Source organism: Pholis gunnellus (assembly GCF_910591455.1).
Source record: "Pholis gunnellus genome assembly, chromosome: 22".
Taxonomy (NCBI): Eukaryota; Metazoa; Chordata; class Actinopteri; order Perciformes; family Pholidae; genus Pholis; species Pholis gunnellus.
This window is the reverse complement of record NC_136549.1, coordinates 4202284-4273031: the sequence shown is the minus strand read 5'-3', so window position 1 is coordinate 4273031 and position 70748 is coordinate 4202284. Positions and strand designations below refer to the sequence as shown.

Below are 70748 nucleotides of genomic sequence, written 5' to 3'. Positions count from 1 at the left end.
TTCTCTGCATAACAGCAAGTTCAGCTATTTTAATGTTGTCTAGTTTCAAGCATGCATCTCAGTAAGCAGCATCAAATTGAACAGTTAAATTGAAATGTGGTTTTAGAAACAGAAAATATATACAAAGGCACAACTCTTGTTATTTGCAAAACACATATCAGCAACACTAACTGTTAACTATTACTCACAGCCGCATCACTCACTGAGAACAATATGCGAAGATGCGTTCAAGCGCGCCTTTCGGCAATCACAATCACTTCCCCAGTGAATCAGTTGGCCGCCTTGCTGATGTCGACAGCACCTCGCAGAAGTGGTTTGTATATTTACACCCAACAACCGGCCGCACTCATTAAGAGCAGGTGCGGTCTCCCCGGAACAATCCGCGTTGTGCATATTCTCTTTCGTCCGTCTCCACGAGCCTCTCTGAGCGCTTTATCACACAGCAACGCAACACTGAGTGTCAACATGACACGTTTCTCGTGGCAAATTCATGATACATTCTCTTACCTGGTACCCAACAGCTGAAGAAGGGAGGCTCTCTCTCTCTCTCTCTCCTCACCGCAGGTCTTTTTTCTTCTCCACTCAAGCAGACCCAGGCGGATTTTTAAGGGGAAGCACAGCGTCGGAAAAAGCAGTTTTATTTTTTTTTAGCTTTCCTTATATGTGTTCCTGGAGAGCGGAGGAGAACGGCTATCAACCCGGGTGTCTGCGGGAGGGGGAAAAAAAAAAAAAGCTCTGTTCAGGCGTGAGGGAAAGCGGTGGCGCCAGCTTGCAGACCTCCGAGCGCCAAGCCCGTCTGAGCGCTCAGCGGGGGGAGTGCAGCTGCTCGTCCGGACACGAGGTGGCAGTGTAGCACACCAAATCTCTCAAAGTGGTTACCTGTGCTGCTCCTGCTCCATGATGGGCTACGGGCTACTGTAGCCTCTGGGGCATCTCAGCATTTTATCTTTTGCAGTGTTTCCTGGTTTGATTAAATAAACACAGTCAGCTCAATTGTGCTGTATGGATTTAGACTGTGGCTCAGTGGTAGAGCAGGGTCGTCTTTCAATCAGAGGATCGGTGGTCAGATCCCCAGCTCCGCTAGTCCATGTCGATGTGTCCTTGGGCAAGAAACTTCACCCTTTCGTAGTTGTGGGTGTGTGAATGTTGTATGAATGTTAATTAGTCTTGATGGCATTAGTGTATGAATAGATGTGACATTTAGTGTTAAAGTGTTTTGAGTCGGAAGACTATAAAGTACTATACAAGTACAGTCCATTTACCATTTCTTGAGCTTAGCTTTCTGTTGTTCTAACCCACTATGAAAGTACTACCAACAACACTCAACCGAACCCTAGTTAAAGAAATCATGGTAAAGATTTGGCACAGTGCTGGGTCACAACTTTAGACATTTATCTCGCTCTCACAATTGTTTCTTGATTAACTATGTGGAATATTACTACCCGCATGGGCTTTGATTCCAGCGACACACAGTGGAACAAAGAAACAATTCCGTGTTACATTTCACCATCACTGTTTCGCTTACAGTGATGTTGAATAGATGCCTGTAATTAGGTCTGTGGTTAACACAAGCTTAAGAGATTTTAACGTTGTTTTGTTTTCTACGACATAAAATATGTCAAGAAATACCCGTCTTGTGAATTTTGAAGCTTTTAAATGTCTTAAAAAAGGTAGTTGCTAACAAATTGGACTACAAAATGCCATCACGCCAACTAGTTCGCCTTTAAAGCCTCATTGTGTTTACTCACGCTTATGTGAGTAGGGCAGTGATTCTCAACTGGTGGGTCGCGGACCCGTTTTCAGTGGGTCGCGGGCCTTTGCCTGAAAAAATTAATTAAAAAAATCCTGTGCTTTTATTTTGAAGGGGACTTTTTATGCAGCGGAGTGCCGTATATTCACACTCCTTAACATTATTTGGCCTAGTAATGCTAATATCAGCAGAGGATGAACTGAAAACTATACCTCTGTCAAATGACACTATAAATAGACAGATTGAAGACATGTCAGATGACATCAAACAGACCACAGCTCGAATTAAGGCAAGTGGTCATTTTGCATTACAAACAAATCTACAGACATAAACAAAGCAGTTGTACTCATTTACGTGAAACATGTGTGGGACGGGGACTTACAGGAACAATTTCTCTGCACAAGAGAGCGCCCTATACTACGACTCCAGAGGACATTTTCAGCTCAGGTTCAAACTGCACCATCTTTTCATCGTATACATTTGAGAAGTTGAACATTTTCCTCAATTTGGGTCATTCAGGGGTGATGGTGGGTCCCACAGCCAGACCAGTTGAGAACCACTGGACTCGGGTGCTTGTTTGTAGCCTAAACAGTGACTTGCGGTGAGGTTCGTGGCTGGTGAGGCACTGAATCTTTCAGTCAGATTTACAAATTCATGAACCCAATAGAGTAGCTTAAATCACCATTAAATTGGCAGATTGAACATTGACTACTGGTTGTTTTCATATTTTATATCAGCATTCTTTACACACACATAGGTAAGGTACATATTTGAGAAACTTGTGTTTGCAACAGAGCTGATTTTCTGCTATATTTCAAAAACCAATCAATCAAAAAGTTTGCAGTTTACATTAAAGCAGAACAAAACCCGGTTTAATCAGTTCTTCACACAGCACTTTTGGAAAGTCTAAAACATTTAGAAACTATTAATATATAGAGTATCACTCTAACTTGTGCCGCAGCACTTCTACATGTGAAGACATCCAATGCTTAAAAAGCCGACCATGTTAGATATGTTTGCTAAGCTATGATTGGACCGTTGCTGTTTGGGGTTTAGTGACTGGTATATTGATATCCAATGACACATTCAGAAACAACGGTTCAACTATCAAACATAAAAAAAACTCAAACATGCAAGGCTTTCAGCAGTCTAACAGTTCTTTACAGTTGCATGTTTAGGATTACTTTACTTTGTCGTTTGATCACACATTCACACCAGCATCGACTTTTTGTATGCAGAATGAAAAGAGTCAGATGAAATTGCTTCACTTATCATTTATTAAAAAGAAAACAGTAGAAAATATGGCAACTTGCAAGTGGAGGTTATACATGCCTGACATTCTTAAAAGGTGCATTAGGTTACTCTTACACTGTTCGTTTGTTATTCTCATTTGCTATTTATATTTCACATTCCAATAAGTTTGAATCAAAAGAATGAATTTTCCCTAATGTAATTAATGTTATCTTTATTTTTTTCATAAAACACAATTTTACAGTCTGATTAATGAGTTTTGTGCATTAATACTGAATCATGGAAGAAAGGGTCACATTGCTTCTAAGGATCAATTATTTCTTGAAGCCTTAATTTTAACTGTTGCCAAAATAAGTAGTAGCCTAATAACACGGAGATGCCTTGAGAAAAAAATAAAATGCTGCTCATTCATTTGTGTGTACTGTACTGAGTAATCTGAAGAAAGGATAGAACGTTATAGGGATGAAATTCAATTTAAGGAGATTCCTGTCCCTAGATTGGAGATTGGTGCACACGGGGAGTCTGCCTTACACGTAGCACTAGTGTGTGCATTGCATGGCAAAACCAGACTGGCTAACAACCCAAAGTTTGCCGAGGTCGTAGCTCACGTGGCGCATTCGCAGGCACACTGGGATGTTGACCCAGGATCTGCCATATGGGTAACGGCTGGAAATGTGAGATCTGTTGAGAAAAAAAAGAAAAGATTCTTCATTTCGTTTCCATCAGCAGACACGTGACAATTCACTTTTGGCTCAGATTTCGTGTCTATGCTCATAAATAAACACTGACTAAGTGCTGTAATTAGAAGCCATACTTTTACAATCACGCCTTATCAAAATGTCAAGCTTAGATACAGCAATTACACCACAATCATTTTAACATCATGTTAGTGCGCATGCATGCAGATGTAAAGACATTGTTTTGGAGTATCAAAATTAATAATGATAATTATATTTCTTTTAGGTGTACTGCTGTTACTGTTCTTGCTATATATACCATAATGTTGTGTATAGCTTTAGGTTGTAACCCTGCTGTATCTACAAACATAGTCAAAATCATTCTCTCCATTGTTAATGCCAGACTGTGAGTACTTGCTTACCTTTCCACGACCTTGCCTGCTGTGGTCACTCCAAAAACCTTTCCGTCAGTCCCCATTTCAATCATTCGCAGACTGATGCCCGACACATATCTCCAGCCAGAGCTTCTGCAGGTGGTTGGGTTCACTGTTGCGCAGTAGACCCGGTAGGACCTGTCGACTCCCCAGCATCCGTTGTGTGGGCTGCAGCTGATGTACCTCATCGACCTCGACACGGAAGTCCAGCTCAGGGAGCCCGGTCGACTGAAGGCCAAAGCTGACGCACTTCTCAGGCAGTAGGCGTTCAAGCCGGTATTAACTCCCACGACCTGATCATCACCTCCTGCGTCCACCTGCAGCATAGACTGACCTGAAGACGAGTACATTTAGTCAGCAAACAGTTTGATGTGAGTACTGTAAATGTGGAAAATGTCACTTGGGGACCGTTCTACATAGTAGGAGTGCTGTACTGCACTAGCGCTATATTATACAGTAAACTAAACAAAAGCAATGATGATGCCCAGATAAACCCATCCAGCCTGTTGTGTATTGGATGTAATAATAACAATGCTAATAATACTACTACTGATAATACTAGTTACCACGGGAATGTTGAAAGTTGCCAGCTATGTATTTGTAGACCAAGCTATTGGAGGCAACTGCCCAGATTCCTGCAGGTCCCACTGAGACATGCTTGAGTCTGAGTCTGCTCAGTCTGTACCAAGACGATCCAGCCAGGAAATACGCATAATTCTGGTCTCTTGCAACCACTTTCCCATGCCCGGCGTCAATCTGTTGAACATTATTCAGCCGCGGAGCCTCTGTGCAGGTCCAGGCTGTGGAGGCAAAATGATCATTGTAGTGAGTGGAAAATACATATCAGTTAAAATAAAAACAAATCTAATTTCACCTTTAACCGCTTGAAAAATTCATTTTGTTATGAAATGTAATCTGACAGTGACTTACCATCACTGATGGCCAGGTAACACAGCACCAGCAAGAAGGCTACGACACCTTTCATGTTGTCTCAGTGTTTGTGAGTCTCTAGTCAGTGTACCTCGGTGTGGAGCTGCCGTCCTACATCCCATCTGGTTTCTCTGGCTTTTATACTTCTCGATCCTTGGGTCCAAACTAAGTGGCTAATTACAGGAAAATGAAAAGCTGGTTCTGCAAGCTGTTCGGGGAAGCTAGGAGGACATTTTTAATTTCCTTCTATTGTTGTGGCCTTTCATTTCAAATATGCACCAGGTTTGCCAGCCTAGATGGTATAGCCTCCGACGTTACACTGGCCAACATTAAAAAAACAAAAAGAAGGGTGGTGATCTCTGAGATGGAAAGCATAATTAATATGGGAGGATACGTTTGTTTTTTGTGTTGGTTTGAACATTAACTGGTGAGTGTGTTCCAAATCGTACAAAGTGAATAAACAAAATGAACTTAATGTATCAAAAGGTTCTGCAGAACAACGGCCCCTTTGACTGATATATTTGACTCAGATGTAGTCTTTTGAGCAGGAGCTAGTTTAACTACTTGATACAAGGTTAGGTAGTTTAGCATGAAAGTGGTCAAAGCTAATAACTCTATGAATATATTTGCATTTCAAATTTGAGTCTTTTCGGAACTCACCTGTAACTCGCATGGCTTCCATGTAGAGCTTTGACGAGGGACTGATAGCGTTACCTGACTGGTGTGCATGCGTTGGAGGCCAAAGGGATTAGTGTTGGTGCACAAGAAAAAAATAGTTCCTGAATGGAACTTGAGGAAAAGCTGGAATAAGACCTACAGTTAAGGCCCTATACTGGCCGTATACATGATAGCACATTGTGTTTAGAATAATAACACTTTCAAAACACAATTCACGTGTTAACAACACCGTTACAACCTCATATTGTAGTTATATCAACATTGTTTATTCAGTTTCACCTATTGTCAAAGACTTTTTCCATGAAATCACGATTCCCCTAAGAAAATGTTTTCATATTGGTGAAGGGTTCAAATAAAGTCATGATGTGACTCAACGTCTAGTTTGACTATTTAAGAAAATGTTTGGCGGGTTGTTATTGCTTTTCACATTTGAAACAACAACAAAACAACCAAATATGTAGTGACCCATGCTCTCCTGGGTCCTGGGCCCCGATCTTTGCACGAGGATAACAGATTAATCCAGATGAGAACGTCGAGGATTTTGAGTTCATCTGAAACTGTTGTCAAGGAAACAAGTCCTGAAGCTTAAATTTGCGAGATTGCAGCCAGTTACCTGGATCATGACCAAGATGTTATACCCCATTCTAATTCTGCTGTCGTTTTGATCTCAACTACACACCTGTGAAGTTTCGTGCCTGCATGCTGGACAGATGTCAAGCTATCAGGGGGTCAGAATCTGTCAACAGACAGACAGATAGATAAACACATAGATACTTCTCGATCCTTGGGTCCAAACTAAGTGGCTAATTATAGGAAAAGCTGGTTCTGCAAGCTGTTCGGGGAAGCTAGGAGGACATTTTTAATTTCCTTCTATTGTTGTGGCCTTTCATTTCAAATATGCACCAGGTTTGCCAGCCTAGATGGTACAGCCTCCCACGTTGGACTAGCCAACATTAAAAAAAACAAAAAGAAGGGTGGTGATCTCTGAGATGGAAAGCATAATTAATATGGGAGGATACGTTTGTTTTTTGTGCTGGTTAGAACATTAACTGGTGAGTGTGTTCCAAATCGTGCAAAGTGGAAAAACAAAATGTACTTAATGTATCAAAAGGTTCTGCAGAACAACGGCCCCTTTGACTGATATATTTGACTCAGATGTAGTCTTTTGAGCAGGAGCTAGTTTGACTACTTGATACAAGGTTAGGTAGTTTATTATGAAAGTGGTCATAGCTAATAACTCTATGAATATATTTGCATTTCAAATTTGAGAGTCTTTTTGGAACTCACCTGTAACTCGCATGGCTTCCATGTAGAGCTTTGACGAGGGACTGATAGCGTTACCTGACAGGTGTGCATGCGTTGGAGGCCAAAGGGATTAGTGTTGGTGCACAAGAAAAAAATAGTTCCTGAATGGAACTTGAGGAAAAGCTGGAATAAGACCTACAGTTAAGGCCCTATACTGGCCGTATACATGATAGCACATTGTGTTTAGAATAATAACACTTTCAAAACACAATTCACGTTTTAACACCACCGTTACAACCTCATATTGTAGTTATACCAACATTGTTTATTCAGTTTCACCTATTGTCAAAGACTTTTTCCATGAAATCACGATTCCCCTAAGAAAATGTTTTCATATTGGTGAAGGGTTCAAATAAAGTCATGATGTGACTCAACGTCTAGTTTAACTATGTAAGAAAATGTTTGCCGGGTTGTTATTCCTTTTCACATTTGAAACAACAACAAAACAACCAAATATGTAGTGACCCATGCTCTCCTGGGTCCTGGGCCCCGATCTTTGCACGAGGATAACAGATTAATCCAGATGAGAACGTCGAGGATTTTGAGTTCATCTGGAACTGTTGTCAAGGAAACAAGTCCTGAAGCTTAAATTTGCGAGATTGCAGCCAGTTACCTGGATCATGACCAAGATGTTATACCCCATTCTAATTCTGCTGTCATTTTGATCTCAACTACACACCTGTGAAGTTTCGTGCCTGCATGCTGGACAGATGCCAAGCTATCACAGGATCAGAATCTGTCAACAGACAGACAGATAGATAAACACATAGATACTTCTCGATCCTTGGGTCCAAACTATGTGGCTAATTACAGGAAAAGCTGGTTCTGCAAGCTGTTCGGGGAAGCTAGGAGGACATTTCTATTTCCTTCTATTATTGTGGCCTTTCATTTCAAATATGCACCAGGTTTGCCAGCCTAGATGGTACAGCCTCCCACGTTGCACTGGCCAACATTAAAAAAAAAAAAAAGAAGGGTGGTGATCTCTGAGATGGAAAGCATAATTAAGATGGGAGGATACGTTTGTTTTTGTGCTGGTTAGAACATTAACTGGTGAGTGTGTTCCAAATCGTACAAAGTGAATAAACAAAATGTACCCTAGGCCTATTTTTAGCCCTGTGCTCGAAAATGTCCTACCCTTACGCAAAGGGGCTTATCTCGCTAACTACAAGGTCTATTTGAATAATTGAAATGGCAAAATAACACAAATAAATGTGAGCTTTGTTAATATGTGTACATATCATTGTGTTACTGGTAAATACTGAAACGAATGTTACACACAGCTGAAATTGAAAATTTTCAGGTCCTTTTTTTTTTTTGTGCCCAAAAAGCACTTTTATTGATTTTAAATGATGCACAGGCAGGCCTAAACTCTCCCAAATCATATCACAATATGTCAGCAGTCCTTTAAAAAAAAAGAAATTGGCTTTGATAGAGTGAAGTATGCCTGAGAAATCAATGCCGGTGTACAGGTCAGCTTTGGTCAGCCAACGTCAATTCTGATTTTGGAAGGCGCATATATCGCTGTCTTATTGTACTTTTAAATACTATATATCTATATATTTCACTTCTGTTATCACTAATAGTGTTCAATCTATCTAATACAGAAGTTTGGTATCATTTTGAGAGTCTGGGCCATATGAAAACTTGTAAAATATGGCTAATTTTCGTCAGAATTTCAGTTTTACGTGATGTATTTGAACCTAACACAGCTTGTGATTGGCCGATTTGCGCAATTCCTACAGATTTGAACCCGGAAGACTCTGGGCAGTGCAGTCATTCGTTCTTTGAGTTGTTTACAGAATTTTAAGCCAATAAAATAATCGAAAACTGTGATCCGCCCCCATGGGTCAAACCCATTGGCCAAAACTGAAATTATTACTCATTCATCATAGAAGCTCGTCAGGGACTCAGTTTCTTTCACACACGAGCAGAGAGACGGCTTCGAAATGGGGCACGGATACATTTTTAATTTTTTTCGATTTTCATCCAGGAAACATTTAAAAGGTACGGAGCGTTTCAATGTTTATGATGATGGGCTGAGTTGATATCTGTGGCAGATCAATAGTAACTTTACAACGGTTTAAAGTAGAATAATTTGGAGGCGATAGTTCGATGCAGTTTGTTGTGCTCGTGCTCCTGGATATGAAGTGTGTGTGTGAAAGTGCCGTAGATCGCGGCTGGGAACGATAACGGAGAACATTGCTCGGCTTCTCCTGGCGAGAAATAAGTGAAATTGTGGTAGTAATTGTAGTACTTTGAAGTACTTTGTGTATATATATGTTTTTGAGTGATTAAAATAGGTTACATGGTCCATTTGATCAGAATCTCTTCGTCATGTACGTTTTTGAAATGTTTTAAAATATCATTTCATTCGTTCTCAAAAGTGATTTGTACTACATGTGTACACTCTTCACCCCCCCCCCCCCCCCCCCCCCCCCCCAAAAAAAACCCATTCGGGGCACTCTCGGGTTCAAGAGGTTTTAATGTATCAAAAGGTTCTGCAGAACAACGGCCCCTTTGACATATATATTTGACTCAGATTTAGTCTTTTGAGCAGGAGCTAGTTTGACTACTTGATACAAGGTTAGGTAGTCCAGATGTTTCCAACCTAATATAGGAGTATGTTCCACTCCAAAGGGTCAGCATGAAAATATGGGGATTTGTGAGATGATTAATGAGAGACAATTTATTTTCTACTAAAGAAATCTGCATTCACGCATATATTTATCTTTTATTTTTGGCCTATTTGGGCCTCAAACTGATTAAAAACAGTAAAAACACACAAGAAATTAATAAGTCTACAGCCAGCAGCTGGTTAGCTTAGTGTCGTTAACCTGAAGGAGAACTGCGAGGGAAACGACCCTGTGAACTTTTTTACCAAGTGGATCCCAGCCACGCTCGGACAAGAGCATTTCACTGAGCCGCTGATCATAGAGCGAGCACACCAAACTCGTACACACCGTCTACGTGCAGGCCAGAGACCGAAACATGTATTGATACGCCTGCTTAAATACCAAGACCACACACAGAGGTCCAAAGAGAACAACGGCCCCATCATGTATGAAGATAAGCCTATGTTGTTTTTTCCTGACCCGAGCACCAGCTTGATGAAACGCAGAAAGGAGTTTGATCAAGTTAAGAGGGAGCATCGATCCAAGGACATCCCGTTTGCCCTGCTTCATCTTGTAACACTGAGGATCACGCTTCCCAATGGAAGAAGAAAATTCCTCAAAACACCCAAAGAAGCGGCGGCATTCCTGCGCGACTCTCCGGGACAAACTTAACGGACCAGGCGGACGGAACCAACAGGTGGATGACACCCAGACACGCAGCGGCAGCTCTCAGGAGCTGCCTGTCTTTAGCACTGCCGTCACTCTTCTTATGCTATAGATGTTGATATGTAGTTTTATAAACTTTGTTCAGGAACAGGGCCACGCCCAGAACACAGCTCATTTCCTCTGCACAGAGTTTTTAAGCAAAACGAACCTGTTCACTTCCTCTTCGACTCTGTCTTCACATCCCTCCCACCAAACCCCATTTTGTCCTATTTTCTCTGTCTTGCAGGATTACAGGAACAACGGGGGACTCTGCACCACCAGAGCTTCCGAAGAGATAGCCCCCACCCTACAGTCTCCATTCCCCCTGTTCTTGCCAGCCACTGGACACCAACCCCATCGATCGCCTAACCTCCTTTCTACAAACCCTCCTCATTTCTTCTTCCTTACATCCCTTCATTTCTTCATCCCTACCCTACATCCCTCTACCTCGACCACCTACCCTACATCCCTTCATCTCTGCATCCCTACCCTACATCCCTTCATCCCTCTACCTCGACCCCTACCCTACATCCCTCTACATCGACCCCTACCCCACATCCCTTCATCTCTTCATCCCTACCCCACATCATCCCTCTACCTTACTCCCCTTCATCCCTCTACTCTACATCCCTAACCCCTACCCTATATCTATTCATCCCTCGACCCTTTCCGCTTCTTTAATCTAACTATCATTCTATTATGCAATAAACCCCTCGAAACTCGTACTGTTATTGGCGTGGTCCTTGTTAGTGATGAAGTAAGTGATGGCAGCAATTCAAGTTTAAGTTTACTTCTGATAGATTGGATTCATATTAACCCACCCTGCTTGCGTTCTAATTATTTCAGAAAAGGGTGTTTTTAGCATTTGTTATAATTTCTTGTTACACTTAAAATTGGATAATATACATATTGTAAAACTCTTTCTCAGACAGAGCCTTGGGCTGGTTTGTATGTTTCTGAACCAGCCAGACATGTCATACTTGACGAGTACAAAGTGCACAACCCAGTTTGATAGGGAAGATAGTGTCAAATGTTCAGGATTAGGCACTTGGGGGGAAGAAGGGTGGGTGAAGGGGTTTGTTTTCTTCGTTAATGTTGGTGCTTTGGTTTATCTTTTTTTATTTGATCACAGGAGATACACTGGCTCTTGCACAGTGAATTTACAAAGAGGCTATGACACTGATGTCCACACGTAGTATTAATGAGTAGGGTAGTGAAGTTTGTTAGCTTTAATGTGAATGGGCTAAATGGACCTGTTAAAAGGAAGAGAGTTTTGACACACCTTAAAAAACTGCAAACAGATATCGCTTTTTTACAAGAGAGCCATCTTACCACACAGGAGCATAAAAAGCTGAGAAGAGAATGGGTAGTACACGTTTTATCATCATTTAACTCGAAAGCCAGGGGGGGTTGCTATTTTAATAAATAAAAACATTCCACTGACAATTGGAGAAACTATAATTGATCCATCAGGCCGCTATGTCCTAGTTAATTGCCAAATCTACTCTGAACCCTGGACACTTTAAATTTATACGCACCTAACTATGATGATGAATCCTTTATTCAAGATATTCTTATGAAGGTATCAGGGGGACAACAAACATACTTGTAGGAGGCGACTTTAATTTTTGCTTAGATCCTATATTAGATAAGTCAGCCACAACGACATCCAAAACAAAAGCAGCTAAAACTACCTTATCATTTATGAAAGATCTAAACCTGACTGATGTGTGGTGACAGATGCACCCTCAAACTAGAGACTATTCCTTTTACTCCTGCCCAAACAACTCTCACACCAGGATCGACCTATTCTTATTGTCAACACAGCTAATTCATAGAAAGCTAGAATCTGAACATTTATCTAGGATGCTGTCTGATCATTCACCTTTGACCCTATCTATTTTAATACCAGAAAAACCAGCAAACCAATATAGATGGCGTCTGAACCCTACTCTCCTTCATAGACCAGACTTTTGCCAGTTTATTAGGGACCAGATAAAAAAATGTTGTGAGACAAACTGCGCCTCCTCCCCCAATAGTTTCATATTATGGGACACGCTAAAAGCTTCGAGGACAAATAATATCCTATACAAAGGGTATCAAAAAGAAATATATGGCAGAGATAAATGAGCTAGAAGCAGATATTTTGCAATTGGAAAAGGAGTTTCAACAATCTGGGTTTAAAGAACTTTACCAACGGCTGGTTAACAAAAAAACTGAAATACAATACATTACATACCTATAAAGTTGAAAAAACCATTTTACGAACTAAACAAAAATATTATGAATTGGGAGAGAAAGCTCACAAAATTCTGTCCTGGCAATTGAGAACAGAGGAAAGCTCAAGGACAATTAATGCAATTCAAACTGAAACAGGTGCAATCTCACACAACCCAACAGAAATTAACGACGCATTCAAACAGTATTATACAAATCTATATACATCAGAATCACCAGAGGATCTATTTAAGATTGATGAATTTCTGTCCACTATTGAATTGCCGAAAGTCGGCCACGAAGACCAAAAGAATCTTGATTTGCCCTTCACCCAGAAAGAAATTGAAAAGGCCTTATGCCCATTACAAGCCAATAAATCACCAGGAGAGGACGGCTGTAGAAGAATAGCAGCGGCAGAACTATGAAGCCAAATCCAAGCCAATAGTTTTGGGCGCACCACCGGTCCGTGTCGCCCGCACCCTCGGGGAGGTGGGGCGTGAGTTTGTGCGATAGGACCCGAAAGATGGTGAACTATGCCAGGGCAGGGCGAAGCCAGAGGAAACTCTGGTGGAGGCTCATAGCGGTCCTGATGTGCCAATCGGCTGTCCGACCTGTATATAGGGGAACAAGCGAACCAATCAAAATGATATTCAACCACAAAAAAACTTTTCATTCACTTATTTTTATTTTTAATACCTTGCTGTATTTTTTAATGTTCAAGAGCACAACTTGATCATTCAGGTTCACATTTTTTTTTAAATGATCAAAACTATTGGCCTGGATTTGCTTCTATACAGAACAAGCATAAACCCGACCCGTGGGCTCTCTCTTCATTGAGGCAGATGTACTGTTTGTCTCCCCTCTGTGCTTTTTCACTGCGGTTTTATGTCAGATCAGCAAGACTAAATAGATTCTACACATACGTGAAATACATTACCTATTCTATAGAAAGAAAGGACATACAATAAAAGTGTCTACAAATATTACAGTGGTGACAAACAATGAGAAAGCGAAAGGCACGCGCTCAACCCAGTTAGTGAGGGATTGTGCAATCTGAGGTGAGGCACAGCTCGTCACTGCCTCACCTCTCGTGTCTCCTCTCTGTTTGAACGGGACATGCGCAAATTCAACGATTTTGATTATAGAAATCTTGAAATGATTGGAATCATACAGAAATTACATTTATAGCACAGATCAGTAGAGAAATATAAATAATTAATTTTATTATTATTTGTTTTTTACTTTACTGCCTCCCCTGACCGCACATCCCTGAGCCTATAGTTAGCTTTTTACTTTTGACGATTGATTCACGCTTCAAAAAACATAAAAGTGGTGTTCATTTGTGAAGATTATCTTGCTGTACAGTGTGTAAATATCAAAAACTTGTATTTGCAACAGAGCTTATTTTCTGCTATATTTCAAAAAGTTTGCAGTTTACATTAAAGCAGAACAAAACCCGGTTTAATCAGTTCTTCACACAGCACTTTTGGAAAGTCTAAAACATTTAGAAACTATTAATATATAGAGTATCACTCTAACTTGAGCCACAGCACTTCTACATGTGAAGACATCCAATGCTTAAAAGGCCGACCATGTTAGATATGTTTGCTAAGCTATGATTGGACCGTTGCTGTTTGGGGTTTAGTGACTGGTATATTGATATCCAATGACACATTCAGAAACAACGGTTCAACTATCAAACATAAAAAAAACTCAAACATGCAAGGTTTTCAGCAGTCTAACAGTTCTTTACAGTTGCATGTTTAGGATTACTTTACTTTGTCGTTTGATCACACATTCACACCAGCATCAACATTTTGTATGCAGAATGAAAAGAGTCAGATGAAATTGCTTCACTTATCATTTATTAAAAAGAAAACAGTAGAAAATATGGCAACTTGCAAGTGGAGGTTATACATGCCTGACATTCCTAAAAGGTGCATTAGGTTACTCTTACACTGTTTGTTTGTTTGTTATTCTCATTTGCTATTTATATTTCACATTCCAATAAGTTTGAATCAAAAGAATGAATTTTGCCTAATGTAATTAATATTATCTTTATTTTTTTCATAAAACACAATGTTACAGTCTGATTAATGAGTTTTGTGCATTAATACTGAATCATGTGAGAAAGGGTCACATTGCTTCTAAGAATCAATTATTTCTTGAAGCCTTAATTTTAACTGTTGCCAAAATAAGTAGTAGCCTAATAACACGGAGATGCCTTGAGAAAAAAATAAAATGCTGCTCATTCATTTGTGTGTACTGTACTGAGTAATCTGAAGAAAGGATAGAACGTTATAGGGATGAAATTCAATTTAAGGAGATTCCTGTCCCTAGATTGGAGATTGGTGCACACGGGGAGTCTGCCTTACACGTAGCACTAGTGTGTGCATTGCATGGTAAAACCAGACTGGCTAACAACCCAAAGTTTGCCGAGGTCGTAGCTCACGTGGCGCATTCGCAGGGACACTGGGATGTTGACCCAGGATCTGCCATATGGGTAACGGCTGGAAATGTAAGATCTGTTGAGAAAAAAAAAAAAAGATTCTTCATTTCGTTTCCATCAGCAGACACGAGACAATTCACTTTTGGCTCAGATTTCGTGTCTATGCTCATAAATAAACACTGACTAAGTGCTGTAATTAGAAGCCATACTTTTACAATCACGCCTTATCAAAATGTCAAGCTTAGATACAGCAATTACACCACAATCATTTTAACATCATGTTAGTGCGCATGCATGCAGATGTAAAGACATTGTTTTGGAGTATCAAAATTAATAATGATAATTATATTTCTTTTAGGTGTACTGCTGTTGCTGTTCTTGCTATATATACCATAATGTTGTGTATAGCTTTAGGTTGTAGCCCTGCTGTATCTACAAACATAGTCAAAATCATTCTCTCCATTGTTAATGCCAGACTGTGAGTACTTGCTTACCTTTCCACGACCTTGCCTGCTGTGGTCACTCCAAAAACCTTTCCGTCAGTCCCCATTTCAATCATTCGCAGACTGATGCCCGACACATATCTCCAGCCAGAGCTTCTGCAGGTGGTTGGGTTCACTGTTGCGCAGTAGACCCGGTAGGACCTGTCGACTCCCCAGCATCCGTTGTGTGGGCTGCAGCTGATGTACCTCATCGACCTCGACAGGGAAGTCCAGCTCAGGGAGCCCGGTCGACTGAAGGCCAAAGCTGACGCACTTCTCAGGCAGTAGGCGTTCAAGCCGGTATTAACTCCCACGACCTGATCATCACCTCCTGCGTCCACCTGCAGCATAGACTGACCTGAAGACGAGTACATTTAGTCAGCAAACAGTTTGATGTGAGTACTGTAAATGTGGAAAATGTCACTTGGGGACCGTTCTACATAGTAGAAGTGCTGTACTGCACGAGCGCTATATTATACAGTAAACTAAACAAAAGCAATGATGATGCCCAGATAAACCCATCCAGCCTGTTGTGTATTGGATGTAATAATAACAATGCTAATAATACTACTACTAATAGTAGTACTTACCACGGGAATGTTGAAAGATGCCAGCTATGTATTTGTAGACCAAGCTATTGGAGGCAACTGCCCAGATTCCTGCAGGTCCCACTGAGACATGCTTGAGTCTGAGTCTGCTCAGTCTGTACCAAGACGATCCAGCCAGGAAATACGCATAATTCTGGTCTCTTGCAACCACTTTCCCATGCCCGGCGTCAATCTGTTGAACATTATTCAGCCGTGGAGCCTCTGTGCAGGTCCAGGCTGTGGAGGCAAAATGATCATTGTAGTGAGTGGAAAATACATATCAGTTAAAATAAAAACAAATCTAATTTCACCTTTAACCGCTTCAAAGATTCATTTTGTTATGAAATGTAATCTGACATTGACTTACCATCACTGATGGCCAGGTAACACAGCACCAGTAAGAAGGCTACGACACCTTTCATGTTGTCTCAGTGTTTGTGAGTCTCTAGTCAGTGTACCTCGGTGTGGAGCTGCTGTCCTACTTCCCATCTGGTTTCTCTGGCTTTTATACTTCTCGATCCTTGGATCCAAACTAAGTGGCTAATTACAGGAAAAGCTGGTTCTGCAAGCTGTTCGGGGAAGCTAGGAGGAAATTTTTAATTTCCTTCTATTGTTGTGGCCTTTCATTTCAAATATGCACCAGGTTTGCCAGCCTAGGTGGTACAGCTTCCCACGTTGCACTGGCCAACATTAAAAAAAACAAAAAGAAGGGTGGTGATCTCTGAGATGGAAAGCATAGTTAAGATGGGAGGATACGTTTGTTTTTTGTTCTGGTTAGAACATTAACTGGTGAGTGTGTTCCAAATCTGCAGAACGGCCCCTTTGACTGATATATTTGACTCAGATTTAGTCTTTTGAGCAGGAGCTAGTTTGACTACTTGTACAAGGTTAGGTAGTCCAGATGTTCCCAACCTACTATAGGAGTATGTTCCACTCCAAAGGGTCAGCATGAAAATATGGGGGTTTGTGAGATGATTGAGAGACAATTTATTTTCTACTAAAGAAATCTTTATTCACACATATATTTATCTATTTATTTATTTTATTTTTAGCCTATTTGGGCCTCAACCTGATTAAAAACAGTAAAAACACACAAGAAATGAATAAGTCTACAGCCAGCAGCTGGTTAACTTAGTTTAGCATAAAGACTGGAAGCAGCTAGCCTGGCTCTGTCCAAAGGTTATTAAATCCACCCTCCAGTCTTGCTGTTTGCCCTTGTTTCCAGTCTTTGGGCTAAACTGAGCTAACCGTAGCTCTATCTACATACAGGATTTACCCTGCACACTTGTGAGTTGTGTCAGTCTTCTCATCTAATTATCAGCAAGAAACTGAATAAGTGTATTTTACAGAATTTCAAACTGCACTTGTGGGAACATTCTCTTCAGGTACACACGACACAAATTTCCTGCAAAACATCTTATTCCGTTTGTGTGGTGACAAACGCATGCAGACATACACAGAGCTGTAGGAAGAGGAAGTGTCACATTCGTTTGGAACATTGCCCGTCAAGTTCACTTGACATTTGGGTATTGAATACTGCGTTGATGTGGGGCTCCATTTTCCATGCTTGATTGCTAATATCACAAAACTGTGTGATAATGCAATTGTAATGAGGGAATTATGTTGTGTGCTTTCACTTGTCAGCAGAAAGCTATGTGCATCATCACGCACAACGGAAAGGAAACCAGACAAATACAGACGTTTACGTTGAGTAGACGATATTAACAATTGAGTTTCAGATAAGACTTTTCTATCTCCCCTCTTCCCTCTTGTTTCATTGGCTTGTTAAGCTTGGCAGGGATGTGTTGGACTGGGGTTGGCTGTTTAATCATGTGGGCTCCCACTGGCACACAGGAGAGACTAGGCATTCTGAGTTCTTCACCGCCTCCTCCTCCTCCACCCCTTTTGGCCCCTCCACAGCATGGAGCATCAAGATGTAAACACTGACACATGCATCACACCATAGTGTCTTGGGAAAACAAGATGTGGTAGTAGATTCACAGCAGATCCAGATCACTTTTAAAACAGTTTAATGGTGAATTTTGTATGTCTGTGCACGTGCGTGTGCTTCGTCCTCTCATATGGATCAGACTTGCAGTGCAAAAGTTTAGTGGCTCTGCCCTCCCTTGGGAGACTTTTATATTTTATTTTGTTTTTGGGACATCTGTCACGATTAGGCTTTACCTTCTGCCTTCTGTGTGTCTTTGTGTAGCTCCACACCCTCCTCACTCTACCTGTCAGTCACTCCCTCTGCATCAGCCTATCTCCCTTCACCTTCCTCTGATCACCAATCAAGCACTCCGTCCTCATCAGCACAACTCCCCTCACCTGTTCATCCTACTTTATAAACCCCTGTCTCTCAGTCACTCACTGCAGGATCATCTTTCATGCCTACCTGCCTGTTTGGCTCGTTCCTGTTCCCCCCCGGCTGCCTGCCCTGTCTCGTTTGTGCTGGACTTTTCCCCTTGTCCGCGGATTCCCTGTTGTGTCCTATAAGTTTCCTGTTGGGTTTAACTGTTCATTAAAATCCTGGTTCACTCTACTTCTGATCTGAGTTTGAGTCCTCCATCATGCCGCGTGACACATTTAGTGTTAAAGTGCTTTGTGTCGGAAGACTAGAAAGTACTATACAAGTACAGTCCATTAGCCATTTCTTGAGCTTAGCTTTCTGTTGTTCTAACCCACTATGAAAGTACTACCAACAACACTCAACCGAACCCTAGTTAAATAAATCATAGTAAAGATTCGGCACAGTGCTGGGTCACAACTTTAGACAGTGAGCTCATAGTGTGGCCATGCAGTGAAAGACAGGTGAAAACAATGAGACTGGTTGGACAGCACTGGCAAGATGTTTACTAAGTGACTCACGTCACTTGTTTATTTATCTCGCTCTCACAATTGTTTCTTGATCAACCATGAAATATTTCCCGCATGGGCTTTGATTCCAATGATACACAGTGGAACAAAGACAATTCCGTGTTACATTTCACCAGCACTGTCGCATACAATCATGGGATTTGAGCTGAAAAAGAGTAGAACAGGAGTCCCGTTGAAGGGATATTGAATATGTCCTGCATGGCTACGTACACGCTAACATGCTAGAAGACTGAGGCTAAAGCTGCATACCTGGCAAAATGGTCAGTGCTCTTGTGGCGAAGCCTGACCGGAGTGGCTTCTGAAGTGGTAGGAGGCAGACACGAGAGACTTTGTTCCGATAACAAAAGGTGTTTTATTTACAAAAAGTGCCCTGCTACACGTGTAACCAAACATATAGCAAACAAAAGGTTAACTTAGCATAATTGAATAAATTCAACTCATCATAAAGTAACATGCACACAGCTAGACACTGATATTCTCTTCTCCCCCTGTTCAGTCAAAGTCATCTCCTTTTATATAGAGCCTCATATCAGCAGGATCTAATTCCTACCATGAGTGCAGGTGACACCGATTACTGACTCGAATGGTTAACAGACAAAAGCTATACCTTACAGCACCCCTTTAGGTAGCCAACAACTTTATATCGTTTACAATTTGCTATACCCTCACAACAATGTAAAACAGATTACAACTAACCTACACAGCTACCTATACATACTCTACTCCCCCCCCATACTTGGTCTGACCCAATAACTTCACAGAAGACATCATCCAGTGTATAAATAGAGGTAATGGTTGGGTGCCTCCCCCTTTTGCCTCTGGAACACATGGTGAGTATGATAAACAAACAATTGACAAGCATGGTTAGAGTTCTAGATGAATGTAATATGGGGAGAAATGGTGCGTTCTCACCCACTTTGTCACAGCTCTCAACATGTGATGATCCATGTAGAGGACATTTAGTGCTTTACAAACAGCACTGCTCACCCTCGCATCTGGCTTAAAAGTAAAGTATGTTTTTCACTGTTGAATAGATGCCTGTAATTAGGTCTGTGGTTAACACAAGCTTAAGAGATTTTAACGTTGTTTTCTACGACATAAAATATGTCAAGAAATACCCCTCTTGTGAATTTTGAAGCTTTTAAGTGTCTTAAAAAAGGTAGTTGCTAACAAGTGGCTAAATTGGACTACAAAATGCCATCACGCCAACTAGTTTGCCTTTAAAGCCTCATTGTATTTACTGACGTTTTGTGAGTAGGGCAGTGATTCTCAACTGGTGGGTCGTGGACCCGTTTTCAGTGGGTCGCGGGCCTTTGCCTGAAAAAATAAATTCAAAAAATTATTTTTATTTTGAAGGAGACTTTTTATGCAGCGGAGTGCCGTCTATTCACACTCCTTAACAATGTTTGTCGTTAATGCCTTGTAATGCTAATATCAGCAGAGGATAAACTGAAAACTGAAGACATGTGTGTCACATATGACCATGTGATATTTCAGTTTTTCTATTTTAATACATTTGCAAAAATGTCTACATTTCTGTTTTTTTCTGTCAAGATTGGGTGCTGAGTGTACATTAATGAGAAATAAAATGAACTTTTTTGATTTTAGCAAATGGCTGCAATGAAACAAAGCGTGAAAAATGTAAAGGGGTCTGAATACTTTCCGTACCCACTGTATCTCCATTTGACCATCTTGTACTTAAGGTTACAGTTACATTAGCTCTCATCCATTATAAAGCCTTCACTAATAATACAACCAGTAGATCCTCCTCATGTGTTAATGTTGCTGTCACAGAGAAGACAGTTGTGACGTCACCTTTTTCTTTTATTAATTTAAATTGAAATAAGACATCCATGTAAATGATTTCTGTGAATTTGTGTATATTCTGCTGTGTAAATTGTGTTACTGCAAGTTAACAAACACGTTTGCTGACATTTGTTTTGCTGCTGTTAATGTTAACTGTCTTGATTGATTTCCTCTGCCTTAGGATTTATATATATATATATATATATATATATATATATATATATCCTTTCCAGTATATATACTGGAAAGGTTTTAGTTTAATGTATTTATATATATTATAAATATATATATATACACACACAAATGTGTATATATATATATACTACAAATATATATATAATCCTGTTGAAAAAAAGCAGGGATTTTAGGCGAAGGGAGCAGCAAGAGGGGCGGGGGCGGGAACAGCTGTTGATGCAAACAGGAAGTCCTGTGTGGCTTAGGCCGTCTCATTTCGTAGACCGCACGGTCTAGCCTACGCGGTCCTCAAAGGACGCGGCCCACGTAGACCGCGAAGGCTGGGTCCTCCGAAGGATGCAGCCCCTGAATTGAGACACAGCTAATGGTTCAACTATCAAACATAAAAAAAACTCAAACATGCAAGGTTTTCAGCAGTCTAACAGTTCTTTACAGTTGCATGTTTAGGATTACTTTACTTTGTCGTTTGATCACACATTCACACCAGCATCAACATTTTGTATGCAGAATGAAAAGAGTCAGATGAAATTGCTTCACTTATCATTTATTAAAAAGAAAACAGTAGAAAATATGGCAACTTGCAAGTGGAGGTTATACATGCCTGACATTCTTAAAAGGTGCATTAGGTTACTCTTACACTGTTCGTTTGTTATTCTCATTTGCTATTTATATTTCACATTCCAATAAGTTTGAATCAAAAGAATGAATTTTCCCTAATGTAATTGTTATCTTTATTTTTTTCATAAAACACAATGTTACAGTCTGATTAATGAGTTTTGTGCATTAATACTGAATCATGGAAGAAAGGGTCACATTGCTTCTAAGAATCAATTATTTCTTGAAGCCTTAATTTTAACTGTTGCCAAAATAAGTAGTAGCCTAATAACACGGAGATGCCTTGAGAAAAAAATAAAATGCTGCTCATTCATTTGTGTGTACTATACTGAGTAATCTGAAGAAAGGATAGAACGTTATAGGGATGAAATTCAATTTAAGGAGATTCCTGTCCCTAGATTGGAGATTGGTGCACACGGGGAGTCTGCCTTACACGTAGCACTAGTGTGTGCATTGCATGGCAAAACCAGACTGGCTAACAACCCAAAGTTTGCCGAGGTCGTAGCTCAGGTGGCGCATTCGCAGGCACACTGGGATGTTGACCCAGGATCTGCCTTGTGGGTAACGGCTGGAAATGAGAGATCTGTTGAGAAAAAAAAAAAAAGATTCTTCATTTCGTTTCCATCAGCAGACACGAGACAATTCACGTTTGGCTCAGATTTCATGTCTATGCTCATAAATAAACACTGACTAAGTGCTGTAATTAGAAGCCATACTTTTACAATCACGCCTTTTCATAATGTCAAACTTACAGACAGCAATTACACCACAATCATTTTAACATCATGTTAGTGCGCATGCATGTGTAGTGGGGCACGCTCCTCAGAAAGTGGAGGGTTGTGATCGCAGCCCTCAGGATAGGCTCCTCCCCCAATTAGTGCCAGCATTTAAAAGGCACCTGTGGTCCTGGCCTCACTCCCCTTTTGTCCCCTCTTGTTGCTGTGGTTCACCTGCTGCTGTTTTGCTGCGCCTCCATTTTGCTTGTTTTGCTGCCTAAATTTTTTTTTCTTCTGTTTTGCATGTTTTGGCTGTTTTTCCTTTGTTCTGCATGTTTTAATAGTTTTTCATTCATTCCTATAATAAATATGTTCATTTTCTACGATACACGTGTCTGTCCATATATCAGTTATGAATCTGTGTGCCCTTAATACGGTTTTCACCATATATTAGGGTCCTTAAGTTTATATTTCCTGGGGTGTAAGTCCCCAGGTGGCGTTGTTGGTTCTCTTTAATCCCCCCCCCCCCCCCCCCCCCCCCCCAAGGCCTCGTTATACTCTGGCGTTGTCAGCAGGGTTACTGTGAAGGCAGAGACGTGTAGTTATATTTTTCTTTACATATCCCAGGTGGCGTTGTTGGTTCCCCCCCCCAAGGCCTCGCTACATTCGCAAAATGTAAAGACATTTTTTTGGAGTATCAAAATTAATAATGATAATTATATTTTTTAAGTGTACTGCTGTTACTGTTCTTGCTATATATACCATAATGTTGTGTATAGCTTTAGGTTGTAACCCTGCTGTATCTACAAACATAGTCAAAATCATTCTCTCCATTGTTAATGCCAGACTGTGAGTACTTGCTTACCTTTCCACGACTTTGCCTGCTGTGGTCACTCCAAAAACCTTTCCGTCAGTCCCCGCTTCAATCATTAGCAGACTGATGCCCGACACTAATCTCCAGCCAGAGCATCCGCAGGTGGTTGGGGTCACTGCTGCGTAGTAGACCCGGTAGGACCTGTCGACTCCCCAGCATCCGTTGTGTGGGCTGCAGCTGATGTACCTCATCGACCTCGACAGGGAAGTCCAGCTCAGGGAGCTCGCCGGTCGACTGAAGGCCAAAGCTGACGCACTTCTCAGGCAGTAGGCGCTCCAGCCGGTATTAACTCCCACGACCTGATCGTCACCTCCTGCGTCCACCTGCTGCATAGACTGACCTGAAGACGAGTACATTTAGTCAGTTTGATGTGAGTACTGTAAATGTGGAAAGTGTCACTTGGGGACCGTTCTACATAGTAGGAGTGCTGTACTGCACGAGCGCTATATTATACAGTAAACTAAACAAAAGCAATGATGATGCCCAGATAAACCCATCCAGCCTGTTGTGTATTGGATGTAATAATAACAATGCTAATAATACTACTACTAATAATAGTACTTACCACGGGAATATTGAAAGTTGCCAGCTATGTATTTGTAGACCAAGCTATTGGAGGCAACTGCCCAGATTCCTGCAGGTCCCACTGAGACATGCTTGAGTCTGAGTGTGCTCAGTCTGTACCAAGACGATCCAGCCAGGAAATACGCATAATTCTGGTCTCTTGCAACCACTTTCCCATGCCCGGCGTCAATCTGTTGAACATTATACAGCCGCGGAGCCTCTGTGCAGCTCCAGGCTGTGGAGGCAAAATGATCATTGTAGTGAGTGGAAAATACATATCAGTTAAAATAAAAACAAATCTAATTTCACCTTTAACCGCTTCAAAGATTCATTTTGTTATGAAATGTAATCTGGCATTGACTTACCATCACTGATGGCCAGGTAACACAGCACCAGCAAGAAGGCTACGACACCTTTCATGTTGTCTCAGTGTTTGTGAGTCTCTAGTCAGTGTACCTCGGTGTGGAGCTGCCGTCCTACTTCCCATCTGGTTTCTCTGGCTTTTATACGATCCTTGGGTCCAAACTATGTGGCTAATGACAGGCAAAGCTGGTTCTGCAAGCTGTTCGGGGAAGCTAGGAGGACATTTCTATTTCCTTCTATTATTGTCGCCTTTCATTTCAAATATGCACCAGGTTTGCCAGCTAGATGGTACAGCCTCCCACGTTGGACTGGCCAACATTAAAAAAACAAAAGGAAGGGTGGTGATCTCTGAGATGGAAAGCATAATTAATATGGGAGGATACGTTTGTTTTTTGTGTTGGTTAGAACATTAACTGGTGAGTGTGTTCCAAATCGTACAAAGTGAATAAACAAAATGAACTTAATGTATCAAAAGGTTCTGCAGAACAACGGCCCCTTTGACTGATATATTTGACTCAGATGTAGTCTTTTGAGCAGGAGCTAGTTTAACTACTTGATACAAGGTTAGGTAGTTTAGCATGAAAGTGGTCAAAGCTAATAACTCTATGAATATATTTGCATTTCAAATTTGAGTCTTTTCGGAACTCACCTGTAACTCGCATGGCTTCCATGTAGAGCTTTGACGAGGGACTGATAGCGTTACCTGACTGGTGTGCATGCGTTGGAGGCCAAAGGGATTAGTGTTGGTGCACAAGAAAAAAATAGTTCCTGAATGGAACTTGAGGAAAAGCTGGAATAAGACCTACAGTTAAGGCCCTATACTGGCCGTATACATGATAGCACATTGTGTTTAGAATAATAACTTTCAAAACACAATTCACGTGTTAACAACACCGTTACCTCATATTGTAGTTATATCAACATTGTTTATTCAGTTTCACCTATTGTCAAAGACTTTTTCCATGAAATTATGATTCCCCTAAGAAAATGATTTCATATTGGTGAAGGGTTCAAATAAAGTCATGATGTGACTCAACGTCTAGTTTGACTATTTAAGAAAATGTTTGCCGGGTTGTTATTGCTTTTCACATTTGAAACAACAACAAAACAACCAAATATGTAGTGACCCATGCTCTCCTGGGTCCTGGGCCCCGATCTTTGCACGAGGATAACAGATTAATCCAGATGAGAACGTCGAGGATTTTGAGTTCATCTGAAACTGTTGTCAAGGAAACAAGTCCTGAAGCTTAAATTTGCGAGATTGCAGCCAGTTACCTGGATCATGACCAAGATGTTATACCCCATTCTAATTCTGCTGTCGTTTTGATCTCAACTACACACTTGTGAAGTTTCGTGCCTACATGTTGGACAGATGCCAAGCTATCACAGGGTCAGAATCTGTCAACAGACAGACAGATAGATAGATAAACAAATAGATACTTCTCGATCCTTGGGTCCAAACTATGTGGCTAATGACAGGCAAAGCTGGTTCTGCAAGCTGTTCGGGGAAGCTAGGAGGACATTTCTATTTCCTTCTATTATTGTTGCCTTTCATTTCAAATATGCACCAGGTTTGCCAGCTAGGTGGTACAGCCTCCCACGTTGGACTGGCCAACATTAAAAAAACAAAAGGAAGGGTGGTGATCTCTGAGATGGAAAGCATAGTTAAGATGGGAGGATACGTTTGTTTTTTGTGCTGGTTAGAACATTAACTGGTGAGTGTGTTCCAAATCGTACAAAGTGAATAAACAAAATGAACTTAATGTATCAAAAGGTTCTGCAGAACCTTTGACTGATATATTTGCCTCAGATGTAGTCTTTTGAGCAGGAGCTAGTTTGACTACTTGATACAAGGTTAGGTAGTTTAGTCCAGATGTTCCCAACCTACTATAGGAGTATGTTCCACTCCAAAGGGTCAGCATGAAAATATGGGGGTTTGTGAGATGATTGAGAGACAATTTATTTTCTACTAAAGAAATCTGAATTCACGCATATATTTATCTTTGGTCTATTTGGTTCTCAACTTGATTAACAACACAAGAAATGAATAAGTCTACAGCCAGCAGCTGGTTAACTTAGTTTAGCATAAAGACTGGAAGCAGCTAGCCTGGCTCTGTCCAAAGGTTATTAAATCCACTGTCCAGTCTTGCTGTTTGTGTAAGGATTACAGATACTTGAACCCAAAAGCACAACTCGGAGACAAAAAATACAAGTTAGTTTTTTACTTGTGTTCAGGCAGGGTCAAAACCAGGAGGTCAGTCCAACAGGCAAACAAATCCAATAAGGGGCAGGCAAAAATCCAAGGTCGAAAACAGGCAGACAAGGTCGGAACAGGCAGAACAAGAACAATATAAAGATACGCTGGAGAACTTGGCACTAACACACAAGACAATCTGGCAGGGAACAAGTGCAAGTGAGGGGACCTATATAGAGAGGGCTAATGAGGGAATGGGCTGCAGGTGAGATGGGTGTGGAGGACCAGGTGAGGGGAATCAGAGGTGAATGGTAGGATCTGAAATGACAGGAGAGTTAATTAAACAAGCAGACAGGATGAAAACAAACTAATATGAAGGGGAATTCGTGACAGTTTGCCCTTGTTTCCAGTCTTTGGGCTAAACTGAGCTAACCGTAGCTCTATCTACATACAGGATTTACCCTGCACACTTGTGAGTTGTGTCAGTCTTCTCATCTAATAATCAGCAAGAAACTGAATAAGTGTATTTTACAGAATTTCAAACTGCAGCTGTAGGAACATTCTCTTCAGGTACACGCGACACAAATTTCCTGCAAAACATCTTATTCCGTTTGTGTGGTGACAAACGCATGCAGACATACACAGAGCTGTAGGAAGAGGAAGTGTCACATTCGTTTGGAACATTGCCCGTCAAGTTTACTTGACATTTGGGTATTGAATACTGCGTTGATGTGGGGCTCCATTTTGCGCGCATGTTGCTGAGCTTGATTGCTAATATCACTAAACTGTGTGATAATGCAATTTTAATGAGGGAATTATGTTGTGTGCTTTCACTTGTCAGCAGAAAGCTATGTGCATCATAACGCACAACGGAAAGGAAACCAGACAAATACAGACGTTTACGTTGAGTAGACGATATTAACAATTGAGTTTCAGATAAGACTTTTCTATCTCCCCTCTTCCCTCTTGTTTCATTGGCTTGTTAAGCTTGGCAGGGATGTGTTGGACTGGGGTTGGCTGTTTAATCATGTGGGCTCCCACTGGCACACAGGAGAGACTAGGCACATTCTGAGTTCTTCTCTTCCTCCTCCTCCTCCTCCTCCACCACCCCTTTTGGCCCTTCCACAGCATGGAGCATCAAGATGTAAACACTGACACATACATCACACCATAGTGATGGCCTGACTGGACCCTGATAGCAGGCCTAACCTTTATCATTTAATAGTTTCACAACTTGAGTTGTGCTTTGTGGCACCTATGGAATATGGTCACCTGGAAACACAGTGCCAGTGCAAATGGTTTCGTATGAATGCTAAGGTGCTATCTGTAGTTGGGAAATCAGAGAGGGATACAGCAATGGAAGATATACTGTGTGTGTGTGTGTGTGTGTGTGTGTGTGTGTGTTTGTCTGGACAGGGAAAACAAAACAACCTGTTGACGCTACTGTAAAGCTAGTGTACTTGAATGTAATGACTTCATGTGAAGCACACGCAATTATAAAATTAGACATGTAAGGGAAAACATTTTGTTCAGCAAAGATACAGTAAACTCGTTAGCAAAAGAGTTGCAGGTTGTTATTACTTAAACAATGCAGTATCTGAGTCACGAAATAGGCAACCACAGTGGCCTCATTTTGTTGGATCATGAAGTTCCCATATGCCAGACACTGAGCTCTGGTTCAACAAGATATCTGTGAAGGGCGGTGCCCACGAACAATGATACACCCACACTGACATTTACAGACAATAAAGTAATAGTGTTTTAACTGACTCGTTATCTCCGTTTACACTAGCAGCTAAACTCCTTAACTGGCCAGCAAATTCACCAACGTGTAATGCTAATAAGTTCCAACCAGAAAAGTAGCGCTAATAGAGTGCTGCAATGTCTGATTGAACGAATACAACCTACAATTGCACCCCCGTCTAGACCAGTGATTCTCAACTGGTGGACCCATTTTCAGTGGGTCGCGGGCCTTTGCCTGAAAAGAAAATTCACACTCCTTAACAATGTTTGGCGTTAATGCCTTGTAATGCTAATATCAGGAGAGGATAAATTGAAAACTATACCTCTGTCAAATGACACTATAAGTAGACGAATTGAAGACATGTCTGATGATATCAAACAACAGACCACAGCTCGAATTAAGGCAAGTGGTCATTTTCCATTACAAACAAATCTTTTTACTCGTTTACGTAAAACATGTGTGGGACGGGGACTTACAGGAACAATTTCTCTGAAAAAGAGAGCTCCCTATACTACGACTGCAGAGGACATTTTCAGCTCTGGTTCAAACTGCACCGTGTTTTCATTAAATACATTTGAGAAGTTGAACATTTTCCTCAATTTGGGTCATTAAGGGGTGATGGTGGGTCCCACAGCCAGACCAGTTGAGAACCACTGATGTAGAGGACATTTAGTGCTTTACAAACAGCACTGCTCGCCCTCGCATCGGGCTTAAAAGTAAAGTACGTTTTTTACTGTTAGGTCTGTGGTTAAAACAAGCTTAAGAGATTTTAATGTTTTTTTCTACGACAAAATATGTCAAGAAATACCCCTTGAAACTGTCAAAGAGTCATGTGTAATTGAAATGTATTGAGTTTATATGGTACCGCATGTGGTTTCTCAAGGTATCTTAGTGCGTCATGTAATGTCGTAAAGTAACGGGCCACACCCAGAGTTGGCGTGGGACCGTGGCATTGTGGGTCGTTTGCTGGCACAGAAGCAGAGAGGAGTGAACGACCCCAGATTAAATTGATTCTGCACGTGGTCCAGGACGTGCACACGGTAAAGTGTTAATTTGAACATATATTGTGTGTATTGTTGTTGACCTGCCTTTACATTTACATGTGTTGCATTTTTTGAGATTGTAGTTTGTAGTTTATGTCATTATTAATGTGCTAATATGTGCTAGCAACGTGTGCTAGGAAGGAGAGAGAGAGAGAGAGAGAGAGAGAGAGAGAGAGAGAGAGAGAGAGAGAGAGAGAGAGAGAGAGAGAGAGAGAGAGAGAGAACGCGGCAAATAAAGTTCATCAAAGACATCAGTATAAAGCGTCGCCATTTTTGCTGGACCCGTGTAGCTACAGTGAAAACGTACCGTCAACGTGGCCGACGGTTAAGAGTGAGGATCAGCGCGTGTCCAGAGAGGTGGAAGCACGACCACTGGGGCAGCGTGTAACTGACAAGAGTGGAGAGGATGCTTGCCAACTAACGGGAGAAGACGGGAGTGTTGGCTCCTGATATCGGCGGGTTGAGAGTACCGCGACTTCATCAGCAGAGGGCAGCATTCGCCAGCGCAACCTACAGCTCTGCAAATATCCTGTCTACAGGCTTCAGCATGCAGTGGCTGTTTCATCTCATCGCCGTCTTCAGGATTCACTGCATCAGGTTTGACTGTGTTACACCACAACTTTATGGACATTTGTTAAGTTGAAAGAGAGAAGAAATTGTGGTTTAGTTATTGGTCTACTTATGACAGTGAGTTATCTATTATAGCCCAATTGTTGTTCTTGCTTTACTAGTGGCATTGTTATGAATGGTTTAATGTTCTGATCTGAAAGTTCAAATGCGCTTTGTAATGAGTATATTGAGTGGTTAATTGGAGAAAATTACTCAGACTTACAAAACATAAGCACTGAGGTTGCTCAAAATGACATGGCGGTAAAGGTTATGCATGTTAGCAGTTACTTAGTGTTACAGTGTTATATCTGAAATGTACGATGTCCGTGCACAGTGAAGAATCACAGGCTGGTCAACTCACTGAACAAATTGAGTCTTTGCAATTAGAACTGAATAACTTGAACGAACAATTAAAATCACAAACTGATGATGTTGAAAGGGGGAGGTTAGAGTTACTCATAGGTGATATTTATGCAAAAATAGAAATACACCGAGTAGCAATAATAGAGCCTACCTCTACCTCTGAGATTTGAACCCAGGAAATCCTCACGAGAGAGAAAGTTAACCTCCAAAATGTTGGAGCTGAAGCAACTAGAGGCTTCTCACAGAGAGAAATTCTTCAGGCAATACAAAGCTGGAAAGAAAATGTGAGAGCAACACATGCTCAACTTAAGGATGAGTGCTCCGACCAAGACTTGGCGTACATGATGGATGCTGCTGAAGGTCTGGAGACGCAAGTGAAAGACGCATACGAATTTATAAGATCTCAGTCTGTGCCTTCTACAGAAATTAGAAGAAAGATGGATTCTTGCACTGCAGTAACAAGAGATGTAATGGGGCTCATGAATGTACGCATGACCGAAGGGCTAGAGGAGTTTGATGCTAAAGCAGAAAATGCAAGACTTTATGTGCATGGTTCTTGACAATCAATATTGGAACAATAATCTCCAAATCCACTTTTCGTAGTTGCCCCTCCAACTCTTCATCGGAACGGCAAAGCATCACAGCGAAAATAGCAGAATGTGCTGCACAGTTGGCTGCAAAGAAAGCTGAAATACAGATGGAAGAGACAATTGCTACACAAAGGCAAGAACTTAAAAGACTGGAAAATCAGAGAGATCTTGAAGTAATAGCTACTAAGTTTAGGGTATATTAAGAAGCTGACTCGGGTGAAGCCTTGGATGAGAGAAGCGTAGCGTGTAGTGAGCTGGCCAATTGTCCTCCAGTTGCTTTTACAGAGATTAAAGGGGAACAAACATGTAAGAGCAATAACAATGAACATACAAACAGGACTAAAAACTAACTATCATTAGTACAAGCCCTATGTAAATAACCAAATTCATGTGTGGCAAGCAATCTGTTGTTTTTCGTTGCATGTTTTGCCTGTTTTTCTGAGTTTATGTCTTTATTGTTTTTAAAACGAAATGCTTTTATTTTGAAAGCAGCTCTGAGAGTAATAGACGGAAGTGGTTTTGTGTGCGCAAGGAGAGAGAGTAACGGACAGAGAGTAACGGACGGAGAGAAAGACGGTGGGACAGAGAGTAACGGACGGAGAGAAAGACGGTTGGAAATGGATACTAACAGTACGGGATGAGTACCCCCCCGAAGAGGCACAAGCTCTTACGTTGTTTGTTGTTTGTTGTTTGTTGTTTGTTTGATTAATCAATAAATTACACAATCATCAGTTAAGTGTCGAACCATCATTCGGAGGGATACGCTAAAGTAAGAGCTTACCCTTCATCTGCTACACCTCGCTACTTGTGGAAAAGTAAGAGCTTCACCTTCATCTGCTACACCTCGCTACTTGTGGAAAAGTAAGAGCTTCACCTTCATCTGCTACACCTCGCTACTTGTGGAAAAGTAAGAGCTTCAGTAAGAGCTTCACCTTCATCTGCTACACCTCGCTACTTGTGGAACAAAGACGGAACGGCCACAGAGCAGCGAGTTGCAGCACCTAGCTTGATGGTCAACAGTAGCGGTAAAGTAAGAGCTTCACCTTCATCTGCTACGCTAAAGTAAGAGCTTAACCTTCATCTGCTACGCTATAGTAAGAGCTTCACCTTCATCTGCTACACCTCGCTACTTGTGGAAAAAAGACGGAACGGCCACAGAGCAGCGAGTTGCAGTACCTAGCTTGATGGTCAACAGTAGCGGTAAGGAAAAATACATTCAAAATGGATTCCATAAAGGATCAGATATATAAGCTACAAACGGAAATCCAAGAAATTAGAGGCTTACTACATCTGGAGGATTATGAAGTAATTTCGAAGCAGGAATTAAAGGAGGAAATTGAATGTAAGGAAAAACAGCTAGCTGAGCTTCAACTTGAAATGGATGATGCTACATTGCCACGTCGATCAGAACGTCATATTGTACAAACGGAGAAAATGCTTGCCTACCAACAGGATGAACTGAGTAAAAAAGAAAAAAGACTCCTAAACTTGTATGATCAATGGAAAATTAAAATCAGAACATCCAAAGAAAATTTAAAGAAAGACATATCAGACACCGAATTGTCTACAATAGCAGACAACATTGAAGAAGGAATGGATGATGTCATGAGAGCGTACAGTGAAATAAGAGAGCGTGCCACACCATCCACTGACTTGAGACGCAAGATTGATGCATGTGAGGCTGTGACTAAAGACGTCATGAAGATAGTCAATGAACGCTTATCAGCAGTCGATGGCGATTATGATGCAGTATGTGAAAGGCATCGTCTCCGTCAGTTATATGCCCATGACTATGCGTACTCAGTATATGGCACAGCTTCTCAGTCAAGTGGCAGTCACCACTCTGAGTCAATGATCATAACTGCAAAAAGGGCTGAGGCAGCCGCAGAGCTCGCTGCAAAGGAGGCTCAGTATAAAATACTGCAAGAAGAAAGAAAGCAAAAGGAAAAAATAAGGATAATGGAGGAAAACCATAGGAAGGAATTAGAAAAACAGACATCTGAATTAGAGCGTCTACAAGTAGAAAGAGATATGGAAGTTGCTCGTGCTAGACTGGAGATCTACGACAGAGAAATCAGACAAGAAACTGATAGACAGTCCATTCAGCAGAACAACAGACCCCCCATCATTCCTTTCAACCCTGCTATATACCATCAAAATCCTCACGTTGTGACACCAGCGCCCACTAATGACATGTCCTGTCTAGCCCAAGCAATCCAAGACAGCATAGCCATAAACAGACTCCCAGTGCCAACGCCCACAGTGTTTAGTGGAGACCCAATCCAGTACATTGAATGGCGAGCGTCGTTCATGTCACTTGTTGACCGAAAGGGTATTTCTTCAGCTGATAAACTGTATTACCTAAAGAAATACGTCAGTGGCCCTGCTCATAAATGTCTCGAAGGCACATTTTATCGCAATGATGATGAGGCATATAGGGATGCATGGAATAAGCTCAACCATCGCTACGGACAGCCTTTTGTCGTCCAAAGAGCTTTCAGGGACAAGCTATCAAAATGGCCAAAAATTCAGCCCAAGGATGCTGAAGGGTTAAGAACATTCTCGGACTTCCTAAGTGCTTGTCTGCAAGCCATGGCCCACGTGAAGGGTTTAGAAATATTAAGTGACTGCGAAGAAAACGTAAAGCTAATACAAAAGGTTCCTGACTGGTTAGCATCAAGTTGGAATCGTCGGGTTACAATAGCCCTAATGGAAGGAAAAGAGTTTCCCACCTTTGAGGATTTCACTAACTTTGTGTCTTTAGAAGCAGAGATAGCATGCAACCCAGTCACTTCCATATATGCTCTTCACTCAGCCAACTCATCTCATGACAAAGGATACATAAAGGAAACAAAGGGAAACAAACCCAATGTTTTCAGCACTCAAACTGCCATGAACAGTGACAAGTCAACATTAAACAATGTAAAACCAAGGTCCCCCTGTTTGTGGTGCAACGATGACAAGCATCAACTTCCCAAGTGCCCTGACTTCAAAGAAAAGTCCCTTGAGGATCGACGAGCATACGTGAAGGATAACAAGCTGTGTTATGGATGTGTAAAACCAGGTCACGGTGCCAAGGAATGTCGTCACCGCCATTCTTGTGATATATGTAAGGGAAGGCACCCTACTTGTCTCCACGATGAGAACTACAGAAGATGTGATGGTAGAGAAAGGTCTGTACCCCTTGCCAACACAGCTCCAAACACTGTAAACGAAACCATTGCAGCCACAGCACTCAGTGTCACTGGAGGTAGTCAGTCAGGCAGCACTTCCATGATCGTTCCTGTATGGGTGTCCTCTGCTGAAAACCCAGCCAAAGAACAGCTTGTCTACGCATTACTAGACACTCAAAGTGACAGCACCTTCATCAACAAGGAGATAAGCAAGGAACTACAAGCAGACGCATACCCTGTGAAACTGAAACTTACCACTATGCTTGGAGAAAACATGATTGTGAAAAGTGAAAGGGTATCAGGACTACGTGTGAGAGGTTACAATTCAGGTGTTCACATCAACCTTCCTCCTTCTTACACCAAGGACTGCATTCCTGTGAATCGTGATCATATTCCCACTCACGAAACTGCAAAACAATGGCCTCACTTAACAGCGATCGCAGATAAGATGCCACCTCTTCTCAGCTGTGATGTAGGACTCTTGATTGGGTATAACTGTCCCAGAACACTAACACCCAGACAAGTAGTAGCAGGAAAAGACAACGAGCCCTATGCCATCCTTACGGACTTAGGATGGAGCATTGTAGGCTGCTCAACACAGTGCCTCGATGAAACAGAATCAAGGCTGTGTCACAGAGTCACTGTAAAGGAACTCCCAATAGTCACGCCAATGGATGTGATAAGCGCCCTGGAATCAGATTTTAAGGACACCAAAGGAGATGACAAGACTGTCTCACAAGAGGATATCATTTTCCTAAACAAACTCAAAGAAGGCATAAGGAAAAATGATCGGGGACATTACGAGATGCCTCTGCCCTTTAAGCAGCGGCCACACTTACCTGATAACAAAAAACTCGCTGAAATCAGACTTAGTCATTTACGACGGAGGTTCCACAGGGACGAGAAATATAAGAAGGACTACACAGACGGTATCCTCAAGGTGGGAGGAAGACTCCGCCACTCATCACTCGCCGACTCATTCAAGCATCCAATTGTCATCCCCAAGGAGCACCATGTGACAAAGCTGATAATAGCTCACAACCATAAAAGGACAAAGCATCAGGGAAAAGGTTTCACCATTAACGAAATCAGATCCAATGGCTTTTGGATTCCTGGAATGAGCCGAGCAGTTCTGGAGTCGGTGGAAACGTGAATATCTTCACAACATCATCGCAAGGCAGCGCTGGCATACACCGAGGAGAAATCTATGTGTCGGTGATATAGTGATGGACATTGATGAACTGTTGCCCAGAGGTGAATGGAGACTTGCAAGGGTCTTAGAGACTGTTAGTGGTAAGGATGGACTTGTAAGGAGAGTGAAAATCTCAGTGGGAGATAAGAGACTGAACAAGAAGGGTGAGCACCTTAGAAATCTCTCCATAATGGAGCGCTCAGTGCAGAAGTTAGTTCTGATGTTAGAGGCTTCTTAAGCTCAAGACTACAAAGGGACATTGTCGCTCCTAATGTGAAATTATTCATAGTTCATATGATGTAATATGAAACATTCATAATTTGGTGGGAGTGTAAATAACCAAATTCATGTGTGGCAAGCAATCTGTTGTTTTTCGTTGCATGTTTTGCCTGTTTTTCTGAGTTTATGTCTTTATTGTTTTTAAAACGAAATGCTTTTATTTTGAAAGCAGCTCTGAGAGTAATAGACGGAAGTGGTTTTGTGTGCGCAAGGAGAGAGAGTAACGGACAGAGAGTAACGGACGGAGAGAAAGACGGTTGGAGAGAGAGTAACGGACAGAGAGTAACAGACGGAGAGAAAGACGGTTGGAGAGAGAGTAACGGACAGAGAGTAACGGACGGAGAGAAAGACGGTGGGACAGAGAGTAACGGACGGAGAGAAAGACGGTGGGACAGAGAGTAACGGACGGAGAGAAAGACAGTTGGAAATGGATACTAACGGTACGGGATGAGTACCCCCCCGAAGAGGCACAAGCTCTTACGTTGTTTGTTGTTTGTTGTTTGTTTGATTAATCAATAAATTACACAATCATCAGTTAAGTGTCGAACCATCATTCGGAGGGATACGCTACACCCTACATGACACAATGGTTCTTAACAGACTTCCTGCACCTGAGCCTTCAGTCTTTTCAGGGGACCCACTTAAGTTCTTAGAGTGGAGCATGAGTTTTAAGACATTAATAGAACAGCGATGCAAAAATCCAGCAGACAGGTTTTTCTATCTGCAGAAGTACATCAGTGGTAAGGCACGATCTGTATTGGATGGAAGCTGTTATCGAAAGGACGATGAGGCCTACGACCAGGCATGGGATACACTAAATGCCCGTTATGGCTACCCTTTTGTCATCCAGCATGCATTTAGACAGAAACTGAACAACTGGCCAAAGATTGGCTCAAGAGAGTCAGTTAAACTGAGACAATTCAGTGATTTTTTGACAGCCTGCAGCAATGCCATGCCACACATCAAAGGGCTCCAGGTGTTAAATGATTCTGAAATCTGAAAATGCTGCAAAAACTCCCTGACTGGGTGACCTCTCGCTGGAAGTCACGTCACAAAGCAGTTGAAGCAAACAGAGGAATATCCTCATTTCAATGAGTTTGCTAAGTTTGTTGCCAAAGATGCAGAAATTGCATGCAATCCTGTAACTTCCTTTCAAGCCTTGAAGACTACTGAAGAAAAACGCCCAAAGGCTAATGTGTTCATCACAAGTGTAAAAGCACCTGATAAGACTGTGATGAGAACCTACAATGCTGTGGAGAACAGCTCAAATGAGTCAAGCAGATTTAAGAGAGTAAACTCCTCATCTTCAAATCCTGTCACATGCCTGTGCTGTGGAGAGAGCCATTCCATCCACAAAAAAACGACCTCTGCTTTGGCTGTCTTAGGAGATGGCACAATTCAAGAGATTGCAAAAACGAAGCAATTTGTGATACATGTAAGAAGTATCATCCGACACCACTTCATGAGAACGTCCATCTGCGGCTGCAGTCCCATCTCCTTCTCATGCCACGCAAGCAGATGAAAACATGTCTTCTCTGTCTTGCTGTGTAGACAAAGGCGATGGTGGGAGGACATCCATGATACTGCCTGTATGGATTTCTTCAACAACCACACCTGAAACAGAGACCTTAGTGTATGCCTTGCTGGATACACAGAGTAGCAACACCTTTGTAGACCAAGAGATAGGTAGAGGGATGGGGGCAAGTTTAGAGCCAGTCAAGTTAAAGCTCACCACTATGATGGGAAGAGATTCCATTGTACAGAGTGATAGAGTTAGCGGTCTTAGAATTAGGGGGTTTTCCTCACAAAGCTTGATCAACTTACCACCTATCTACACCAGACTTCATTCCACTTGAACGTTCTCACATTCCTACTCCTGAAACTGCAAAAGGGTGGAAACATCTGAACAGATTAGCACAGGAAATACCAGAGCTAATGGGCTGTGAGGTTTGTCTCCTAATCGGCTATGACTGCCCTAGAGCGTTGGTGCCTCAACAAGTCATCACAGGAGGTGATGAAGAGCCATATGCTGTCAGAACTGACCTGGGCTGGAGCATTGTTGGCAGCTCCTCACTGGTGGCAACGTCAACAGAAGTGACAGGTTTGTGTCATCGTGTATCAGTTCAGGAACTTCCACTATTGACACCAGCCAGTGTCATCAGAGCCCTAGAAACAGACTTCGATGAAACTACTCCTGGGGAAGAGAGCATATCACAGGATGATATACAGTTTCTACAACTACTGAATGAACGAACGCATCAGAACACCGATGGACATCTGGAAATGCCACTCCCCTTTAAGACACGCCCACAACTGCCAGAAAATAAGCGACTGGCTCTGGTGCAGTTGAAGCACCTCAAAAGGAAATTTGACAAAAACCCCAAGTTCAAGGGTGACTACGTAAGTTCATGGAGGGCGTCTTCAAGGATGGCGATGCAGAGAGAGCTGAATGCCAACCAAAAGCAGGAAATGTTTGGTACATTCCTCACCAAGGGGTTTATCACCCAAGAAAGCCAGAAGATTAGGGTTGTGTTTGACTGCTCTGCCAAATATGATGGTACATCTCTGAATGATCACTTACTGACTGGACCTGACCTCACAAATGGGCTGACAGGAGTGCTGTGCAGATTTCGCAAACACCCAGTGGTGGGCCGTCAGGGTCTTCAAGGTCTTCTCTGCTGGCCTAAACAGAATCACAAAGGTTTTTTTACAATTTAAGAATTTTACTTATAATTTATAAAAATATTTTTCCCATTATCTTATTTTCTCATTGCACAGCTACTGTCTTCCTCAGTTGCTCTGCTTCCAGTGCAGCTTGTTTTAAGTAGAGCTTTTATCCAATCAGATTTCACCTCTGTGTCTCTATAAGAAGAGAGGCCCGAGGCCTGCAGACTCACAAGTGAATCCCTTTGCAGTTTAAGTAAATGGGGACGATATTGTTGATTGTCATAGTGTTCAACCAATCAGATCTTTAGTTTGACATGTTGGGCGTATTCGTTGACGTGCCAGAGCCTGCTAGCTGGCCTAGCCATACGTGATTGATCAGTGGGCTAGCATGACAAGTTGGGCGGTGACAATCCCAATATCTGGTGCCTCTGTCGAGCGGACATTTTCAGCCCTCAAACGCATTAAAACGTATTCAGGAAATACAACTGGGGAGGCTCGACTGTCTTCACTGGCGTCCATGAATCGAGAAGGACTTCTTACTGGAACTAAAACGCACGGATCTACTGAACAACCGTGAGATTAAACTCTTTGTTAACAAAGAAAGGAGGATGGACTTTGTCTTTAAGTGAACAACAGCTTTGGTAAGTTAACTGCAGTGGCTTTAACTGCCATAAATATTATTTATGTCATTATTTAATATGCTTGTTTATATTATTATTTGTACAACTTGTTTTTATGAATATGGATTTTTGTTTGGTTTTATATGTGATAGGAACTATTGTTACGTCCTATGTTGCGCTGGGGACACATTTAGCCGGTGCACAGCAACAAGAAGACGCGCGAAGCTGCAGCGGTCTATATACTCCGCGCAAAGTGTTAAAGTTAAAGTGTTAAAGTCACGTTTACGTTTTTAAGTGAACTACTTTGAAGATTCATGTGTTTTCAAGTGGACTCATGTTGCCTCTCGGTGTTGACAGACGAATAAATCCGTCAGTAACAAGAACTATGGAGGACTATTTCCTGGAGGGAGTGATAGGAAAGTTACTACTCTGTTAATTTGTCTATTGTGTCGTTTTCATGATATGGGTAATATTGTTCCCTCTGATATGAATAATATTTGAATGGCCCGTGCTCTTGAGTGTGTGGCGGAATGCGTGTTTTAGCTGACTTGATTTTGACTATATGCATTGTTCGTTAATGCCGCCGCATCCCGTCATGCGGGTATTCATGTATCATAGTGTATTTGTAGGTGTTGAGCTTCATTTGTACGAGTGCCCAGGTATAATGCACGGCCCGCCGCTGCAAACACCCAATTGCTGTCATCTGTGACGTTGAGAAAATGTTTCATAGGTTTCATGTGAACCAAGAGGACAGAGATTACTTACGCTTTCTGTGGTGGGAAGATGGTGACTCAAATTTAGAGCCAAAAGAATACCGCATGAAAGTCCATCTCTTTGGAGCAGCATCCTCCCCTGGCTGTGCAAGTTATGGGATGAAGTATCTTGCAAGCAAAAATGAAAAGGAGTGTCCTGCACTCAGCCAACTTCATCAGGAAGAATTTCTTCATTGATGATGGCCTCATCAGCATCCAATCTGTGGACACAGCCATCAATCTAGTCAAAGAAGCACAAAAGGTGTGTGCAAAAGGGAGATTACACCTCCACAAGGTAATCTCGAACAGCAGAGAAGTCTTGGAGTCAATTCCTGACTGCGAGCAAGCTAGCAAAATTCAGGATGTAGATCTCAGTCATGATGAACTCCCAGTTCAGACTGTGTTAGGAGTAAGGTGGCGTGTCAACACTGACACACTCTCCTTTAAAGTTTCCCTGGAGGAGAAACCAGCAACACGGCAGGGACTTCTCTCAACTGTGGCCTATGTGTTTGATCCACTGGGCTTATTGGCTCCCTTCCTCTTACAGGGAAAGAGAGTATTGCAGGAAATGTGCCAAAAGGGGATTGGGTCAGACAAATCACTGCCCAAAGAGCAGAAGCCACAATGGGAGAACTGGCTGAACGATCTAGAGAATCTGCAAAAACTCCAGATTCCAAGGTGCTTTGTTCCTCAAGACTTAGGAGAGGTTCAGAGAATTGAACTGCATCACTTTTCGGACGCAAGTAGCTCTTGGTACGGCCAATGCTCATATATCAGAGTTGTGGGTGAAGACAAAGTGCATTGCACCTTAGTCATGGGTAAAGCTAGGGTTGCACCCACAAAGGTCGTAACCATACCACGACTGGAGTTAACAGCTGCAGTGGTTTCTTCAGCAGTCAGCTGCATGCTAAAGGAGGAGCTGGAGCTCAAAATTGACCAAGAATACTTTCAGACAGATTCCCAGGTAGTCTTAGGCTACATCAACAACGAAGCCCGAAGGTTTCATGTTTTCGTTGCAAACAAAGTTCAAAGAATCAGGGAAATAACTGATCGTGCACAGTGGCACTATATCAACACTGATCAAAATCCAGCAGATCACGCTTCCAGAGGCCTCAAAGTCGAAGAGTTGATGAGTTCAAATTGGCTTACTGGACCGGAATTCCTGTGGAAAAGGGACCTTGTCATACCAAAGTCAACTCCAGAGCTTCTGGTAGGTGATCCTGAAGTCAAGACAACACAAGTACTACAGACACAGGTAGTAAAAGAGGACAGGTTTTTTTGAGAGATTTAAGAGGATCTCCAAATGGCATACAGCACTGAGTGTTGTTGCTCAGATCCAGCAACTCACAAAGAGAGTCAAACCAACGGAATCCATAAACGTTTAAAGAATGCTTCTTTATCCTTTGACGTGAAACATCCAGCAATCTTACCCAGAGATAGTGTCATCACACAGCTGATCCTAGATCACTGCCACAGGAAAACTCAACATCAAGGCACAGGACAAACACTCAATGAATTGAGAGCAAATGGTTATTGTGTTGTTGATGGCAGCAAAGTCGTAGCGAACTACATCAAGCAATGTGTGATATGCAGGAGAGCTCGCAGGCTAACAGAGGATGGCAGATCTACCTGCGGACCGTGTTGATCCCTCGCCACCATTCTCCTACTGTGGGATGGATTGCTTTGGACCATTCTACACTAAGCAAGGTCGTAAAGAGTGCAAGAGATATGGTCTCATATTTACCTGCCTGTCCTCGAGGGCAATCCACATCAAAATGTTGGAAGATCTAACAACTGACGCTTTCATAAATGCATTGAGATGTTTTATAGCAATCCGGGGAACTGCAAGACAAATAAGATTAGATCAAGGGACACATTTTGTTGGGGCGAAAAGTGAGCTGACAAAGGCCTTGAAGGACATGAATAAGGAAAAAGTGACTGCTTACCTGGCCGCAAAACAATGTGACTTCACTATGAACGTGCCCGATGCCAGTCACATGGGAGGTGTTTGGGAACGACAGATCAGGACAGTTCGGAGTGTCCTAAACTGGGTTCTGTCACAAAGCGCTGGACGATTAGATGATGCTTCTTTGAGAACATTCCTTTATGAGGCAATGTCAATCATAAACAGCCGCCCACTCACTACTAATAACCTAAATGATCCCAAAACTCTGGAGCCACTTGCCCAAAATCATATACTTACCATGAAAGCTTCTGTTCCGCTGCCTCCACCAGGACAGTTTGTGGCTGAAGATTTGTATGCCAAGAAAAGATAGCACAGAGTACAATATCTGACAAAGCAATTCTGGAGTAGGTGGAGGAAGGAATACCTGACAAACATCACTTTCAGACAATGCTGGCACTCTTCAAAAAGAAATTTGAAGATTGGAGATATCGTCATTGTCAAACAGGAAGGGATTTCGCGCAATGAGTGGAGACTTACCACTTGAGACTTGAAGAGTACTGGATACTTGCAAGGATGAAGATGGTCTCGTGAGAAAAGTCACACTACAGATAGGAAATAGAAAGCTAGGGAAAGAAGGTTCACGACTCATTCTTGAACGTCCTATTCAACATAAATTAGTCGTGCTTGTGGAAAACAACTCAAATGTATCTCAGTGGGACTAATATTTATTTGCCTACCTGTGTGGAAAGGTCAAAGTATCAGGTTGACATGAAAGTGTTTTACAGTTATCAAACATTTGGTTCTGAAAATTACTGGTTTTATTTGAATATTTGCATATAAGGGTCATCATAAATCACAGTAAATTGGTCATTTTCAAAGAGTCATGTGTAATTTAAATGTATTGAGTTTATATGGTACCGTATGTGGTGCCTCAAGGTATCGTAGTTCGTTATGTAATGTCGTAAAGTAACGGGCCACACCCATTACATTACAGTCTTTTAGCAGACTCTTTTATCCAAAAAAACATCGACATGCGACCAGTGGAGGCGGGGATTGAACCACCAACCCTCTGATTGAAGGACGGCCCTGCTATCCACTTAGCCACAATCACCGTGGTCTCAAAAAAGGTAGTTGCTTATTAGACTATAAAATGCCATCACGCAAACTAGTTCGCCTTTAAGGCCTCATTGTGTTTACTCACGCTTATGTGACCAGGGTGCTTGTTTGTAGCCTAAACAGTGACTTGCGGTGAGGTTCGTGGCTGGTGAGGCACTGACTCTTTCAGTCAGATTTACAAATACATGAACCCAATAGAGTAGCTTAATTAAATCCCCATTCAATTGGCATTCAATTTCATATTTTATATCAGCATTCTTTACACACACAGAGGTAAGGTACATATTTGATTCCACCGGGACCGTCAGTGTGTGCGCCGCGATCCGGCTGCACGTAGTATTTTATTTTGAAGAATTACCGGATGCTCTATCCCTTTTCGGTGTATGACTTCCTGTCTGGGTCGATCTGCTCTGTGCAGCTTGACACGACTTCAGCGCGGGTCCGTCAAAAATTGACTCTCGGCACTTATCTTTAGCGGAGCAAAATATAAGAAGAATAAGAGAAGTGTAGAAGAATAGCAACGGCAGAACTCTGAAGCCAAATCCAGGCCAAAAGTTTTGGGCGCACCACCGGCCCGTCTCGCCCGCACCTGGTGGGGCGTGAGTTTGTGCGATAGGACCGAAAGATGGTGAACAATGCCAGGGCAGGGCGAAGCCAGAGGAAACTCTGGTGGAAGCTCATAGCGGTCCTGATGTGCAAATCGGTCGTCCGACCTGTATATAGGGGAATAATCTAACCAATCAAAATTATATTGAACCGCAAAAAAACGTTTCATTCACTTATTTTTATTTTGAATACGTTGCTGTATTTTTTAATGTTCAAGACCACAACTTGAACATTCAGGTTAAACATTTTTTTTTAAATGATCAAAACTATTGGCCTGGATTTGGCTCTATACAGAACAAGCATAAACCCGACCCGTGGGCTCTCTCTTCATTGAGGCAGAGGTACTGTTTGTCTCCCCTCTGTGCTTTTTCACTGCGGTTTTATGTCAGATCAGCAAGACTAAATAGATTCTACACATACCTGAAATACATTACCTATTCTACAGAAAGAAACGACATACAATAAAAGTGTCTACAAATATTACAGTGGTGACAAACAATGAGAAAGCAAAAGGCACGCGATCAACCCAGTTAGTGAGGGATTGTGCAATCTGAGATGAGTCACAGCTCGTCACTGCCTCACCTCTCGTGTCTCCTGTTTGAACAGGACATGCGCAAATTCAGCGATTTTGATTATAGAAATCTTGAAATGATTGGAATCGTACAGAAATTACATTCATAGCACCAATCAGTAGAGAAATATAAATAATTAATTTTATTATTTGTTTTTTACTTTACTGCCTCCCCTGACCGCACATCCCTGAGCCTATAGTTAGCTTTTTACTTCTGACGACTTCTGTCACAGAGAAGACAGTTGTGATGTCACCTTTTTCTTTTATTAATTTAAATTGAAATAAGACATCCATGTAAATGATTTCTGTATGAATTTGTGTATATTCTGCTGTGTAAATTGTGTTACTGCAAGTTAATAAACACGTTTGCTGACATTTGTTTTGTTGCTGTTAATGTTAACTGTCTTGATTGATTTCCTCTGCCTTAGGATTGCTATATATATATATATATATATGTGTGAATGAAAAAAAGTTATTGATAAATACATTTAATTACAAGAACTATAACTGGTTGAAAATGAATTATTTAACATAGTAACTGATTTAATTAACTGATTAATTTAGAAAAACAATATTATGAAAAAGATCTATGAATTAATTATTGAATATATGATAAAAAACTGATTAAACACACTAAACTAAAACCTTTCCAGTATATATACTGGAAAGGTTTTAGTTTAATGTATTTATATATATATATATATATATAGACACTATAAATGTATGTATATATATATATATATATATATATATATATATACTATAAATATATATACACACACTATAAATGTATATATATACTATAAATATATATATAATCCTGTTGAGTAGGGATTTTAGGCGATGGGAGCAGCAAGAAGGGGAGGGGGGCGGGAACAGCTGTTGATGCAAACAGGAAGTCCTGTGTGGCTTAGGCCGTCTCATTTCGTAGACCGCACGGTCTAGCCTACGTGGTCCTCAAAGGACGCGGCCCACGTAGACCGCGAAGGCTGGGTCCTCCGAAGGATGCAGCCCCTGAATTGAGACACAGCTAATGGTTCAACTATCAAACATAAAAAAAACTCAAACATGCAAGGTTTTCAGCAGTCTAACAGTTCTTTACAGTTGCATGTTTAGGATTACTTTACTTTGTCGTTTGATCACACATTCACACCAGCATCAACATTTTGTATGCAGAATGAAAAGAATCAGATGAAATTGCTTCACTTATCATTTATTAAAAAGAAAACAGTAGAAAATATGGCAACTTGCAAGTGGAGGTTATACATGCCTGACATTCTTAAAAGGTGCATTAGGTTACTCTTACACTGTTCGTTTGTTATTCTCATTTGCTATTTATATTTCACATTCCAATAAGTTTGAATCAAAAGAATGAATTTTCCCTAATGTAATTATTGTTATCTTTATTTTTTTCATAAAACACAATGTTACAGTCTGATTAATGAGTTTTGTGCATTAATACTGAATCATGGAAGAAAGGGTCACATTGCTTCTAAGAATCAATTATTTCTTGAAGCCTTAATTTTAACTGTTGCTAAAATAGTAGTAGCCTAATAACACGGAGATGCCTTGAGAAAAAAATAAAATGCTGCTCATTCATTTGTGTGTACTGTACTGAGTAATCTGAAGAAAGGATAGAACGTTATAGGGATGAAATTCAATTTAAGGAGATTCCTGTCCCTAGATTGGAGATTGGTGCACACGGGGAGTCTGCCTTACACGTAGCACTAGTGTGTGCATTGCATGGCAAAACCAGACTGGCTAACAACCCAAAGTTTGCCGAGGTCGTAGCTCACGTGGCGCATTCGCAGGCACACTGGGATGTTGACCCAGGATCTGCCATATGGGTAACGGCTGGAAATGTAAGATCTGTTGAGAAAAAAAAAAAAAGATTCTTCATTTCGTTTCGATCAGCAGACACGTGACAATTCACGTTTGGCTCAGATTTCGTGTCTATACTCATAAATAAACACTGACTAAGTGCTGTAATTAGAAGCCATATTTTTACAATCATGCCTTTTCATAATGTCAAACTTACATACAGCAATTACACCACAATTATTTTAACATCATGTTAGTGCGCATGCATGTGTAGTGGGGCACGCTCCTCAGAAAGTGGAGGGTTGTGATGCAGCCCTCAGGATAGGCTCCTCCCCCAATTAGTGCCAGCATTTAAAAGGCACCTGTGGTCCTGGCCTCACTCCCCTTTTGTCCCCTCTTGTTGCTGTGGTTCACCTGCTGCTGTTTTGCTGCGCCTCCATTTTGCTTGTTTTGCTGCCTACATTTTTTTTTCTTCTGTTTTGCATGTTTTGGCTGTTTTTCCTTTGTTCTGCATGTTTTAATAGTTTTTCATTCATTCCTATAATAAATATGTTCATTTTCTACTATAACACGTCTCTGTCCAAATATCAGTTATGAATCTGTGTGCCCTTAATACGGTTTTCACCATATATTAGGGTCCTTAAGTTTATATTTCCTGGGGTGTAAGTCCCCAGGTGGCGTTGTTGGTTCTATTTAACCCCCCCCCCCCCCCCCCCCCCTAAGGCCTCGTTATACTCTGGCGTTGTCAGCAGGGTTACTGTGAAGGCAGAGACGTGTAGTTATATTTTCCTTTACATATCCCAGGTGGCGTTGTTGGTTCCCCCCCCCAAGGCCTCGCTACATTCGCAAAATGTAAAGACATTTTTTTGGAGTATCAAAATTAATAATGATAATTATATTTTTTAAGTGTACTGCTGTTACTGTTCTTGCTATATATACCATAATGTTGTGTATAGCTTTAGGTTGTAACCCTGCTGTATCTACAAACATAGTCAAAATCATTCTCTCCATTGTTAATGCCAGACTGTGAGTACTTGCTTACCTTTCCACGACCTTGCCTGCTGTGGTCACTCCAAAAACCTTTCCGTCAGTCCCCGCTTCAATCATTCGCAGACTGATGCCCGACACATATCTCCAGCCAGAGCTTCTGCAGGTGCTTGGGTTCACTGCTGCGTAGTAGACCCGGTAGGACCTGTCGACTCCCCAGCATCCGTTGTGTGGGCTGCAGCTGATGTACCTCATCGACCTCGACAGGGAATTCCAGCTCAGGGAGCCCGGTCGACTGAAGGCCAAAGCTGACGCACTTCTCAGGCAGTAGGCGTTCAAGCCGGTATTAACTCCCACGACCTGATCGTCACCTCCTGCGTCCACCTGCTGCATAGACAGACCTGAAGAAGAGTACATTTAGTCAGTTTGATGTGAGTACTGTAAATGTGGAAAATGTCACTTGGGGACCGTTCTACATAGTAGAAGTGCTGTACTGCACTAGCGCTATATTATACAGTAAACTAAACAAAAGTAATAATGATGCCCAGCTAAACCCATTCAGCCTGTTGTGTATTGGATGTAATAATAACAATGCTAATAATACTACTACTGATAATACTAGTTACCACGGGAATGTTGAAAGATGCCAGCTATGTATTTGTAGACCAAGCTATTGGAGGCAACTGCCCAGATTCCTGCAGGTCCCGCTGAGACATGCTTGAGTCTGAGTGTGCTCAGTCTGTACCAAGACGATCCAGCCAGGAAATACGCATAATTCTGGTCTCTTGCAACCACTTTCCCATGCCCGGCGTCAATCTGTTGAACATTATTCAGCCGCGGAGCCTCTGTGCAGGTCCAGGCTGTGGAGGCAAAATGATCATTGTAGTGAGTGGAAAATACATATCAGTTAAAATAAAAACAAATCTAATTTCACCTTTAATCGCTTCAAAGATTCATTTTGTTATGAAATGTAATCTGACGGTGACTTACCATCACTGATGGCCAGGTAACACAGCACCAGCAAGAAGGCTACGACACCTTTCATGTTGTCTCAGTGTTTGTGAGTCTCTAGTCAGTGTACCTCGGTGTGGAGCTGCCGTCCTACATCCCATCTGGTTTCTCTGGCTTTTATACTTCTCGATCCTTGGGTCCAAACTAAGTGGCTAATTACAGGAAAATGAAAAGCTGGTTCTGCAAGCTGTTCGGGGAAGCTAGGAGGACATTTTTAATTTCCTTCTATTGTTGTGGCCTTTCATTTCAAATATGCACCAGGTTTGCCAGCCTAGATGGTATAGCCTCCGACGTTACACTGGCCAACATTAAAAAAACAAAAGGAAGGGTGGTGATCTCTGAGATGGAAAGCATAATTAATATGGGAGGATACGTTTGTTTTTTGTGTTGGTTTGAACATTAACTGGTGAGCGAGTTCCAAATCGTACAAAGTGAATAAACAAAATGAACTTAATGTATCAAAAGGTTCTGCAGAACAACGGCCCCTTTGACTGATATATTTGACTCAGATGTAGTCTTTTGAGCAGGAGCTAGTTTAACTACTTGATACAAGGTTAGGTAGTTTAGCATGAAAGTGGTCAAAGCTAATAACTCTATGAATATATTTGCATTTCAAATTTGAGTCTTTTCGGAACTCACCTGTAACTCGCATGGCTTCCATGTAGAGCTTTGACGAGGGACTGATAGCGTTACCTGACTGGTGTGCATGCGTTGGAGGCCAAAGGGATTAGTGTTGGTGCACAAGAAAAAAATAGTTCCTGAATGGAACTTGAGGAAAAGCTGGAATAAGACCTACAGTTAAGGCCCTATACTGGCCGTATACATGATAGCACATTGTGTTTAGAATAATAACACTTTCAAAACACAATTCACGTGTTAACAACACCGTTACAACCTCATATTGTAGTTATATCAACATTGTTTATTCAGTTTCACCTATTGTCAAAGACTTTTTCCATGAAATCACGATTCCCCTAAGAAAATGTTTTCATATTGGTGAAGGGTTCAAATAAAGTCATGATGTGACTCAACGTCTAGTTTGACTATTTAAGAAAATGTTTGGCGGGTTGTTATTGCTTTTCACATTTGAAACAACAACAAAACAACCAAATATGTAGTGACCCATGCTCTCCTGGGTCCTGGGCCCCGATCTTTGCACGAGGATAACAGATTAATCCAGATGAGAACGTCGAGGATTTTGAGTTCATCTGAAACTGTTGTCAAGGAAACAAGTCCTGAAGCTTAAATTTGCGAGATTGCAGCCAGTTACCTGGATCATGACCAAGATGTTATACCCCATTCTAATTCTGCTGTCGTTTTGATCTCAACTACACACCTGTGAAGTTTCGTGCCTGCATGCTGGACAGATGTCAAGCTATCAGGGGGTCAGAATCTGTCAACAGACAGACAGATAGATAAACACATAGATACTTCTCGATCCTTGGGTCCAAACTAAGTGGCTAATTATAGGAAAAGCTGGTTCTGCAAGCTGTTCGGGGAAGCTAGGAGGACATTTTTAATTTCCTTCTATTGTTGTGGCCTTTCATTTCAAATATGCACCAGGTTTGCCAGCCTAGATGGTACAGCCTCCCACTTTGGACTAGCCAACATTAAAAAAAACAAAAAGAAGGGTGGTGATCTCTGAGATGGAAAGCATAATTAATATGGGAGGATACGTTTGTTTTTTGTGTTGGTTAGAACATTAACTGGTGAGTGTGTTCCAAATCGTGCAAAGTGGAAAAACAAAATGTACTTAATGTATCAAAAGGTTCTGCAGAACAACGGCCCCTTTGACTGATATATTTGACTCAGATGTAGTCTTTTGAGCAGGAGCTAGTTTGACTACTTGATACAAGGTTAGGTAGTTTATTATGAAAGTGTTCAAAGCTAATAACTCTATGAATATATTTGCATTTCAAATTTGAGAGTCTTTTTGGAACTCACCTGTAACTCGCATGGCTTCCATGTAGAGCTTTGACGAGGGACTGATAGCGTTACCTGACAGGTGTGCATGCGTTGGAGGCCAAAGGGATTAGTGTTGGTGCACAAGAAAAAAATAGTTCCTGAATGGAACTTGAGGAAAAGCTGGAATAAGACCTACAGTTAAGGCCCTATACTGGCCGTATACATGATAGCACATTGTGTTTAGAATAATAACACTTTCAAAACACAATTCACGTTTTAACACCACCGTTACAACCTCATATTGTAGTTATACCAACATTGTTTATTCAGTTTCACCTATTGTCAAAGACTTTTTCCATGAAATCACGATTCCCCTAAGAAAATGTTTTCATATTGGTGAAGGGTTCAAATAAAGTCATGATGTGACTCAACGTCTAGTTTAACTATGTAAGAAAATGTTTGCCGGGTTGTTATTCCTTTTCACATTTGAAACAACAACAAAACAACCAAATATGTAGTGACCCATGCTCTCCTGGGTCCTGGGCCCCAATCTTTGTACGAGGATAACAGATTAATCCAGATGAGAACGTCGAGGATTTTGAGTTCATCTGGAACTGTTGTCAAGGAAACAAGTCCTGAAGCTTAAATTTGCGAGATTGCAGCCAGTTACCTGGATCATGACCAAGATGTTATACCCCATTCTAATTCTGCTGTCATTTTGATCTCAACTACACACCTGTGAAGTTTCGTGCCTGCATGCTGGACAGATGCCAAGCTATCACAGGATCAGAATCTGTCAACAGACAGACAGATAGATAAACACATAGATACTTCTCGATCCTTGGGTCCAAACTATGTGGCTAATTACAGGAAAAGCTGGTTCTGCAAGCTGTTCGGGGAAGCTAGGAGGACATTTCTATTATTTCTGGTTAGAACATTAACTGGTGAGTGTGTTCCAAATCGTACAAAGTGAATAAACAAAATGTACCCTAGGCCTATTTTTAGCCCTGTGCTCGAAAATGTCCTACCCTTACGCAAAGGGGCTTATCTCGCTAACTACAAGGTCTATTTGAATAATTGAAATGGCAAAATAACACAAATAAATGTGAGCTTTGTTAATATGTGTACATATCATTGTGTTACTGGTAAATACTGAAACGAATGTTACACACAGCTGAAATTGAAAATTTTCAGGTCCTTTTTTTTTTTGTGCCCAAAAAGCACTTTTATTGATTTTAAATGATGCACAGGCAGGCCTAAACTCTCCCAAATCATATCACAATATGTCAGCAGTCCTTTAAAAAAAAAGAAATTGGCTTTGATAGAGTGAAGTATGCCTGAGAAATCAATGCCGGTGTACAGGTCAGCTTTGGTCAGCCAACGTCAATTCTGATTTTGGAAGGCGCATATATCGCTGTCTTATTGTACTTTTAAATACTATATATCTATATATTTCACTTCTGTTATCACTAATAGTGTTCAATCTATCTAATACAGAAGTTTGGTATCATTTTGAGAGTCTGGGCCATATGAAAACTTGTAAAATATGGCTAATTTTCGTCAGAATTTCAGTTTTACGTGATGTATTTGAACCTAACACAGCTTGTGATTGGCCGATTTGCGCAATTCCCACAGATTTGAACCCGGAAGACTCTGGGCAGTGCAGTCATTTGTTCTTTGAGTTGTTTACAGAATTTTAAGCCAATAAAATAATCGAAAACTGTGATCCGCCCCCATGGGTCAAACCCATTGGCCAAAACTGAAATTATTACTCATTCATCATAGAAGCTCGTCAGGGACTCAGTTTCTTTCACACACGAGCAGAGAGACGGCTTCGAAATGGGGCACGGATACATTTTTAATTTTTTTTCGATTTTTATCCAGGAAACATTTAAAAGGTACGGAGCGTTTCAATGTTTATGATGATGGGCTGAGTTGATATCTGTGGCAGATCAATAGTAACTTTACAACGGTTTAAAGTAGAATAATTTGGAGGCGATAGTTCGATGCAGTTTGTTGTGCTCGTGCTCCTGGATATGAAGTGTGTGTGTGAAAGTGCCGTAGATCGCGGCTGGGAACGATAACGGAGAACATTGCTCGGCTTCTCCTGGCGAGAAATAAGTGAAATTGTGGTAGTAAGTGTAGTACCTTGAAGTACTTTGTGTATATATATGTTTTTGAGTGATTAAAATAGGTTACATGGTCCATTTGATCAGAATCTCTTCGTCATGTACGTTTTTGAAATGTTTTAAAATATCATTTCATTCGTTCTCAAAAGTGATTTGTACTACATGTGTACACTCTTCACACACCCCCCCCCCCCCCCCCCCCAAAAAAAAACCCATTCGGGGCACTCTCGGGTTCAAGAGGTTTTAATGTATCAAAAGGTTCTGCAGAACAACGGGCCCTTTGACATATATATTTGACTCAGATTTAGTCTTTTGAGCAGGAGCTAGTTTGACTACTTGATACGTTAGGTAGTCCAGATGTTTCCAACCTAATATAGGAGTATGTTCCACTCCAAAGGGTCAGCATGAAAATATGGGGATTTGTGAGATGATTAATGAGAGACAATTTATTTTCTACTAAAGAAATCTGCATTCACGCATATATTTATCTTTTATTTTTGGCCTATTTGGGCCTCAAACTGATTAAAAACAGTAAAAACACACAAGAAATTAATAAGTCTACAGCCAGCAGCTGGTTAGCTTAGTGTCGTTAACCTGAAGGAGAACTGCGAGGGAAACGACCCTGTGAACTTTTTTACCAAGTGGATCCCAGCCACGCTCGGACAAGAGCATTTCACTGAGCCGATGATCATAGAGCGAGCACACCAAACTCGTACACACCGTCTACCTGCAGGCCAGAGACCGAAACATGTATTGATACGCCTGCTTAAATACCAAGACCACACACAGAGGTCCAAAGAGAACAACGGCCCCATCATGTATGAAGATAAGCCTATGTTGTTTTTTCCTGACCTGAGCACCAGCTTGATGAAACGCAGAAAGGAGTTTGATCAAGTTAAGAGGGAGCATCGATCCAAGGACATCCCGTTTGCCCTGCTTCATCTTGTAACACTGAGGATCACGCTTCCCAATGGAAGAAGAAAATTCCTCAAAACATCCAAAGAAGCGGCGGCATTCCTGCGCGACTCTCCGGGACAAACTTAACGGACCAGGCGGACGGAACCAACAGGTGGATGAAACCCAGACACGCAGCGGCAGCTCTCAGGAGCTGCCTGTCTTTAGCACTGCCGTCACTCTTCTTATGCTATAGATGTTGATATGTAGTTTTATAAACTTTGTTCAGGAACAGGGCCACGCCCAGAACACAGCTCATTTCCTCTGCACAGAGTTTTTAAGCAAAACGAACCTGTTCACTTCCTCTTCGACTCTGTCTTCACATCCCTCCCACCAAACCCCATTTTGTCCTATTTTCTCTGTCTTGCAGGATTACAGGAACAACGGGGGACTCTGCACCACCAGAGCTTCCGAAGAGATAGCCCCCACCCTACAGTCTCCATTCCCCCTGTTCTTGCCAGCCACTGGACACCAACCCCATCGATCGCCTAACCTCCTTTCTACAAACCCTCCTCATTTCTTCTTCCTTACATCCCTTCATTTCTTCATCCCTACCCTACATCCCTCTACCTCGACCACCTACCCTACATCCCTTCATCTCTGCATCCCTACCCTACATCCCTTCATCCCTCTACCTCGACCCCTACCCTACATCCCTCTACATCGACCCCTACCCCACATCCCTTCATCTCTTCATCCCTACCCCACATCCCATCATCCCTCTACCTTACTCCCCTTCATCCCTCTACTCTACATCCCTAACCCCTACCCTATATCTATTCATCCCTCGACCCTTTCCGCTTCTTAAATCTAACTATCATTCTATTATGCAATAAACCCCTCGAAACTCGTACTGTTATTGGCGTGGTCCTTGTTAGTGATGAAGTAAGTGATGGCAGCAATTCAAGTTTAAGTTTACTTCTGATAGATTGGATTCATATTAACCCACCCTGCTTGCGTTCTAATTATTTCAGAAAAGGGTGTTTTTAGCATTTGTTATAATTTCTTGTTACACTTAAAATTGGATAATATACATATTGTAAAACTCTTTCTCAGACAGAGCCTTGGGCTGGTTTGTATGTTTCTGAACCAGCCAGACATGTCATACTTGACGAGTACAAAGTGCACAACCCAGTTTGATAGGGAAGATAGTGTCAAATGTTCAGGATTAGGCACTTGGGGGGAAGAAGGGTGGGTGAAGGGGTTTGTTTTCTTCGTTAATGTTGGTGCTTTGGTTTATCTTTTTTTATTTGATCACAGGAGATACACTGGCTCTTGCACAGTGAATTTACAAAGAGGCTATGACACTGATGTCCACACGTAGTATTAATGAGTAGGGTAGTGAAGTTTGTTAGCTTTAATGTGAATGGGCTAAATGGACCTGTTAAAAGGAAGAGAGTTTTGACACACCTTAAAAAACTGCAAACAGATATCGCTTTTTTACAAGAGAGCCATCTTACCACACAGGAGCATAAAAAGCTGAGAAGAGAATGGGTAGTACACGTTTTATCATCATTTAACTCGAAAGCCAGGGGGGGTTGCTATTTTAATAAATAAAAACATTCCACTGACAATTGGAGAAACTATAATTGATCCATCAGGCCGCTATGTCCTAGTTAATTGCCAAATCTACTCTGAACCCTGGACACTTTAAATTTATACGCACCTAACTATGATGATGAATCCTTTATTCAAGATATTCTTATGAAGGTATCAGGGGGACAACAAACATACTTGTAGGAGGCGACTTTAATTTTTGCTTAGATCCTATATTAGATAAGTCAGCCACAACGACATCCAAAACAAAAGCAGCTAAAACTACCTTATCATTTATGAAAGATCTAAACCTGACTGATGTGTGGTGACAGATGCACCCTCAAACTAGAGACTATTCCTTTTACTCCTGCCCAAACAACTCTCACACCAGGATCGACCTATTCTTATTGTCAACACAGCTAATTCATAGAAAGCTAGAATCTGAACATTTATCTAGGATGCTGTCTGATCATTCACCTTTGACCCTATCTATTTTAATACCAGAAAAACCAGCAAACCAATATAGATGGCGTCTGAACCCTACTCTCCTTCATAGACCAGACTTTTGCCAGTTTATTAGGGACCAGATAATAAAATGTTGTGAGACAAACTGCGCCTCCTCCCCCAATAGTTTCATATTATGGGACACGCTAAAAGCTTCGAGGACAAATAATATCCTATACAAAGGGTATCAAAAAGAAATATATGGCAGAGATAAATGAGCTAGAAGCAGATATTTTGCAATTGGAAAAGGAGTTTCAACAATCTGGGTTTAAAGAACTTTACCAACGGCTGGTTAACAAAAAAACTGAAATACAATACATTACATACCTATAAAGTTGAAAAAACCATTTTACGAACTAAACAAAAATATTATGAATTGGGAGAGAAAGCTCACAAAATTCTGTCCTGGCAATTGAGAACAGAGGAAAGCTCAAGGACAATTAATGCAATTCAAACTGAAACAGGTGCAATCTCACACAACCCAACAGAAATTAACGACGCATTCAAACAGTATTATACAAATCTATATACATCAGAATCACCAGAGGATCTATTTAAGATTGATGAATTTCTGTCCACTATTGAATTGCCGAAAGTCGGCCACGAAGACCAAAAGAATCTTGATTTGCCCTTCACCCAGAAAGAAATTGAAAAGGCCTTATGCCCATTACAAGCCAATAAATCACCAGGAGAGGACGGCTGTAGAAGAATAGCAGCGGCAGAACTATGAAGCCAAATCCAAGCCAATAGTTTTGGGCGCACCACCGGTCCGTGTCGCCCGCACCCTCGGGGAGGTGGGGCGTGAGTTTGTGCGATAGGACCCGAAAGATGGTGAACTATGCCAGGGCAGGGCGAAGCCAGAGGAAACTCTGGTGGAGGCTCATAGCGGTCCTGATGTGCCAATCGGCTGTCCGACCTGTATATAGGGGAACAAGCGAACCAATCAAAATGATATTCAACCACAAAAAAACTTTTCATTCACTTATTTTTATTTTTAATACCTTGCTGTATTTTTTAATGTTCAAGAGCACAACTTGATCATTCAGGTTCACATTTTTTTTTAAATGATCAAAACTATTGGCCTGGATTTGCTTCTATACAGAACAAGCATAAACCCGACCCGTGGGCTCTCTCTTCATTGAGGCAGATGTACTGTTTGTCTCCCCTCTGTGCTTTTTCACTGCGGTTTTATGTCAGATCAGCAAGACTAAATAGATTCTACACATACGTGAAATACATTACCTATTCTATAGAAAGAAAGGACATACAATAAAAGTGTCTACAAATATTACAGTGGTGACAAACAATGAGAAAGCGAAAGGCACGCGCTCAACCCAGTTAGTGAGGGATTGTGCAATCTGAGGTGAGGCACAGCTCGTCACTGCCTCACCTCTCGTGTCTCCTCTCTGTTTGAACGGGACATGCGCAAATTCAACGATTTTGATTATAGAAATCTTGAAATGATTGGAATCATACAGAAATTACATTTATAGCACAGATCAGTAGAGAAATATAAATAATTAATTTTATTATTATTTGTTTTTTACTTTACTGCCTCCCCTGACCGCACATCCCTGAGCCTATAGTTAGCTTTTTACTTTTGACGATTGATTCACGCTTCAAAAAACATAAAAGTGGTGTTCATTTGTGAAGATTATCTTGCTGTACAGTGTGTAAGTATCAAAAACTTGTATTTGCAACAGAGCTTATTTTCTGCTATATTTCAAAAAGTTTGCAGTTTACATTAAAGCAGAACAAAACCCGGTTTAATCAGTTCTTCACACAGCACTTTTGGAAAGTCTAAAACATTTAGAAACTATTAATATATAGAGTATCACTCTAACTTGAGCCACAGCACTTCTACATGTGAAGACATCCAATGCTTAAAAGGCCGACCATGTTAGATATGTTTGCTAAGCTATGATTGGACCGTTGCTGTTTGGGGTTTAGTGACTGGTATATTGATATCCAATGACACATTCAGAAACAACGGTTCAACTATCAAACATAAAAAAAACTCAAACATGCAAGGTTTTCAGCAGTCTAACAGTTCTTTACAGTTGCATGTTTAGGATTACTTTACTTTGTCGTTTGATCACACATTCACACCAGCATCAACATTTTGTATGCAGAATGAAAAGAGTCAGATGAAATTGCTTCACATATCATTTATTAAAAAGAAAACAGTAGAAAATATGGCAACTTGCAAGTGGAGGTTATACATGCCTGACATTCCTAAAAGGTGCATTAGGTTACTCTTACACTGTTTGTTTGTTTGTTATTCTCATTTGCTATTTATATTTCACATTCCAATAAGTTTGAATCAAAAGAATGAATTTTCCCTAATGTAATTAATATTATCTTTATTTTTTTCATAAAACACAATGTTACAGTCTGATTAATGAGTTTTGTGCATTAATACTGAATCATGTGAGAAAGGGTCACATTGCTTCTAAGAATCAATTATTTCTTGAAGCCTTAATTTTAACTGTTGCCAAAATAAGTAGTAGCCTAATAACACGGAGATGCCTTGAGAAAAAAATAAAATGCTGCTCATTCATTTGTGTGTACTGTACTGAGTAATCTGAAGAAAGGATAGAACGTTATAGGGATGAAATTCAATTTAAGGAGATTCCTGTCCCTAGATTGGAGATTGGTGCACACGGGGAGTCTGCCTTACACGTAGCACTAGTGTGTGCATTGCATGGCAAAACCAGACTGGCTAACAACCCAAAGTTTGCCGAGGTCGTAGCTCACGTGGCGCATTCGCAGGGACACTGGGATGTTGACCCAGGATCTGCCATATGGGTAACGGCTGGAAATGTAAGATCTGTTGAGAAAAAAAAAAAAAGATTCTTCATTTCGTTTCCATCAGCAGACACGAGACAATTCACTTTTGGCTCAGATTTCGTGTCTATGCTCATAAATAAACACTGACTAAGTGCTGTAATTAGAAGCCATACTTTTACAATCACGCCTTATCAAAATGTCAAGCTTAGATACAGCAATTACACCACAATCATTTTAACATCATGTTAGTGCGCATGCATGCAGATGTAAAGACATTGTTTTGGAGTATCAAAATTAATAATGATAATTATATTTCTTTTAGGTGTACTGCTGTTACTGTTCTTGCTATATATACCATAATGTTGTGTATAGCTTTAGGTTGTAACCCTGCTGTATCTACAAACATAGTCAAAATCATTCTCTCCATTGTTAATGCCAGACTGTGAGTACTTGCTTACCTTTCCACGACCTTGCCTGCTGTGGTCACTCCAAAAACCTTTCCGTCAGTCCCCATTTCAATCATTCGCAGACTGATGCCCGACACATATCTCCAGCCAGAGCTTCTGCAGGTGGTTGGGTTCACTGTTGCGCAGTAGACCCGGTAGGACCTGTCGACTCCCCAGCATCCGTTGTGTGGGCTGCAGCTGATGTACCTCATCGACCTCGACACGGAAGTCCAGCTCAGGGAGCCCGGTCGACTGAAGGCCAAAGCTGACGCACTTCTCAGGCAGTAGGCGTTCAAGCCGGTATTAACTCCCACGACCTGATCATCACCTCCTGCGTCCACCTGCAGCATAGACTGACCTGAAGACGAGTACATTTAGTCAGCAAACAGTTTGATGTGAGTACTGTAAATGTGGAAAATGTCACTTGGGGACCGTTCTACATAGTAGAAGTGCTGTACTGCACGAGCGCTATATTATACAGTAAACTAAACAAAAGCAATGATGATGCCCAGATAAACCCATCCAGCCTGTTGTGTATTGGATGTAATAATAACAATGCTAATAATACTACTACTAATAATAGTACTTACCACGGGAATGTTGAAAGATGCCAGCTATGTATTTGTAGACCAAGCTATTGGAGGCAACTGCCCAGATTCCTGCAGGTCCCACTGAGACATGCTTGAGTCTGAGTCTGCTCAGTCTGTACCAAGACGATCCAGCCAGGAAATACGCATAATTCTGGTCTCTTGCAACCACTTTCCCATGCCCGGCGTCAATCTGTTGAACATTATTCAGCCGTGGAGCCTCTGTGCAGGTCCAGGCTGTGGAGGCAAAATGATCATTGTAGTGAGTGGAAAATACATATCAGTTAAAATAAAAACAAATCTAATTTCACCTTTAACCGCTTCAAAGATTCATTTTGTTATGAAATGTAATCTGACATTGACTTACCATCACTGATGGCCAGGTAACACAGCACCAGTAAGAAGGCTACGACACCTTTCATGTTGTCTCAGTGTTTGTGAGTCTCTAGTCAGTGTACCTCGGTGTGGAGCTGCTGTCCTACTTCCCATCTGGTTTCTCTGGCTTTTATACTTCTCGATCCTTGGATCCAAACTAAGTGGCTAATTACAGGAAAAGCTGGTTCTGCAAGCTGTTCGGGGAAGCTAGGAGGAAATTTTTAATTTCCTTCTATTGTTGTGGCCTTTCATTTCAAATATGCACCAGGTTTGCCAGCCTAGGTGGTACAGCTTCCCACGTTGCACTGGCCAACATTAAAAAAAACAAAAAGAAGGGTGGTGATCTCTGAGATGGAAAGCATAGTTAAGATGGGAGGATACGTTTGTTTTTTGTTCTGGTTAGAACATTAACTGGTGAGTGTGTTCCAAATCTGCAGAACGGCCCCTTTGACTGATATATTTGACTCAGATTTAGTCTTTTGAGCAGGAGCTAGTTTGACTACTTGTACAAGGTTAGGTAGTCCAGATGTTCCCAACCTACTATAGGAGTATGTTCCACTCCAAAGGGTCAGCATGAAAATATGGGGGTTTGTGAGATGATTGAGAGACAATTTATTTTCTACTAAAGAAATCTTTATTCACACATATATTTATCTATTTATTTATTTTATTTTTAGCCTATTTGGGCCTCAACCTGATTAAAAACAGTAAAAACACACAAGAAATGAATAAGTCTACAGCCAGCAGCTGGTTAACTTAGTTTAGCATAAAGACTGGAAGCAGCTAGCCTGGCTCTGTCCAAAGGTTATTAAATCCACCCTCCAGTCTTGCTGTTTGCCCTTGTTTCCAGTCTTTGGGCTAAACTGAGCTAACCGTAGCTCTATCTACATACAGGATTTACCCTGCACACTTGTGAGTTGTGTCAGTCTTCTCATCTAATTATCAGCAAGAAACTGAATAAGTGTATTTTACAGAATTTCAAACTGCACTTGTGGAAACATTCTCTTCAGGTACACACGACACAAATTTCCTGCAAAACATCTTATTCCGTTTGTGTGGTGACAAACGCATGCAGACATACACAGAGCTGTAGGAAGAGGAAGTGTCACATTCGTTTGGAACATTGCCCGTCAAGTTCACTTGACATTTGGGTATTGAATACTGCGTTGATGTGGGGCTCCATTTTCCATGCTTGATTGCTAATATCACAAAACTGTGTGATAATGCAATTTTAATGAGGGAATTATGTTGTGTGCTTTCACTTGTCAGCAGAAAGCTATGTGCATCATAACGCACAACGGAAAGGAAACCAGACAAATGCAGACGTTTACGTTGAGTAGACGATATTAACAATTGAGTTTCAGATAAGACTTTTCTATCTCCCCTCTTCCCTCTTGTTTCATTGGCTTGTTAAGCTTGGCAGGGATGTGTTGGACTGGGGTTGGCTGTTTAATCATGTGGGCTCCCACTGGCACACAGGAGAGACTAGGCATTCTGAGTTCTTCACCGCCTCCTCCTCCTCCACCCCTTTTGGCCCCTCCACAGCATGGAGCATCAAGATGTAAACACTGACACATACATCACACCATAGTGTCTTGGGAAAACAAGATGTGGTAGTAGATTCACAGCAGATCCAGATCACTTTTAAAACAGTTTAATGGTGAATTTTGTATGTCTGTGCACGTGCGTGTGCTTCGTCCTCTCATATGGATCAGACTTGCAGTGCAAAAGTTTAGTGGCTCTGCCCTCCCTTGGGAGACTTTTATATTTTATTTAGTTTTTGGGACATCTGTCACGATTAGGCTTTACCTTCTGCCTTCTGTGTGTCTTTGTGTAGCTCCACACCCTCCTCACTCTACCTGTCAGTCACTCCCTCTGCATAAGCCTATCTCCCTTCACCTGCCTCTGATCACCAATCAAGCACTCCGTCCTCATCAGCACAACTCCCCTCACCTGTTCATCCTACTTTATAAACCCCTGTCTCTCAGTCACTCACTGCAGGATCATCTTTCATGCCTACCTGCCTGTTTGGCTCGTTCCTGTTCCCCCCCGGCTGCCTGCCCTGTCTCGTTTGTGCTGGACTTTTCCCCTTGTCCGCGGATTCCCTGTTGTGTCCTATAAGTTTCCTGTTGGGTTTAACTGTTCATTAAAATCCTGGTTCACTCTACTTCTGATCTGAGTTTGAGTCCTCCATCATGCCGCGTGACACATTTAGTGTTAAAGTGCTTTGTGTCGGAAGACTAGAAAGTACTATACAAGTACAGTCCATTAGCCATTTCTTGAGCTTAGCTTTCTGTTGTTCTAACCCACTATGAAAGTACTACCAACAACACTCAACCGAACCCTAGTTAAATAAATCATAGTAAAGATTCGGCACAGTGCTGGGTCACAACTTTAGACAGTGAGCTCATAGTGTGGCCATGCAGTGAAAGACAGGTGAAAACAATGAGACTGGTTGGACAGCACTGGCAAGATGTTTACTAAGTGACTCACGTCACTTGTTTATTTATCTCGCTCTCACAATTGTTTCTTGATCAACCATGAAATATTTCCCGCATGGGCTTTGATTCCAATGATACACAGTGGAACAAAGACAATTCCGTGTTACATTTCACCAGCACTGTCGCATACAATCATGGGATTTGAGCTGAAAAAGAGTAGAACAGGAGTCCCGTTGAAGGGATATTGAATATGTCCTGCATGGCTACGTACACGCTAACATGCTAGAAGACTGAGGCTAAAGCTGCATACCTGGCAAAATGGTCAGTGCTCTTGTGGCGAAGCCTGACCGGAGTGGCTTCTGAAGTGGTAGGAGGCAGACACGAGAGACTTTGTTCCGATAACAAAAGGTGTTTTATTTACAAAAAGTGCCCTGCTACACGTGTAACCAAACATATAGCAAACAAAAGGTTAACTTAGCATAATTGAATAAATTCAACTCATCATAAAGTAACATGCACACAGCTACACACTGATATTCTCTTCTCCCCCTGTTCAGTCAAAGTCATCTCCTTTTATATAGAGCCTCATATCAGCAGGATCTAATTCCTACCATGAGTGCAGGTGACACCGATTACTGACTCGAATGGTTAACAGACAAAAGCTATACCTTACAGCACCCCTTTAGGTAGCCAACAACTTTATATCGTTTACAATTTGCTATACCCTCACAACAATGTAAAACAGATTACAACTAACCTACACAGCTACCTATACATACTCTACTCCCCCCCCATACTTGGTCTGACCCAATAACTTCACAGAAGACATCATCCAGTGTATAAATAGAGGTAATGGTTGGGTGCCTCCCCCTTTTGCCTCTGGAACACATGGTGAGTATGATAAACAAACAATTGACAAGCATGGTTAGAGTTCTAGATGAATGTAATATGGGGAGAAATGGTGCGTTCTCACCCACTTTGTCACAGCTCTCAACATGTGATGATCCATGTAGAGGACATTTAGTGCTTTACAAACAGCACTGCTCACCCTCGCATCTGGCTTAAAAGTAAAGTATGTTTTTCACTGTTGAATAGATGCCTGTAATTAGGTCTGTGGTTAACACAAGCTTAAGAGATTTTAACGTTGTTTTCTACGACATAAAATATGTCAAGAAATACCCCTCTTGTGAATTTTGAAGCTTTTAAGTGTCTTAAAAAAGGTAGTTGCTAACAAGTGGCTAAATTAGACTACAAAATGCCATCACGCCAACTAGTTTGCCTTTAAAGCCTCATTGTATTTACTGACGTTTTGTGAGTAGGGCAGTGATTCTCAACTGGTGGGTCGTGGACCCGTTTTCAGTGGGTCGCGGGCCTTTGCCTGAAAAAATAAATTCAAAAAATTATTTTTATTTTGAAGGAGACTTTTTATGCAGCGGAGTGCCGTCTATTCACACTCCTTAACAATGTTTGTCGTTAATGCCTTGTAATGCTAATATCAGCAGAGGATAAACTGAAAACTGAAGACATGTGTGTCACATATGACCATGTGATATTTCAGTTTTTCTATTTTAATACATTTGCAAAAATGTCTACATTTCTGTTTTTTTCTGTCAAGATTGGGTGCTGAGTGTACATTAATGAGAAATAAAATGAACTTTTTTGATTTTAGCAAATGGCTGCAATGAAACAAAGCGTGAAAAATGTAAAGGGGTCTGAATACTTTCCGTACCCACTGTATCTCCATTTGACCATCTTGTACTTAAGGTTACAGTTACATTAGCTCTCATCCATTATAAAGCCTTCACTAATAATACAACCAGTAGATCCTCCTCATGTGTTAATGTTGCTGTCACAGAGAAGACAGTTGTGACGTCACCTTTTTCTTTTATTAATTTAAATTGAAATAAGACATCCATGTAAATGATTTCTGTGAATTTGTGTATATTCTGCTGTGTAAATTGTGTTACTGCAAGTTAACAAACACGTTTGCTGACATTTGTTTTGCTGCTGTTAATGTTAACTGTCTTGATTGATTTCCTCTGCCTTAGGATTTATATATATATATATATATATATATATATATATATATCCTTTCCAGTATATATACTGGAAAGGTTTTAGTTTAATGTATTTATATATATTATAAATATATATATATACACACACAAATGTGTATATATATATATACTACAAATATATATATAATCCTGTTGAAAAAAAGCAGGGATTTTAGGCGAAGGGAGCAGCAAGAGGGGCGGGGGCGGGAACAGCTGTTGATGCAAACAGGAAGTCCTGTGTGGCTTAGGCCGTCTCATTTCGTAGACCGCACGGTCTAGCCTACGCGGTCCTCAAAGGACGCGGCCCACGTAGACCGCGAAGGCTGGGTCCTCCGAAGGATGCAGCCCCTGAATTGAGACACAGCTAATGGTTCAACTATCAAACATAAAAAAAACTCAAACATGCAAGGTTTTCAGCAGTCTAACAGTTCTTTACAGTTGCATGTTTAGGATTACTTTACTTTGTCGTTTGATCACACATTCACACCAGCATCAACATTTTGTATGCAGAATGAAAAGAGTCAGATGAAATTGCTTCACTTATCATTTATTAAAAAGAAAACAGTAGAAAATATGGCAACTTGCAAGTGGAGGTTATACATGCCTGACATTCTTAAAAGGTGCATTAGGTTACTCTTACACTGTTCGTTTGTTATTCTCATTTGCTATTTATATTTCACATTCCAATAAGTTTGAATCAAAAGAATGAATTTTCCCTAATGTAATTGTTATCTTTATTTTTTTCATAAAACACAATGTTACAGTCTGATTAATGAGTTTTGTGCATTAATACTGAATCATGGAAGAAAGGGTCACATTGCTTCTAAGAATCAATTATTTCTTGAAGCCTTAATTTTAACTGTTGCCAAAATAAGTAGTAGCCTAATAACACGGAGATGCCTTGAGAAAAAAATAAAATGCTGCTCATTCATTTGTGTGTACTATACTGAGTAATCTGAAGAAAGGATAGAACGTTATAGGGATGAAATTCAATTTAAGGAGATTCCTGTCCCTAGATTGGAGATTGGTGCACACGGGGAGTCTGCCTTACACGTAGCACTAGTGTGTGCATTGCATGGCAAAACCAGACTGGCTAACAACCCAAAGTTTGCCGAGGTCGTAGCTCAGGTGGCGCATTCGCAGGCACACTGGGATGTTGACCCAGGATCTGCCTTGTGGGTAACGGCTGGAAATGAGAGATCTGTTGAGAAAAAAAAAAAAAGATTCTTCATTTCGTTTCCATCAGCAGACACGAGACAATTCACGTTTGGCTCAGATTTCATGTCTATGCTCATAAATAAACACTGACTAAGTGCTGTAATTAGAAGCCATACTTTTACAATCACGCCTTTTCATAATGTCAAACTTACAGACAGCAATTACACCACAATCATTTTAACATCATGTTAGTGCGCATGCATGTGTAGTGGGGCACGCTCCTCAGAAAGTGGAGGGTTGTGATCGCAGCCCTCAGGATAGGCTCCTCCCCCAATTAGTGCCAGCATTTAAAAGGCACCTGTGGTCCTGGCCTCACTCCCCTTTTGTCCCCTCTTGTTGCTGTGGTTCACCTGCTGCTGTTTTGCTGCGCCTCCATTTTGCTTGTTTTGCTGCCTACATTTTTTTTTCTTCTGTTTTGCATGTTTTGGCTGTTTTTCCTTTGTTCTGCATGTTTTAATAGTTTTTCATTCATTCCTATAATAAATATGTTCATTTTCTACGATACACGTGTCTGTCCATATATCAGTTATGAATCTGTGTGCCCTTAATACGGTTTTCACCATATATTAGGGTCCTTAAGTTTATATTTCCTGGGGTGTAAGTCCCCAGGTGGCGTTGTTGGTTCTCTTTAATCCCCCCCCCCCCCCCCCCCCCCCCCCCCAAGGCCTCGTTATACTCTGGCGTTGTCAGCAGGGTTACTGTGAAGGCAGAGACGTGTAGTTGTATTTTTCTTTACATATCCCAGGTGGCGTTGTTGGTTCCCCCCCCCAAGGCCTCGCTACATTCGCAAAATGTAAAGACATTTTTTTGGAGTATCAAAATTAATAATGATAATTATATTTTTTAAGTGTACTGCTGTTACTGTTCTTGCTATATATACCATAATGTTGTGTATAGCTTTAGGTTGTAACCCTGCTGTATCTACAAACATAGTCAAAATCATTCTCTCCATTGTTAATGCCAGACTGTGAGTACTTGCTTACCTTTCCACGACTTTGCCTGCTGTGGTCACTCCAAAAACCTTTCCGTCAGTCCCCGCTTCAATCATTAGCAGACTGATGCCCGACACTAATCTCCAGCCAGAGCATCCGCAGGTGGTTGGGGTCACTGCTGCGTAGTAGACCCGGTAGGACCTGTCGACTCCCCAGCATCCGTTGTGTGGGCTGCAGCTGATGTACCTCATCGACCTCGACAGGGAAGTCCAGCTCAGGGAGCTCGCCGGTCGACTGAAGGCCAAAGCTGACGCACTTCTCAGGCAGTAGGCGCTCCAGCCGGTATTAACTCCCACGACCTGATCGTCACCTCCTGCGTCCACCTGCTGCATAGACAGACCTGAAGACGAGTACATTTAGTCAGTTTGATGTGAGTACTGTAAATGTGGAAAGTGTCACTTGGGGACCGTTCTACATAGTAGGAGTGCTGTACTGCACGAGCGCTATATTATACAGTAAACTAAACAAAAGCAATGATGATGCCCAGATAAACCCATCCAGCCTGTTGTGTATTGGATGTAATAATAACAATGCTAATAATACTACTACTAATAATAGTACTTACCACGGGAATATTGAAAGTTGCCAGCTATGTATTTGTAGACCAAGCTATTGGAGGCAACTGCCCAGATTCCTGCAGGTCCCACTGAGACATGCTTGAGTCTGAGTGTGCTCAGTCTGTACCAAGACGATCCAGCCAGGAAATACGCATAATTCTGGTCTCTTGCAACCACTTTCCCATGCCCGGCGTCAATCTGTTGAACATTATACAGCCGCGGAGCCTCTGTGCAGCTCCAGGCTGTGGAGGCAAAATGATCATTGTAGTGAGTGGAAAATACATATCAGTTAAAATAAAAACAAATCTAATTTCACCTTTAACCGCTTCAAAGATTCATTTTGTTATGAAATGTAATCTGGCATTGACTTACCATCACTGATGGCCAGGTAACACAGCACCAGCAAGAAGGCTACGACACCTTTCATGTTGTCTCAGTGTTTGTGAGTCTCTAGTCAGTGTACCTCGGTGTGGAGCTGCCGTCCTACTTCCCATCTGGTTTCTCTGGCTTTTATACGATCCTTGGGTCCAAACTATGTGGCTAATGACAGGCAAAGCTGGTTCTGCAAGCTGTTCGGGGAAGCTAGGAGGACATTTCTATTTCCTTCTATTATTGTCGCCTTTCATTTCAAATATGCACCAGGTTTGCCAGCTAGATGGTACAGCCTCCCACGTTGGACTGGCCAACATTAAAAAAACAAATGGAAGGGTGGTGATCTCTGAGATGGAAAGCATAATTAATATGGGAGGATACGTTTGTTTTTTGTGTTGGTTAGAACATTAACTGGTGAGTGTGTTCCAAATCGTACAAAGTGAATAAACAAAATGAACTTAATGTATCAAAAGGTTCTGCAGAACAACGGCCCCTTTGACTGATATATTTGACTCAGATGTAGTCTTTTGAGCAGGAGCTAGTTTAACTACTTGATACAAGGTTAGGTAGTTTAGCATGAAAGTGGTCAAAGCTAATAACTCTATGAATATATTTGCATTTCAAATTTGAGTCTTTTCGGAACTCACCTGTAACTCGCATGGCTTCCATGTAGAGCTTTGACGAGGGACTGATAGCGTTACCTGACTGGTGTGCATGCGTTGGAGGCCAAAGGGATTAGTGTTGGTGCACAAGAAAAAAATAGTTCCTGAATGGAACTTGAGGAAAAGCTGGAATAAGACCTACAGTTAAGGCCCTATACTGGCCGTATACATGATAGCACATTGTGTTTAGAATAATAACTTTCAAAACACAATTCACGTGTTAACAACACCGTTACCTCATATTGTAGTTATATCAACATTGTTTATTCAGTTTCACCTATTGTCAAAGACTTTTTCCATGAAATTATGATTCCCCTAAGAAAATGATTTCATATTGGTGAAGGGTTCAAATAAAGTCATGATGTGACTCAACGTCTAGTTTGACTATTTAAGAAAATGTTTGCCGGGTTGTTATTGCTTTTCACATTTGAAACAACAACAAAACAACCAAATATGTAGTGACCCATGCTCTCCTGGGTCCTGGGCCCCGATCTTTGCACGAGGATAACAGATTAATCCAGATGAGAACGTCGAGGATTTTGAGTTCATCTGAAACTGTTGTCAAGGAAACAAGTCCTGAAGCTTAAATTTGCGAGATTGCAGCCAGTTACCTGGATCATGACCAAGATGTTATACCCCATTCTAATTCTGCTGTCGTTTTGATCTCAACTACACACTTGTGAAGTTTCGTGCCTACATGTTGGACAGATGCCAAGCTATCACAGGGTCAGAATCTGTCAACAGACAGACAGATAGATAGATAAACAAATAGATACTTCTCGATCCTTGGGTCCAAACTATGTGGCTAATGACAGGCAAAGCTGGTTCTGCAAGCTGTTCGGGGAAGCTAGGAGGACATTTCTATTTCCTTCTATTATTGTTGCCTTTCATTTCAAATATGCACCAGGTTTGCCAGCTAGGTGGTACAGCCTCCCACGTTGGACTGGCCAACATTAAAAAAACAAAAGGAAGGGTGGTGATCTCTGAGATGGAAAGCATAGTTAAGATGGGAGGATACGTTTGTTTTTTGTGCTGGTTAGAACATTAACTGGTGAGTGTGTTCCAAATCGTACAAAGTGAATAAACAAAATGAACTTAATGTATCAAAAGGTTCTGCAGAACCTTTGACTGATATATTTGCCTCAGATGTAGTCTTTTGAGCAGGAGCTAGTTTGACTACTTGATACAAGGTTAGGTAGTTTAGTCCAGATGTTCCCAACCTACTATAGGAGTATGTTCCACTCCAAAGGGTCAGCATGAAAATATGGGGGTTTGTGAGATGATTGAGAGACAATTTATTTTCTACTAAAGAAATCTGAATTCACGCATATATTTATCTTTGGTCTATTTGGTTCTCAACTTGATTAACAACACAAGAAATGAATAAGTCTACAGCCAGCAGCTGGTTAACTTAGTTTAGCATAAAGACTGGAAGCAGCTAGCCTGGCTCTGTCCAAAGGTTATTAAATCCACTGTCCAGTCTTGCTGTTTGTGTAAGGATTACAGATACTTGAACCCAAAAGCACAACTCGGAGACAAAAAATACAAGTTAGTTTTTTACTTGTGTTCAGGCAGGGTCAAAACCAGGAGGTCAGTCCAACAGGCAAACAAATCCAATAAGGGGCAGGCAAAAATCCAAGGTCGAAAACAGGCAGACAAGGTCGGAACAGGCAGAACAAGAACAATATAAAGATACGCTGGAGAACTTGGCACTAACACACAAGACAATCTGGCAGGGAACAAGTGCAAGTGAGGGGACCTATATAGAGAGGGCTAATGAGGGAATGGGCTGCAGGTGAGATGGGTGTGGAGGACCAGGTGAGGGGAATCAGAGGTGAATGGTAGGATCTGAAATGACAGGAGAGTTAATTAAACAAGCAGACAGGATGAAAACAAACTAATATGAAGGGGAATTCGTGACAGTTTGCCCTTGTTTCCAGTCTTTGGGCTAAACTGAGCTAACCGTAGCTCTATCTACATACAGGATTTACCCTGCACACTTGTGAGTTGTGTCAGTCTTCTCATCTAATAATCAGCAAGAAACTGAATAAGTGTATTTTACAGAATTTCAAACTGCAGCTGTAGGAACATTCTCTTCAGGTACACGCGACACAAATTTCCTGCAAAACATCTTATTCCGTTTGTGTGGTGACAAACGCATGCAGACATACACAGAGCTGTAGGAAGAGGAAGTGTCACATTCGTTTGGAACATTGCCCGTCAAGTTTACTTGACATTTGGGTATTGAATACTGCGTTGATGTGGGGCTCCATTTTGCGCGCATGTTGCTGAGCTTGATTGCTAATATCACTAAACTGTGTGATAATGCAATTTTAATGAGGGAATTATGTTGTGTGCTTTCACTTGTCAGCAGAAAGCTATGTGCATCATAACGCACAACGGAAAGGAAACCAGACAAATACAGACGTTTACGTTGAGTAGACGATATTAACAATTGAGTTTCAGATAAGACTTTTCTATCTCCCCTCTTCCCTCTTGTTTCATTGGCTTGTTAAGCTTGGCAGGGATGTGTTGGACTGGGGTTGGCTGTTTAATCATGTGGGCTCCCACTGGCACACAGGAGAGACTAGGCACATTCTGAGTTCTTCTCTTCCTCCTCCTCCTCCTCCTCCTCCTCCACCACCCCTTTTGGCCCTTCCACAGCATGGAGCATCAAGATGTAAACACTGACACATACATCACACCATAGTGATGGCCTGACTGGACCCTGATAGCAGGCCTAACCTTTATCATTTAATAGTTTCACAACTTGAGTTGTGCTTTGTGGCACCTATGGAATATGGTCACCTGGAAACACAGTGCCAGTGCAAATGGTTTCGTATGAATGCTAAGGTGCTATCTGTAGTTGGGAAATCAGAGAGGGATACAGCAATGGAAGATATACTGTGTGTGTGTGTGTGTGTGTGTGTGTGTGTGTGTGTGTGTTTGTCTGGACAGGGAAAACAAAACAACCTGTTGACGCTACTGTAAAGCTAGTGTACTTGAATGTAATGACTTCATGTGAAGCACACGCAATTATAAAATTAGACATGTAAGGGAAAACATTTTGTTCAGCAAAGATACAGTAAACTCGTTAGCAAAAGAGTTGCAGGTTGTTATTACTTAAACAATGCAGTATCCGAGTCACGAAATAGGCAACCACAGTGGCCTCATTTTGTTGGATCATGAAGTTCCCATATGCCAGACACTGAGCTCTGGTTCAACAAGATATCTGTGAAGGGCGGTGCCCACGAACAATGATACACCCACACTGACATTTACAGACAATAAAGTAATAGTGTTTTAACTGACTCGTTATCTCCGTTTACACTAGCAGCTAAACTCCTTAACTGGCCAGCAAATTCACCAACGTGTAATGCTAATAAGTTCCAACCAGAAAAGTAGCGCTAATAGAGTGCTGCAATGTCTGATTGAACGAATACAACCTACAATTGCACCCCCGTCTAGACCAGTGATTCTCAACTGGTGGACCCATTTTCAGTGGGTCGCGGGCCTTTGCCTGAAAAGAAAATTCACACTCCTTAACAATGTTTGGCGTTAATGCCTTGTAATGCTAATATCAGGAGAGGATAAATTGAAAACTATACCTCTGTCAAATGACACTATAAGTAGACGAATTGAAGACATGTCTGATGATATCAAACAACAGACCACAGCTCGAATTAAGGCAAGTGGTCATTTTCCATTACAAACAAATCTTTTTACTCGTTTACGTAAAACATGTGTGGGACGGGGACTTACAGGAACAATTTCTCTGAAAAAGAGAGCTCCCTATACTACGACTGCAGAGGACATTTTCAGCTCTGGTTCAAACTGCACCGTGTTTTCATTAAATACATTTGAGAAGTTGAACATTTTCCTCAATTTGGGT

The 70748-nt window shown here is 41.4% G+C and overlaps 6 protein-coding genes across 6 annotated transcripts; all 6 read right to left on the bottom strand.

The window, feature by feature from the left end:
• Window positions 1-3004: 3004 nt before the first annotated feature.
• Window positions 3005-5167, bottom strand: LOC306713727 (fish-egg lectin-like). The gene is made up of 4 exons (XM_079183538.1): window positions 5043-5167; window positions 4679-4912; window positions 4101-4446; window positions 3005-3682 (listed from the first exon to the last, which is right to left on the bottom strand). The coding sequence occupies exons 1-4, from the start codon at window positions 5095-5097 to the stop codon at window positions 3541-3543; spliced, it is 777 nt and encodes a 258-aa protein (XP_079039664.1). The 5' UTR covers window positions 5098-5167; the 3' UTR covers window positions 3005-3540.
• A 9240-nt stretch (window positions 5168-14407) lies between these two features.
• LOC306714099 (fish-egg lectin-like) lies at window positions 14408-16610 on the bottom strand. The gene is made up of 4 exons (XM_079184045.1): window positions 16445-16610; window positions 16081-16314; window positions 15503-15848; window positions 14408-15084 (listed from the first exon to the last, which is right to left on the bottom strand). The coding sequence occupies exons 1-4, from the start codon at window positions 16497-16499 to the stop codon at window positions 14943-14945; spliced, it is 777 nt and encodes a 258-aa protein (XP_079040171.1). The 5' UTR covers window positions 16500-16610; the 3' UTR covers window positions 14408-14942.
• A 4868-nt stretch (window positions 16611-21478) lies between these two features.
• LOC306713694 (fish-egg lectin-like) lies at window positions 21479-24249 on the bottom strand. The gene is made up of 4 exons (XM_079183488.1): window positions 24090-24249; window positions 23726-23959; window positions 23152-23500; window positions 21479-22153 (listed from the first exon to the last, which is right to left on the bottom strand). Exons 1-4 carry the CDS (start codon window positions 24142-24144, stop codon window positions 22012-22014), a joined length of 780 nt encoding a protein of 259 aa, XP_079039614.1. The 5' UTR covers window positions 24145-24249; the 3' UTR covers window positions 21479-22011.
• Window positions 24250-44709: 20460 nt separating this feature from the next.
• Window positions 44710-47443, bottom strand: LOC306714253 (fish-egg lectin-like). The gene is made up of 4 exons (XM_079184229.1): window positions 47311-47443; window positions 46947-47180; window positions 46376-46721; window positions 44710-45381 (listed from the first exon to the last, which is right to left on the bottom strand). The coding sequence occupies exons 1-4, from the start codon at window positions 47363-47365 to the stop codon at window positions 45240-45242; spliced, it is 777 nt and encodes a 258-aa protein (XP_079040355.1). The 5' UTR covers window positions 47366-47443; the 3' UTR covers window positions 44710-45239.
• Window positions 47444-56527: 9084 nt separating this feature from the next.
• Window positions 56528-58699, bottom strand: LOC306713726 (fish-egg lectin-like). Its single transcript, XM_079183537.1, has 4 exons — window positions 58550-58699; window positions 58186-58419; window positions 57608-57953; window positions 56528-57189 (listed from the first exon to the last, which is right to left on the bottom strand). Exons 1-4 carry the CDS (start codon window positions 58602-58604, stop codon window positions 57048-57050), a joined length of 777 nt encoding a protein of 258 aa, XP_079039663.1. The 5' UTR covers window positions 58605-58699; the 3' UTR covers window positions 56528-57047.
• Window positions 58700-63581: 4882 nt separating this feature from the next.
• LOC306713718 (fish-egg lectin-like) lies at window positions 63582-66345 on the bottom strand. Its single transcript, XM_079183527.1, has 4 exons — window positions 66195-66345; window positions 65831-66064; window positions 65257-65605; window positions 63582-64256 (listed from the first exon to the last, which is right to left on the bottom strand). Exons 1-4 carry the CDS (start codon window positions 66247-66249, stop codon window positions 64115-64117), a joined length of 780 nt encoding a protein of 259 aa, XP_079039653.1. The 5' UTR covers window positions 66250-66345; the 3' UTR covers window positions 63582-64114.
• Between the last annotated feature and the right edge of the window lie 4403 nt (window positions 66346-70748).

Excerpts from the sequence above, each read along its gene's own strand:
- LOC306713727 (XM_079183538.1), bottom strand. The coding sequence starts at position 5,097 with ATGAAAGGTGTCGTAGCCTTCTTGCTGGTGCTGTGTTACCTGGCCATC. Across the intron at positions 4,913-5,042 it reads TTACCTGGCCATCAGTGATG|CCTGGACCTGCACAGAGGCT; the intron begins GTAAGTCACTGT and ends TTGCCTCCACAG. Across the intron at positions 3,683-4,100 it reads GCAGGCAAGGTCGTGGAAAG|ATCTCACATTTCCAGCCGTT; the intron begins GTAAGCAAGTAC and ends TTTTCTCAACAG.
- LOC306714099 (XM_079184045.1), bottom strand. The coding sequence starts at position 16,499 with ATGAAAGGTGTCGTAGCCTTCTTACTGGTGCTGTGTTACCTGGCCATC. Across the intron at positions 15,849-16,080 it reads CATCTTTCAACATTCCCGTG|GTCAGTCTATGCTGCAGGTG; the intron begins GTAAGTACTACT and ends ACTCGTCTTCAG. Across the intron at positions 15,085-15,502 it reads GCAGGCAAGGTCGTGGAAAG|ATCTTACATTTCCAGCCGTT; the intron begins GTAAGCAAGTAC and ends TTTTCTCAACAG.
- LOC306713694 (XM_079183488.1), bottom strand. The coding sequence starts at position 24,144 with ATGAAAGGTGTCGTAGCCTTCTTGCTGGTGCTGTGTTACCTGGCCATC. Across the intron at positions 23,960-24,089 it reads TTACCTGGCCATCAGTGATG|CCTGGAGCTGCACAGAGGCT; the intron begins GTAAGTCAATGC and ends TTGCCTCCACAG. Across the intron at positions 23,501-23,725 it reads CAACTTTCAATATTCCCGTG|GTCAGTCTATGCAGCAGGTG; the intron begins GTAAGTACTATT and ends ACTCGTCTTCAG.
- LOC306714253 (XM_079184229.1), bottom strand. The coding sequence starts at position 47,365 with ATGAAAGGTGTCGTAGCCTTCTTGCTGGTGCTGTGTTACCTGGCCATC. Across the intron at positions 47,181-47,310 it reads TTACCTGGCCATCAGTGATG|CCTGGACCTGCACAGAGGCT; the intron begins GTAAGTCACCGT and ends TTGCCTCCACAG. Across the intron at positions 45,382-46,375 it reads GCAGGCAAGGTCGTGGAAAG|ATCTTACATTTCCAGCCGTT; the intron begins GTAAGCAAGTAC and ends TTTTCTCAACAG.
- LOC306713726 (XM_079183537.1), bottom strand. The coding sequence starts at position 58,604 with ATGAAAGGTGTCGTAGCCTTCTTACTGGTGCTGTGTTACCTGGCCATC. Across the intron at positions 57,954-58,185 it reads CATCTTTCAACATTCCCGTG|GTCAGTCTATGCTGCAGGTG; the intron begins GTAAGTACTATT and ends ACTCGTCTTCAG. Across the intron at positions 57,190-57,607 it reads GCAGGCAAGGTCGTGGAAAG|ATCTTACATTTCCAGCCGTT; the intron begins GTAAGCAAGTAC and ends TTTTCTCAACAG.
- LOC306713718 (XM_079183527.1), bottom strand. The coding sequence starts at position 66,249 with ATGAAAGGTGTCGTAGCCTTCTTGCTGGTGCTGTGTTACCTGGCCATC. Across the intron at positions 66,065-66,194 it reads TTACCTGGCCATCAGTGATG|CCTGGAGCTGCACAGAGGCT; the intron begins GTAAGTCAATGC and ends TTGCCTCCACAG. Across the intron at positions 64,257-65,256 it reads GCAGGCAAAGTCGTGGAAAG|ATCTCTCATTTCCAGCCGTT; the intron begins GTAAGCAAGTAC and ends TTTTCTCAACAG.